This window comes from Mercenaria mercenaria, unplaced genomic scaffold (genome assembly GCF_021730395.1).
Source record: "Mercenaria mercenaria strain notata unplaced genomic scaffold, MADL_Memer_1 contig_2013, whole genome shotgun sequence".
NCBI lineage: Eukaryota > Metazoa > Mollusca > Bivalvia > Venerida > Veneridae > Mercenaria > Mercenaria mercenaria.
The window spans coordinates 4,045-76,133 of record NW_026460042.1 but is presented as its reverse complement, the minus strand read 5'-3'; the positions used below and the strand labels follow the sequence as shown (position 1 = coordinate 76,133).

General features: G+C 34.0%; 2 protein-coding genes across 2 annotated transcripts; both read left to right on the top strand.

Annotated features, from left to right (window-relative positions):
• Nucleotides 1-31,507: 31,507 nt before the first annotated feature.
• LOC123545577 (IgA FC receptor-like) lies at nt 31,508-61,552 on the top strand. The gene is made up of 9 exons (XM_045331901.2): nt 31,508-31,591; nt 46,932-46,993; nt 47,332-47,420; nt 47,923-47,978; nt 48,148-48,209; nt 50,694-50,755; nt 51,223-51,290; nt 53,933-53,985; nt 61,258-61,552. Exons 1-9 carry the CDS (start codon nt 31,534-31,536, stop codon nt 61,543-61,545), a joined length of 798 nt encoding a protein of 265 aa, XP_045187836.2. The 5' UTR covers nt 31,508-31,533; the 3' UTR covers nt 61,546-61,552.
• A 5,221-nt stretch (nt 61,553-66,773) lies between these two features.
• LOC123545578 (uncharacterized) lies at nt 66,774-69,550 on the top strand. Its single transcript, XM_045331902.2, has 2 exons — nt 66,774-67,323; nt 68,147-69,550. The coding sequence occupies exons 1-2, from the start codon at nt 67,098-67,100 to the stop codon at nt 68,356-68,358; spliced, it is 438 nt and encodes a 145-aa protein (XP_045187837.1). The 5' UTR covers nt 66,774-67,097; the 3' UTR covers nt 68,359-69,550.
• Nucleotides 69,551-72,089: the final 2,539 nt, after the last annotated feature.

Sequence of the window (72,089 nt, the reverse complement as noted above, 5' to 3'; positions counted from 1 at the left end):
CGCCTGAATTGACAGTAATATATAGGAGACTAAACCATGTTAACTACCGATAGTTACATATTTAGGAGACTGCTCTCATGAACCATTGAACTGCTGGAAGGAACTATCTTAATTATGACATATAGCTGATGGCAGAAAAGTAGTATGGAATGTGACATAACTCTATTTCTTAGTAACATCGTTTAACTGGTTGTTGTTGCATATAAAAGTAAAAGGATTTAGTGGTATAGCTGTATAACAACTACATCGTTACCTTATGTATAGCTTATTCGATATTTTCGTCAACATGAATATGTCTATGCAAGTTTTGGGACGTTATCAGCGTCTCTAATTCAAATGAAACTTGCTTTGCATCATCAACATGAAATGGATATGCACATACTTACTGCACTTTTTTATCAAGATGTTATTTTTTGAATTATGCGAATTTCTGTCAGATTTTTTCTTCTTTTTATGTAGATTGTCTTCCTTACTTTACTTTATATCTTATTCTACCGGTAATAAGATTTTCAGGACGGGTGGGGCGGGGGATGGCGCGGGGTGATATGTCATGGTAAGCTGACATCATTCCTTTTAAATAATTGTTATACATAATCAGAAAGTTCGGAAGTAAGTATTAATTTATCTTATCGAAATAATTGTTAATATTTAAGTTTTCAGTGCGAATGATTTTACAAATTAGAAAGATGTGAAAACACATGTATCATAATAAATCGCTAGGTAACAATCAAAATACGATATAATAGATTAATATGAAAAATCGCTGTAGTTTTTAACCACGTGTCATGTCGCAGGGTCGGTTCCCTTACTTATTTATTTATGTATTTATTGTATTGTGATGTCCTGTATTGTCCTCCGTAGTCACTGTTTTGTTTTGTTTGTCATATATGTATACATAGTCACATAAACACATACATTAAACACCATTCAACACTACATCCATTCACGTTACACCTTTCACACACAACATATACCTTATTTTACATTTCATATATATTAAACACCCATCCATCCACCCATCACTAACCAGTTGCTTGCTTACGCACTAACCTGTTACTTACTATTTAAATGACAATGATATTGTTGTCATATATTTTCCTAACCTGACGTCATCAACACGCATGTGCACTTTGAAATATACATTTCGCAGTGGCGCACGGCATTTTTGTGTTGCAGTCATTTAGTTCATTCTTCCTATTTTCTGGTGCCTTTGCAGGCTAGAGCCATTATCCTACCAAGGGTTTAACCCATGTCAGAAGGAAACTGTAACAATGGTGGCCAGTGTGACCTTTGGTTAGGTGTTTATGGTGGCGAATCATTGGAAGCGAATATTGTGAGGGCGAAACACCTATAAACTTCGTTCTGGAATGAAGGATACTCTTCAAAATGGAGAACCCGGAAATGAAAATCATAAACACGCGAAACGTGAAATTTTCCTGCTTTTTTCATTTATCAAGTAATCCTGTGCACAGTTAACGGTAAAATTCTTTCATATATACGATTCTACATCGATGTAAGTTGGATTCTACCTGGTGGAACAGTATTTTTGGGAAATACGCTCATCAACGCTGGAGTAAACATTGAATTTGACATCTGTCAATTTTTACAGCTACATTTCCAACATTGAGTAAAAGGAAATTCTTCATCAATTTAGTGATTAGTGGACTGTTTATGACAGTATTTAGTTTCAGTTATCTTTAGTGACAAGTAAAGATATTGTCAGTTGATTTTATAGATATTATATATTATGTGTTTATATTCTGTTGGACGTTTGATATTCTAGATTTTTTTTGGAAAATTGTTCAGGTTGTAAAATACCGTCTTTGTCCTTCTGTTGAAGTGCTTGTGAGGTTTAGAAACGCTAGACGCACGGCGCATTGCACTATGGTGGTGGAGCTACAGCTTGTATCATGGCTTTTGGTGATTGTACTACAGTTTTAGCATGACTTTTGGTGTATTACAGCTTTAGCTTGGTTTTTGGTGATAGCTAAACTAATTAATTTTACAGATCTCTTAACATTCCACAAACCGACACACACACAGACCGAACTCGCAAATCATTCATTACACAGAAATCAAACACTATCATGATCTATGTGTTATTATATGTAACTTTGTCGTATTTATTTTGTGTCTGTGATTATTACTATTATGTAAGGGTTCCTAAAAAAAAGAATATATATATATATAGCAAAGTTTACTGGTTCTAGTTCCGACTGATTTCAAGATTGAAGTAGTTCACAGTGATAGGGTATATTTGCAGTAGAAATAGATGTTTACCTTCAATTCTTCCAGTTAACAAAATAGCCGTCACCTTTATCATATCTTGCCAATTTTGTTTTTGTAAACAGTTTTGGTAAGATAACTGTTTTCAGTAGAAGTGCAGTTATTAGAATATAGCTCAACTCTGAACTAAAATATTTACAGACATACATGAAATGCTGTAAACAGATTGTAAATTTCTAAATTAGCACATTTGCGTGTAAAATCCTGTAATTTCAACATGAATTTTGCTTGGTATTTTAGTGTAACTGTGAAATGTTTATTTTCACATAAAAAAACTGTTTTCTGATACAGATTTTCGTGAGTTTTGATAGTGTAAGTATTCGTGACAATTTTTTGCAAAGTCCTGGAAGTACAGCAGTCAAGGAAGTACAGAAAATTGAAGGTATAGAGTATAGAAGGGTATAGTGAAATAAACTGTGATTTCATTGTTCATTGGTGTTTGTTTGTTTTTTTTTATACAGTGATTAAATATCAAACATCAGATTCATTTAAAATATATCGTTCAGGTATATTTGAATGAAATCTTATACAATAAAGACCTACTCTTGTCTGTTTTGAGACTTGGAGTCCGATCTTTCAGTGGATCACGTAGAATTTAGTGAGATTGACTGTTGAGCACAAAGATTTGAAAAGTGCATATATCGGCAGCTTTGAACTGATTATATTGAAAAAAAAATCTATGGTGGAGTGGTTAGGACATTAAACTAATAGAGTAAAATAGATAATTACTTGTGGCACTAGTGACATTATATTTGTTGTGGCAGTGTTCCATATTTTGTGAGCAGAGTGATATTGCCTGGTTAGATGTTGGAGCCATCACAAAAATCTAAATTTTATGTAACATTTTTTCAATTTTTGTTACAATATAGAAAACCTGAATTTTATGTAACATTTTCAATTTTGTTACATTAGTGGGAATCCTAAAGTTTGTGTGACGTTGTTGCTTGGTGATTGACATTGTACGGTGGAGTGTTGGAGCCATCATTAAAAACTTGAATTTTATGTAACAAATTTTAGATGTTGTTGCACTTTCATTTGGTAAATACTGGGATAGTATTTGGTGTGTCAAGCGTGCCACTTGGCATTATTCAAATTTTCTGCGATAAAGATTTTGAATTTGAATTTTTTCTTTAATGACATTTCTGTTGTTGAGAATTGACAGTTGTGCACCTACCCTTTCTGCATAACTTGTATGGTGTGATTTGAAGGCCATTTCTTTTGAATTGGTTGGGCATATTTTGGAATTCGCTCCAGTATTTATAGGTTTTAATTGAACAAAGCCTACAGATAGTTAGAAGAAGTGCTCTATTTAATTTCATACAGTGTCTGAGATTGTATGGTGTATAAAAGGGGCCATTGTTAGAATATGTTTTGAATTTTAAACAACTGGAATTTTATTTTCAGTTGGAAAAATAGTTTGATTATAACTACAATAAGGAATCAGTATTCAATTTTCATGATGGCTGATGGTACTACATTTTCTATGTCGCATTCAAATGCAGACCTAGAATACTTTGCGTCACAGTTATGTAAATCTGGTAGATTCGAAGTTAAGGAATTAGCAAGTACACCACAGACTACCCGTTCACTAACTTTTGATGTGACACCTACACCCATTAGAGAACATAACAGGCAGTTAGATCCAAAACCTCCTTATGTACCAGACAGGATACATCTGGAGACCCTATCTTCTCTATTTTGAAACCAGGCCTTCCTGTAACAGTAGGGATTAAAATTCCGGTATCTTCTGGCATAAATCCCACACCACTTTTTGGACAAGGGAAGGAATGCCCTCCTATTCCACCACCTCCAAGTTTTATGTCTGATAGTCAGTATTATTCTGGCATACCACGTGTACCAGAATTACCACGTTTTTCTGGATACGAAAAATCACTGAACCAGTGGAGGCATGATGTAAATTGTTTAGTTACAGAATGTGTCTACCCTATGCATACTATACGTAATGCGTAATGCGTAAGTCATTGAAAGGTACTGCTCGAGGTGCGCTCTTACATTTAGGGGAATTCGCAACTGTTGAGGAAATTTTGAATGCCTTGGATGGAATATTTGGGAATGTAAGGTCCACATTAAAGTTGAAAGAGCAGTTTTACAGTGAGTGTCAGAAGAAGGGAGAATCAGTTACAGAATATAGTTTAAGATTAGAGCGGTTATTGAGTAGAGTCCCAGGTATTATAGACAGACGAAGTCGATATGAGATGTTGAAGAATCGTTTATGGTCAGGTCTGCGAGATGCAGAATTGAGGAATATGTCTAGATATAAATTTGAGAAGGATATTGATTTTAATAGATTACGGCGAGAGTTAAGGTCGATGGAGGAAGACCTGAAATTTTCAGCTAATGCTGATGGGGCAATACAGAAAGTTGATACACCTACTCAGCCGGCCAAAGTAGAGGCACAGTGTTTTACAAGAAATGTGGAATGTAAGGTTTTGGAGCAATTGCAACAACCGACTGACCAAATGAGCAAGATGCAGACACGCTTAGGGAGTCTGGAGACAGAACTGAAATAATACAAGGAAGGTAGTGGTGGTAGACAATGGCCATGGAGAGGAAATTCCAATAGATGGAACAACAGGAGAGACAGAGATAAAGACAAAGATAAAGAGAAACCTAAAGATGAAGAAAAGGAGAAGGAACCTGACAAGGAGGGTTTAAACTCGAACAGACCTCCATCGCAGGGCAGATAGGAGGTCAGGACGGTGTAGAAACTGATCCCGACAAAGTCAAAGATGTGAAGATGTGGCCTATTCCTACCAACCCAGATGATGTCTGTAAATTCTTAGGCTTAGCTGGATACTATCGTCGAATTAGTACGGAATCTTCAAGCATTGCTAAGCCTTTAAACGATCTACCGTATTTTCCGGACAATAGGCCGCGATCTATACGTTCAAAAAAGTGAAATTTTCAGGCGTGCAGCCTATGCGTCGAAGCGGCCTATACGTCATTTTATTTTTTATAAATGGGCATTTCATGCGGCCTATAAATAATATCTATATTACATCTCGATATTGAAAATAGATTTTAACACAAAATCATCATGTTTTATGTTCATAATTCAAAGAATTCCCATCTTTGTAAAATCTCCACGAAAGACAAACTGTGAAATTAGCCCATTTGTTTCGAATCTCTATTGTTCTGTAGACAAAAGATGAATAGACGAAAACAGACAATTACCTATTGCGTCAAATATATGTAATCTGATTTCTGAACAGAACAGTGTTTTTGTTACATACCTCAAAGTAGCGACCAACATACCGATTTCTATTCTCTTCAGTGTATGCAACCAAACAATTTTCTCTTTTTCGTCGGTGTAGCTATATTTTGCTTATCCGATCGAAGCAGGTTAAACGAACAGAATGGACTTTGTCGAGATGGCATTTGAAAACAGCTAACGATAACTGACAGTTCGGACTTAATAGTTCTTTGCATTCGATTGATTAACAAGTGTGATTACCTATAACTACAACCGACTTCAGTGACTATTTATCCAGGACAGATAGTCTTTATACAACATGGTCATGTTCACCGCAGTGCGGAGTATTGGCCGCGGCCAATATGCCGCAGCGGCCTATACCATAAATTTAATTTCCAATATAGTTAAAATTTACGACTGCGGCCAATACGATGCAGCGGCCTATTGTCCGTAAAATACGGTACAAGTAGGCTGTCAGACTAATAAAAAGGCTAAGAAGTCAAAGACAAAAGAAACACCTTGGACTTGGGGACCACAGCAACAGGAGTCTTTTGACACTTTAAAGGAGAAATTAATATCTCCGCCTGTTTTGGCTTTTGCCGATTACTCAAAGCCATTTATACTCCACATTGACGCCAGTTATAGTGGTTTGGGAGCAGTTTTACTCCAAGAGCAGAACGGCCAAGAGCGTGTAATATCTTATGCTAGCCGTGTACTTCGCAACAGTGGGCGTCATTATCCAGCACACAAGCTTCAATTTTTGGCTTTGAAGTGGGCAGTATGTACCAAGTTCCATGATTATTTTTATGGAAATCATACAATTGTCCGGACAGATAACAATCCGCTCACTTACGCATTTAATACTGCCAAATTGGACGCTCTTTGTCATTGTTGGCTAGCAGCACTTTCCACCTATGATTTGAAACTTCAGTATAGGTCCGGAAAGGTAAATTCTGATGCCCTTTCCAGACTGCATCCTCATGAGGAGGAGTTTCTTTTGACTGATATGATCAAAGCTCTCTTACAAGCTCATTCTGTCAGTGATACTGCGGCTTTAGAAAGTGTAGCAATGTTTCATCAAGTTGTTGATAGCAACCCTAGGGTTGAGGTACCTGTAGTAGCAGGAGCATCTTCTATTAACTGGAAAGATGAACAGGCCAGTGATCCAGTTATTCGTCGTGTAACTTCTTTGTTGGAGGCAGGCCATAGATTAACTGACCGACAGCGAACACGCGAGTCAAAACCTGTTAGGAAATATCTCCGTGAATGGAATTCCTTGTACTTAAAGGACCGGATTTTGTATCGCAAATCGTCAAGGAATGGTTTGCCAGTCGCCCAACTAGCCTTACCTTCAGTATATCACGATATTATGGTGTTTACAGCTCTCCATGACGAAGCCGGACATCATGGAAGAGATCGTACTACTTCACTGATCAAGTCTCGGTTCTTCTGGCCACAGATGGAGCAGTTTATCGAGCACAGGGTTCGAAAGTGTCCACGATGTATACACAGAAAGACCCCAGATCGAACTGCAGCTAGACTTGTACCAGTTGATTCTTCATACCCTATAGAGCTTGTATGTATGGAATTTTTTGTCCTTTGAAATGTCTACTGGTGGTTATCAAAACATCCTAGTAATAACCGACCATCTTACACGCTTCGCTCAAGCTTTACCAGCCCGCAATCAGACTGCACACACCACTGCCAAGCTCCTTTTTGAGAATTTTGTATGTCACTACGGCTTTTCTAGTCGCTTACATAGTGATCAAGGCAGGAATTTTGAAAGCGCCGTAATCAAGGAGCTATGTAAGTTGGCTCATATTGACAAATCTAGGACAACTCCCTATCATCCGCAAGGTAACGGGATGCCCGAATATTTCAATGAGACGCTTTTGAACATGCTTGGAACGTTGGAGGAGAAGCGTAAGTGAGACTGGAAATCTCATGTTCCTGCAATGAAGCATGCTTACAATTCAACTAGGCACGATACTAATGGATTTATTCCCCATTTCCTCATGTTTGGGAGACACCCACGTTTAGCAATAGACGCCTTTCTCGGCCTGACAAGGATCCCGTTAATAAGGAGAAATCTAGTTATGTTTCTAACCTCAGAAAACGAATAAGTTTCGCCTACAAGATTGCAAGTAGGGAAGCCAGGAAACAAAGCCAACGCCACAAGAAGCGGTATGACCTCTGGGTGATGTTCCCATTTATCGTGTCAATAGGGAACATGGCAGAGGTGTTCCTAGGCTCCTTCACCGGAAGCTTCTTTAGCCTTTTATGGCAGTTCCTATCCAGAAGTCCGGGTCTGCGTTAGAAGCTTCGGGTCGTTTTGTTTCCTTTTCAGATAATAGTCCTTCTGTAGTTGCAGATAATAAAGTAGTTGATCCTACTGTATCTCAAATTGATAACTCGCATGTTTTTGTTGCAGATATCCCCAATCATGGTGCAAAACCGAGTACAGCATCCGGTACAGAAAAGTATGTAATTCCAGCGCGGCGCAACAGATCAACTTTGAATCCAATGGCACAACCCTTTTTCCCAAGAAGAGGTACTCGTTCTAGGGTTCAGCCAGCTTGGATGCGAAATGACCAGTGGCTATGCGATAAAAGACAGTGAATTTTCTCAGAGGTGTGTATTGTTTTATGTACAATATAATAGAAAAAAGTGGAAACTTCACAGGTCGCTCAACACGACAAAAACGAAAATGGTGTATGCTCGGTTTAATTGAGCCTGTTCATGGGCGGTAGTGGAAATGCATGCTACCAAAGTTGACATATTTTGATAATTTTGTTTTGAGATTTTGAAAAGTAAAAGTTTAATCACATTGCAGATGGATTGTTCCATATTGTCTTTTGATTTTACATTGCTCCCAATTGATATTTGCTTATGTGATGCGTCACGCATTACATAATCGCATGATGTGTAACAACATCTATTCCCTGAACATTTATAATAGATAACGTTTATTCGCGTGACATTATCTATTATACATTTTTTGCCAAACAGCTAATCTTTCATAAAGCAAAACTACATTTGTTTTGTTTCTAAGCATAGCTATATAAAGCACTATTGCTTTTTTTTCATAGTAAGTAATACCGACGTTTGATTAACAGGGTAGGTTATAGTAGAGCTATGATAAGTTCGTAGGCGTAGTTATGTATTTTTCTACGTAGCATTTTGAACTTTATGGTATAATTACTTAACAGTGTATGCTGTACTTTTTTGTATGTATACTCTGCTGGGTTTGATTTAGAAAGTCGGGACGACTTTCCTCCTGTGGGGAGAAGGATGTCGCAGGGTCGGTTCTCTTACTTATTTATTTATGTATTTATAGTATTGTGATGTCCTGTATTATCCTCCGTAGTCACTTCTGTTTTGTTTTGTTTGTCATATATGTATACATAGTCACATAAACACATACATTAAACACCATTCAACACTATATCCATTTACGTTACACCTTTCACACACAACATATACCTTATTTTACATTTCATATAATATTAAACACACATCCATCCATCCATCCATCACTAACCGGTTGCTTGCTTACGCACTAACCTGTTACTTACTAGTTAGATTACAATGATATTGTTGTCATTTATTTACCTAACCTGACGTCACCAACCCGCATGTGCACTTTGAAATATACTTTTTGCAGTGGCGCACGCCATTTTTGTGTTGCAGTCATTTATTTGACTCTTCAAATTATCTGGTGCCTTTGCAGGCTAGAGCCATTATCCTACCAAGGGTTTAACCCATGTCAGAAGGAAACTGTAACAATTTGTCAACATGTTTTAGATAGAGAGTAAAATTTGTTCATATCCTCAAGTTATAAACTTGTCTTGTATATAAGATTTTTTTTAAATGTCCCGCATAGTCGTGCCAAGCTGAGAAACATTCAAACGATCCGCCACGTTTATTGTTTTCTTTTTTTTTTCTTTTCTTTTTTACAACTGGACTTCAGATGCATAGCTGCCACAAATAAACACGTGTGGTATAATTTGGTTATCAATACACCTATAAAATTGTTTATGTAATCAAGATGATGAATTAATGTGTATAAGGAAGAGACAGGACAAACTAGCCCCATCTGTCCGTGAAGTAGACCAAACGTAAACAGCTAAGACAAAAAGATTACAAATGTAACAGATTCAACATTAATACGACAAGTTCACAATCATATCTGTGTACATAATTCAAGCCGTTGAGTGCTCAAATTGATAGCGCTCATACACTATCAGCCTCAAACTCTTGTTAATGTCTTGATATTATCAGTAACAACTTGCATTAAAAATAGTTCTGCTAATTGCTTGTATGGACTTAAGTGGTCATTATTGATACACGCAGTGGTTTTTGGCTGCAATAAAATGACTCTGAATACTTTCTGGGGGCCTCTATGGTCGAGACGGTTTGAGCCTCGCTTTGTACGGAAATCAATCAGCTTGCTTACGTAAGGTCGGTGTATCTACCCTAATTCCTGCTTGCGGTGATTTTCTTCCTTTATCATCAGAGGCTGGTTTTAACCAAGAAAAACAATTCCTTTTTCCATGACCATTGTAAACAAATGGCTCCCAGAAATCTACGAACCATTTAATCAGGTCTTCACACAGTGTTCAAAAGCACACATCAACAGTTTTTCTCCATATTTTTCTCAGAATATAGCAGGTATCTTTAACCTAGAAATTTTAATGTACATATCAAAACTGCAGATTTTCAAATCAGTGTAAGCAAATTAAACGTGTTTCAATCATCAGTGAAATCATGAAATTTCACGTTTTATATAAAGAATACATACAATTTTCTTAAATGTGTTATTTATCTTAATATGATAAATTATATTTTCTCACTTTAAATCACATCGTATGGAGGAAATGCCAAAGAAGAAGACAAATGATTTTTTTTACACGTTGAATGTCGACAAAATTGTTAAACTACACTTGACTTTGTGATCTTAACTGCCGTTCGGATTTAATTTTCCCATTTCAAATGTTATACTGTTGGAATTACACAAAGGTTTTTTTTGTTAGATTTAACGTCGCACCGGCACATGATAGGTCATATGGCAACTTTTCAGCTTTAATAGTGGAGGAAGACCTTAGGTGCCCCTCCGTGCATTATTTCATCACGAGCGGGCACCTGGGTAGTACCAACGACCTTCCGTAAGCCAGCTGGGTGGCTTCCTCACATGAAGAATTCAACGCCCCGAGTGAGGCTCAAACCCTCATCGATGAGAAGCAAGTCAGCGACCTTAACCACTCGGCCTCGGAGCCCCCTAAGTACTTATTTCATCATGCATGAAATAAAAATATGCATAAGACGTGCAAAGCCATAGTATTAAAAATTTGAACAGAACCGAGAAATAATATCAATTATTTTATCTTTTAAATAATTGCTTTTATTTTTCACGAAATCGTCAGTTTGTCATCGCGTATCTATACCTAGGTCAGTTTGTCGTTGTGCATCTATACCTATACATGTATGATCATGTATGTTTACTGTAAGCTTTGTGAGACAAAACCAGTTTTGGTTCCAGGTCTATTATAAACGTTGTATATAAATAAACCAGATTTGTTTGGGAACCAAACGTAATATACGTACATATATAACACAGAACCACGTGCAATATTCTCAGTTAAACTTGTACTACCTACGAAGTAACAACTGCTAGATTTTCATCGGAACGCCTGTTAGAATTTACATAACTAGACAACTGCATATTAGCACTGATGCCACGTGGCAGAGCTAGAAGAAGGGCTAGACAGGAGCCCACCGGGAGGCAGGAACACGCCGGCAACATCAGACGCCAACCGGCCAGAAACGCTAGGCAACAACCAGCAGAGGAGGTTAGACAAGAACCCGCCGGCAATGTCAGACGCCATCACGCCGGAAACGAGGAACCCGCAGGCAACGCAAGGCGACAACCCGCCAGAAATGTTAGACAAGGGCCAGTCAGGGAGGTCAGGCAAGACCCTGCCGACGACGCGAGGCGCCAAGCGGATGCAAGAGACGAACCCATTGACCAGAGAAACGGTGGCAGGGGCCGGAAACGAACGGCGGACGAGTTGGAAGGCTTAGTAGAGGACAGAATGTTGCAAGATAATGCCGGTAGGTGTAATTTTATAGATTTTGAACACCTGATGAGAGAGGCACAAGTTCTACCTAACAGACATGATGAAAATAGTTTAAGGAATGATGGTTTGGGGTGTGGCCAACCTATGTTAGTAAATTCTATGTCAGACAGAAACGCAAGGGCATTTGAGCATAATCAATTTAGTGACACTTCGAACAGTCTCGTAAATACACAAAATACCCCGTTGTTAAACAACGCAAGCTTCAATAACATTTTTGACAATGTTAGCTTACCGTCGGTACGGTTAGCTGACGACGACATTGTAGTTCACTTACCAACTGCGTTGAAACAACAAATTTGCAACGGCTCGTATGTTAATTTGGCTCTAATGCTCAAAGGAGCGGTAGAATTGTCTGAATATTGTAATGGTTCAGTTTTAAAGTTAAATTCAGACTTGCAGATTCAAACTTCTCAAAAAGAATGCAAAGAAAAAATCTATGATATACAAAAATGGACAAACACGTTTCTAATTTATGCATCAGTCTACCTGTCTAATCATGCTGATAAAGTATACGAATTGCTACATTACATGTACAATATTAGGAAAGCTGCGATGAGACAAGGGTCTTTGAGCTGGCGGGAATATGACGAGCAATTTCGCTTACGTCAAGCTGTCTCACCGTCATCCTGGTCAAAAATCAATAATGATTTATGGTGGCGTTGTATGCAATTGAGGCCAGTTCCGAAAACCCCATCAAATTCATATAGGTATCCGTGCAATGATTTTAATACCGGCAACTGCACTTGGCCTAATTGCAGATTTAGTCATACATGCTCAAAATGCCAAGGCCCGCACCCACAGCTTAAATGCACAAGAACAGGCATACCTGCCCCATCGTAAACCCAGTCCCAATCTACATCTAGCAATTTTTTTCGTGGGAGACCATTCAATAGGCGGGGCACCTTTAGGCCCCCAAGAAGAAATTAAAAGGGAATCACAGCACCAAGAAAATCAATCTAACTTAGATAAATACAATTTAGCGAAGTCGCCAATTAAAATTTTACCATTGAAAAAATACTTACAATTTTATGACAAACAGGAGTCCGATTTCTTGCTTGATGGTTTTACACACGGGGTTCCCATTCAATACACAGGGCCACGTGCACCCAGAGACTCTAAAAATTTACGATCCGCTGTTCTAAATCCTGATCTAATAAAATCCAAAATAAATAAGGAAATCTCTGCTGGCAGGGTAGCCGGTCCTTTTACAGAACGACCGTTACCAAATTTAATTGTGTCACCAATCGGCCTTGTCCCAAAGAAAACATCGGGTGAATTTAGGATGATTCACCATTTATCCTATCCTCCAGGCGAATCGGTGAATGATTTTATTGACCCCGCATTATGTTCGGTTCAATACACAAGTTTTGACGAGGCCGTTAGACTGGTTCAAGAATTAGGACAAAATTGTAAAATGTTCAAAACAGACATCCGCAATGCTTATAGATTAATACCAATAAAACCGGCAGATTTTGAATTATTAGGTTTTTGTATTCAAGAAAAATTTTACTTTGATAAAGCCTTGCCATTTGGTGCTTCGATAAGTTGTATAACTTTCGAGAGATTTTCTAGATTTTTAGAGTCTTGTGTTAAAAGAAAATTGAAGTCGGGCGGATTAATACATTTTTTAGATGATTTCTTGGGTGCTGGGAAAAATACACAGGCCTGTACTCAGGCTTTGAAAATTTTCTGCGAAATTATGTCAGAACTTGGCGTCCCTTTAGCGGAAGAAAAACAGAGGGTCCTACAGAAATCTTGGTATTCTTAGGTTTAGAACTCGACGCTAAACATATGACTGTAAGAATACCTTTAACAAAAATTCAAGAAGTGATTCAGAAAATCAATGAGATGCTATCTCACAAAAAAAAACACCTTAAAAAAGATGCAATCACTCATAGTCTCTCTGAATTTTTGCTGTCGTGGCATACCGATGGGCAGGCCTTTTTCTCGCCGTTTAATAGACTCTATCTGCGGTCTTTCAAAACCCTTCTACCGTCTTCGTCTTAAAAGGGGAATTAGATTAGACTTAGATATGTGGCTGACATTTCTAAAGGATTTGAATGGTTTGTCACTTTTTCACGACAGATATTGGGTTTCCAATGCTGACGTACAACTGTTCACCGATAGTGCAGACGGCGAAAATCTTGGGTTTGGAATTTACTTTCAAGGTCACTGGTGTCATGCAAAATGGCCGGCTGAATGGCACAGGCTAGGCATTACTTTGGACATTACAGTTCTCGAATTGTTTCCAATAATGGTTGCATTATTTGTTTGGGGTCCTCAGCTAGCCAACAAAAAGATTAAATTCAACTGTGACAACATTGCAGTCGTTCATATTTTAAATAAATTATCATCAAAAGCCGATAGGGTTATGTGTCTGATAAGGTTGATTACATTACGTTGTCTAAAGCTGAAGATTTGGATTAAAGCAGCCCATGTCCCAGGTCATGAAAATACTATTTGTGACTGTTTATCTCGTTCACAGTTGACACGATTCAGGGAGCTTGCCCCAGAAGTGGACCTCGAACCCAGTCTGGTGCCCTCTTTTCTGTGGAACATCTTCAATCTAGAGCAAGACAACTCGTTTATTCATCTTTAGCACCAAATTCATCGCTAGCATACAATACGGCATCAAATGTGTTTGAGAAATTTAGGAATAATTATAACCTCGCCTTTTTATGGCCGATTCCATTAGCACATATTATTTTGTTCATATCCTTTTGTTTCGAAAAGGGACTATCACCAAGATCAATTACATCATATTTGGCGGGAATAAATTATTTTCATAAAATTAAGGGTTATTATAGTCTAAATGACAACTTTCTATTAAGAAAGATTTTAGAAGGTTGTCACAGAAGTAGGTCAACTTACGATAAACGGGCGCCGCTAACTATGAATATTCTGGTAGAAATTTGCAACAAACTACCAACCGTTTGTTATGATAGATATGAAACAGTACTTTTCTCAGCTTTATTTACATTAGCTTATTTTGGTCTTTTTCGGGTCAGTGAATTGACAGCAACACGCTCGTTTCAATTAAATCACGCCATACACATTGACGATATTTGTTTTTATCAAAATAATCAGTATGTTGTAATCCGTCTTCGTCATTATAAAACAAACCAAAAAGTAAAGCCAGCCTTTATTAAATTACCCAGGCAAAACAATGGTATTTGTCCGGTTTTTAAACTAATGGAGTTTTTGAAAATACGGCCTAAACATCAAACTCTCCTTTTTTGCCACGAAAACGGCACTGTTGTGACTAGGTCTCAATTTTCTAGCGTGTTATCAATGGCTATCGGTAAAACGCGTTACAGTTCTGGACATTTCAGGTCACACAGTTTCAGAATTGGCAGGGCGACTGACCTGGCGGCTCAGGGTTATCCGTCAGAAACAATAATGAAACTGGGCCGTTGGTCATCAGATTGCTATAAGACATATATACGTTAACTTCTTAATTAAGGGTATATGAACGATTCGGTATTCATAAACATATAGTTCAGTACCGTTATTTTTACATTTAGATGTTTGGATTGTTGGTGATTCAATTCCGTATTGGGCGGGGACACATTTCTACAGCCACTGGAAAACCTAACTTAAACATAGAGGGAGTGTCAGTTGCATGGTGGGGTAAGAGAGGTATGGGTTGGAGCGGATTTAGACAACACATAGAGACACAGGTTCTTCTATCTTCACCGCTCAGAATAATCATCATCAATCTAGGTGGTAACGATTTACTCCAATTCAAAACCCCAGATATTGGAAATCTCATACGGCAAGAGATAGTTTACCTTAGAGACGCCTTTACGCAGACAATGATTATATGGTTAGATATTCTGCCAAGACAGGTCTGGCCGGGGTCAAGAGGGGGATACATTCCTATCGAAACTAAACGCAAACGATTGAAAAGAATCGGTCGTAAAATTGTATTAGAGTCGGGAAGGGCAGACATAATTTCAACAGATATTGACGCAGAAACAGCCTTTTATCGTCCCGACGGAGTTCATTTAAATCTAGTTGGCCTTGAATTTTATTTAGACTTCATTAAAGACGCCTTTCTGAGAAACATATCTGAATAAATAATTACAAGATTTGCAAAATTATTAAAGAGCTGTCTGTTCTTGCTGTTAAAATTTACTTGAAGTATGGAAGTATATAAGCAAGTATTTAAAATCGTTTCTCTCCAGAATTTTCGGGGGATAAATTTCAATAAAATTTATTGTGGCGGGGAAGAATTCTGCCGATCGGAAGTTGACTGGGCGTAGCATACTTTAACATTGTTATTTACTGTCAAGTACGTACTTTATTCAAAATGTATTTAACTCTGGTTCTGGTTTTCGGCTCGCGCGAGTTACCAACGTGAATCGGGGGACTAGAGCCAGAGCATTTCAATTCTCTTTTGGAGGGTCATTTTTATAGACAACTTGCGTGGCATCGAGTAGTGGTGTACAAAAGGTATTGCCCTAGTACTCTGGTAATATCTTTATAGCGTTGCGTTATAGCCTTGCCTAGCTCTATATAGCCTTGCTCAAGGATACATTGCCTTGCCTTGCCTTGCCTCGCTTTGCTTGGTGATTCTAGCTGGTTATCCAGCTAGATTTCCGTTATGGCTATGGTTACCCGTAGAATAATGAAGGAGTCATACTTGCTGATGCTGGTCACTACAGTGCTGTGTCCGGTTTGGTGACACGTTTGGTATTTTTCATTATTGCTGTGGTTGCCCGTAGGATAATGGAAGATATCACTCGTCTGTCATTTCGTCCGTCGTAGTGAACCGTAGCATTGATGAAAGTTGTGTCATGATAAAAGTTGTTTTTCTGTAAATAAGTAAGTTTTGCTGGTCATGGGTTAGAATATAGACTCGGAGCACGCCTGGTCTTCTTTTGGTCGGCTGATTGGTTCCCTACAATTTGGGCTGGTTACCCGGCTGAATTGGCTGGTTTGACTGGTTACCCGTTTAAACCTTGAGTGGCCACAATATCCCAATATTTAAGGAAATGCTACTCACGCTTTTGAATACTTTATATTGATTATATCATATTTATTCAAAGATTAAATATATTGAATTAAATTGAGAATATTGCACGTTTTCTTTTGGTTTTGATTTCGGGTAATGAAATAATATCAATTATTTTATCTTTTAAATAATTGCTTTTATTTTTCACGAAATCGTCAGTTTGTCATCTCGTATCTATACCTAGGTCAGTTTGTCGTTGTGCATCTATACCTATACATGTATGATCATGTATGTTTACTGTAAGCTTTGTGAGACAAAACCAGTTTTGGTTCCAGGTCTATTATAAATGTTGTATATAAATAAACCAGATTTGTTTGGGAACCAAACGTAATATACGTACATATATAACACAGAAACACGTGCAATATTCTCAGTTAAACTTGTACTACCTACGAAGTAACAACTGCTAGATTTTCCCACCCGCCACACCCCAAATCAAAACGAATTTTGTACTTTTGTCAAGTTATAATATTTTTTACACAAGTTTATTCATTTTGTTATACAATTATATTGTATGTTTATGTTTAACTGAATTTGGACAAACTAATTGCTCTTCGTAGTATTTGTGTTACAGGCAATTTGCCACCGAGCAGACGAGCAAACTTGGATACAAACTATCACGCACTACCTCAAGGGGATCAGATGTGATGTACAACTGTCGCTAAATTTGTGATGAACATTCCTAACGGAGATGAGACTTAACTGTGAGACATAAACTTTCCTATGTGTGCGTGTCATTTACATCGACTTATGTATGTGAAGTGTTAGTGCTCGTGCTTTAATTTCTACTTTAAGTAAGTAGTGGATACAAGCAAAAACGAACTATGACATATATTTATGTATTTTATGTTGGCTGAAAGACAAATAATTTCTGTGTATATACATTGATAAGAATGAATATTATCTTTAAATGATCTTATACTATGATTATGAAATATTCTAATTATGTCACTCAAATTATGTGCTTGCGGGGAAGAATTCTGCCAATCGGAAGTTGACTGGGCGTAGCATACTTTTAAAAAAAATTAACATTTTTATTTACTGTCAAGTACGTACTTTATTCAAAATGTATTTAACTCTGGTTCTGGTTTTCGGCTCGCGCGAGTTACCAACGTGAATCGGGGGACTAGAGCCAGAGCATTTCAATTCTCTTTTGGAGGGTCATTTTTATAGAAAACTTGCGTGGCATCGAGTAGTGGTGTACAAAAGGTATTGCCCTAGTACTCTGGTAATATCTTTATAGCGTTGCGTTATAGCCTTGCCTAGCTCTATATAGCCTTGAATAATGAAGGAGTCATACTTGCTGATGCTGGTCACTACAGTGCTGTGTCCGGTTTGGTGACACGTTTGGTATTTTTCATTATTGCTGTGGTTGCCCGTAGGATAATGGAAGATATCACTCGTCTGTCATTTCGTCCGCCGTAGTGAACCGTAGCATTGGTGAAAGTTGTGTCATGATAAAAGTTGTTTTTCTGTAAATAAGTAAGTTTTGCTGGTCATGGGTTAGAATATAGACTCGGAGCACGCCTGGTCTTCTTTTGGTCGGCTGATTTGTTCCCTACAATTTGGGCTGGTTACCCGGCTGAATTGGCTGGTTTGACTGGTTACCCGTTTAAACCTTGAGTGGCCACAATATCCCAATATTTAAGGAAAAGCTACTCACGCTTTTGAATACTTTATATTGATTATATCATATTTATTCAAAGATTAAATATATTGAATTAAATTGAGAATATTGCACGTTTTCTTTTGGTTTTGATTTCGGGTAATGAAATAAACAAAGAAATTTTAATTTTCCATGTGCAAGGAGTGCCATTAGTTTGCTTAAAGTTATGGAAGTGAAACATTTTATCAGTTACTATTCTTATTGAATCTTAATTTTAAAGGCACTTATCTCCGGATTTTGGTAAAAAAAAATAATTTTCAAATATGGTTGCACAGGAAAACGATAAATGTACATTATTCAATAACAAGATAACCAAATAGTCCACGGCCATTTGTAATCCCGCTCGAAAGTAGTCGAGAAATATAGCCGCATATACCAAATTATTCCTTGGTCTAAAGCAAAAACAATATGTATGTATCTCTTCTGGGGACCGCGACAGAATCCGGAAATGACGTCATCAATATGGCGAGCGATTATGAGAATAATACTGCTGAATAATGTCTGAAAAAAAATGAGTAAAACTGCTTATAATATTATTATATCGGATATCATGTTATAAAACAAGCCAATGAGATATTTCAAATATTTACATTTATTCTTTCTCAAAAACAAGTATATTAAAATTATTTTAACTGTAAAATTTGTACCCCACAATGTATTTTTACACGTCGCTTTTACCTCTTGAGATTAATTTTTTCGACTATTCTTATAGTATTGAATTTGAAATAAGATTATTTCCAAAACTTACAAGAAATATTACATACATTAAGGGAATATATGTTATCAATATTTGCTTTAAATAAGTACCTAGAAGGAAAAGAATTTGACGAAAATGCAGTACAAATCAATGTCGGCACAGGTAGTTGTCTATATGTCTATATAAGGTTATGTGCATATTACATGCATTGTTTGCAATTTCATTCTGATTAGATTTAAGCATGATCAAGGTGATTATGCCAGCAGAAGTTTAACAAATGTTTTAAAAAATTAATGCAAGCATTTTATTTTTTTTCTGTCATCATTCTTTTTTCTGCAGCTGAAAATATTTCTCAACAGATCCGATTTGCGATATACTCTGATTCATGTTAATGCAACGCATTTTTAAACCGTAACACTGCAGCAATGCATGTTTAGGTTAGAACATGATAAATAAATGAACAAAGTAAAACCTAAGACAGAAAGCTCAAAATGTAAAATAAAGGAACGTAGTGCGGCAACGCCTTGGAATGGTAAGTTGCAAAACACGCTTGTGTGCTCAAAAGAGTAGTTTTGCAACAATGCCTACACTCTACATCCCCACCATAGTCCAGTGTTATAGATCTACAGAAGATATACATAAAATCAAGCCCCCGACGCAAGGGAAACTAACGGCACGCTATTATGTGAAACACAAAAATGATCGGGTAAATATTTATATGATAATCCTCTGGTCCTTTAGTATTATAGGGTTCATGAAATATCATCATAACAGAAATCCGCTTAAGCTATTGCTAAAGGACGTGAGAGTATTTCACCATTCTAAACCTCTCATGAACAAGCTTAGTCAAGCCAAGTCCTCTATTATTTTGATTAGCTCAGTTCTATACTTTCAAGGGATATTCTTAAAACTTTAAACAAACCATTGGCCTTTAAGAACTGCCTATTGTGGCGTCGTCCACCTCCTTCGTTAGACACAATCAAAGAGGAAAGAGTGGAATTCAGCTACACCAAGTATGCAATATACCTCCAAATAAGGGGGTCAGAACCGCAAATGAAAAAAACATTTCATCATTGTTACGAAATACATTTGGATAAATTTCCATTGAATTTGATAAATAACTACTGTTTTGTTCACTTAGTACCAGAAATGTGTTTGAATTGCTATTAATCTGAAAACACACACACACACACACACACATGTCTGAATAACGATAGTGACATTAGTAGAATATTCTCGCAGTATTTCTGCATAAGGACATATTGATAACGTTCATTGAATTCTTGAAAATTGCCTTTGCAAATATATGACGATTATATAAAGATAAGGAAAAGCTATTTATTAACGTCGCATATAACCGACAGACAACACAGCTATTGTGACAAATCACGTGATCTAATAACATAGTATCAGATACTTACCTGGGCTGATTTATTGCAAAAGATTTTATGGGGAACATCCCCATACCTCATCTAAAAAGAGAAAAAAAAACTTGAGTAACTATTCGAGCAACAACTGACTGTCCGTATTTGAAGACATTAATATCAAGATTACGTGAATTATTGCTGATATAGTAACCACACCTGACTGTGTATAACGTTTTCTAAATCATACGACAAGCTAGGCAAACGTATTTCTCATGGATTACTTATTACCTCTCGAAACACTGCATTCCCTTACCGGACATCAGTGTCGTTCATTAAGGAGAGGGTTTGACAAACTACCTCAAAGGTTCACGTGGACAATGTTACAAGCAGAAGAGGCTAAACTGAAATTAAATGCAAAAAATGTGTTTTATTAAAGCAGTTCCTGTGTCATTCATTAGATTATTTCGTTAGTAGATATAAAGATAAAGGAATCATATGAAACGATGGAACAGCACACCCTGTAATTGTTGGATTTTAATTTTTCTGGGAATGATTTTCCAGAGTTGACATAAAGTTTGGCGCAATATCTTTTCACGTGGGTTAGAATATCAGTTTGACATGAAGTTAAACGATTAAATCAATTAGAAGTGGTACATGTATAAGAGGTTAAATTATCTATGAAACGAGTTTAATGTGATTGTATATGCAATTATTGAATCCAACATAATCTTGCTGATCATATATGCGAACCTTGAAAACACAAACTTCAGAGATGTGATTTTTGACCAAATCCTGTTAATTGGAAGGCCTCAGTGTGTAGGTTTTAGTATTATAACATTTCTTCTGTAAAATGTAAATATACAGGCGTTAAAAGACGATGACATCATAGACCACCTAGTATGCTGAACTAGAACATTCATAGAGAAACCTTCGAATGAGTCCTTTCGTAGATGTCTTTAACTCAGGTTTACGCGGAAGTATGTATTAATGATTGGATTTATCAATTTTAATAGGAGAATCTACACTATCAAATAGTTTACGTTTTTAAGCTGTTTATGCATTAGAAAAAGCATTCTTAAATTGCACAATGTAACAAGAGTTTTTTACTATTGATTTTGAATTCTTACCACAGTTTCGGGGCATTAAGCTGATCTGACACACACATACAGATAACAAGGGTATATAGATACATATAATGTGTTTTTTGACTATGGAAGTGATAGATTATCAGACTATTTCTATTTAAAATCGAACATACTGCGCCATTAAACAGAAATTTGCTAACTTAATATCGTTGTTTAGTCATTTTCTGATATTTGTGGATTTTTTTTTCATTTTAAGCATAATGAATTCCATCTTTTTTCATAAGTGTTCTATCTGCTAGAATAAACATTACCTTCACTAAATATATCATTTTTACAATCATATCAAAGTTTTCAAAGACGTTGTCACCTGTAATTATTCAGCAGCCTTAGTTTCTTATTTTCTCTTTAGCCGCCATATTTATGATGTCATAACTTTTTTCAGTCGCGTGTCTGGAAAGAGATACATGGGAAATTACGATAATTCACTTCAATCTACAATGTGGTATAGGTCTCTATATTTCTCAATATTTTTCTCACGGCGGCCAATATTCCCGCAAATTAACTTATTACTACTATACTGAGGCGTTATATGTGTCAAAAGTACTTGATAAATTTTGAATAGTTACAATTATAATATATCCTATATCAGATTAGATAAATCGTCATCGCCCGGGCTTGAAATGAAACGCTTGTTTAACTGATAAGACATCTTTGCATAAAAGTCATTGTCCCTTATGTAAATTGTTCATACCTATGGAAGCGTCCTGGTGCCAGCAGAGAGATTTTAATAGTAGGACTTAGTAACTCATATGTAAGGGTTCCTATTTTGCGGCGCTGCAAGGTTCTGTGGTCCTACTTGCATTTCCGGTACATGTGTTAATTGAACATTGCTGGTTGACTTTTTAATTGCGTGCTGATGAAAGGAATTTATTGCAATATAAAATTTATTTTCTACTGTTTCTAACCAACAACAAAGAATGAATTTATATAGACCTGATTGCATGGCACGATTATCAATGTTCTATAAGTTTCAACTAGTCAATTATTCTTTTATCAAGTCACTCTGATAAAACATAATTGTAAAGGTTATTTCGCATGAAATTAGCTCTTATATTAAACAAAAATAATAGCCTCTACTGTGAAGAGCGATAAAGGTGAATAAATCATGTTTACCAAGTTACTCGTCCTTAATTCCTTCTCTCTAGGCATAAACTTAACAAAACAAAGGAAAACCAGATTTAATGACTAAAACTTACAAAATCGCTGTGATATTCGGTAATTAAAATAGTTTACTGTCAGAAAATTATTCACTGTATTTAAATACTATCCTGTTCTTCCTCTTTTTTCACAACATATACAATATTTAGAAGATACACACCGTGTTAAAGAAAGCAAAACCGTCGGACCACAAGTTGATTTGACATTAGTTTTTTGGAAAACTATTATTGAGTGTATTACTGTAATTAATAGAAAATATACAATAATTAAGACTCTGAGAGAGCGAGAGAGAGAGAGAGAGAAAGAGACACAGAGAGAGAGACACACAGAGAGAGCGACGATATTTGAATATTATATACAAAAAGTGTAAGGAAAGTTCTTTCCGATTTGAATAGTAACTCAACTTTAAAAATAGTCGAAAACTGAGTCATGTATAGTTTTTAATCATATTAAATTATGATATGTTTACATATTGCTTTTGCAGCAGTTTGGTTAATATCAGATTTTCTTTTGGTGAAAATATTATTTATTCTATACACTAATTTATTAACTTTTTAAAAATAAACAGGCAAGTCTTCTTTAATTGATTTCATGACTGATTTTATTATTATTTTGAAAATGCAAACTTAACTGCTGTTACAGTAATGAAAAACAAAACAAACCAAATTTCTCCTAACTATATTGCAGCATATATGACTGTGTTTATAAGGCTGCAAGGGGCCTACCACAGTAACATTTAAATTTAGTGAGACAATGCTATTTTCGATAAAAATCATATCTGAATAAGGACACTGTTGTTTGCTGGATGTCATTACATTTTTCATGACGTAGAGTGCAACACAAGTTCATCGCTTTTATTAATGCGTCTAGATAACTTCATACGTGACAATATCCGTTTAAGGCTTCGTAAAGAAATTTTAAACCCATTTATGTTTTTCAGGACAAAGTAATATATCACGGTATTTCATACCAGATGCAAAAAATGTTTTTATAAAGTCATCCATGCCGTGTCGTTTTAAATTACAAACGTTTCCTTACTAGTATAATAATAGAACACACGAGTATATTGTTCCAATATGCATGCTTGAGAGTCTTTTAGTCAGTGACATACGTACGAGTCACGTGTAACTCGTTACATAACAAGTAAAACATTGAACTGAAGTTGAACTACATTGTCCGATCTTTGAAAGTGGTAAATTATAAAAAAATCAAATAATCCTCTTTTCCGTTTATAGTTTTCGTATAGTCCGGTCTACGGAAGTGTCATTGGTCCTTTTTTCAACTAACCTCCAACAAGGAGGAGCCAGCGTTTACAGGCCGTGTCATACCACTGGTTTTAAATGAATTCGATAAGAGTAAAATTGAAGAGATTGAGGGGTTGTCTCTTATGTTCCAGTATTCCTTTTCCACTGCATAATACAATTTAGTCATTGTCTGCATAATTTGAAATATTAAAAGGTATTAAGTATATTCTGACACGCTTTTAAATGTTTCAAAATTAGTAGAATATCCTTCATTTCATATCTATCAAATTAACATATCTTTTGTATCTTTGTTTGCTACTGAAAGATTACATCTTTAACAGCCTGGTATGTTTGAAATTTAAAGTACTTACTTTCAATTTCTGTATATTTTTCTAAATTTGATAGTTTTTGTTTAACGCTGCTTTGCAACAGTTAATCAGTCGCGTAACGACAAAGCGGTGTTCCTGGATTATGTACCAGTACTAATTAGTTCTAAGCAAGATAGTGCTAGCAACGAATGACTTTATACAATATTTCTGATATTAAATCGCCATGAACATAGTCCTCATCGATGTATCTGATTCAAGACTCTGTAATCCACAGATGTGTTGTTCTCCCTATTAAGTATACTGGGTTGGTTTTGTTTATTTAATTTCAACGGTACTTTATCATATATTTAACACTTTTCACATCATATGCATTTTACTCGCAGAAATGACTGTATATGTAACCTTCATTGAAAGTATTGTGTGTTTTACTGCAATTTCATCAACAACGATAGTTACAGAAATATGTTATATATATTAAGTCAGTTTCTGACTTAACAGAGGAAAAGTATCTAAAAATTTACCCATAAAAGTTCAAATAGATCAGTTTATTGATGTGTGGCTTGAACTTCCGCCTACACATGCTTATAAAGCTCACGAGTAGCGGTAATATACTTCAAGATATGCTACGGAACAAATCTCACTGTCTGACAAGTGTTAAAGCATACTGAATTCTTATGATAATTGATATTAATAATGTTGCGAAAATGTTTCCTGAAATGTTGATGCAACAAAATAAAGTTAATAAAATGGTAATACAAATGTATAATATATGTAAATTATGTTACATACATTCCTCCCGCAATTAAGTGTTTACTCTATATCTCCAAGCAATATCGCTCCAATTATAGCTTAAATCATCGTGCACTGATTCATTTTATGCAAACGTGCTAGGCATAGCTAGTTTGGAGTAAAACATTCCCCACCCCCCCCCCCCACCCCCCAGAAATATTATTATAAAAAACAAAAACTTTAAGAACGGGTCAAACTGTTTGGTACATTTGAATTAATTTGAAACTTAGAAATGATTTTTTAACAAAATGTCTCTTTTAAACATTTTCGGTTATATTTACAAATATCCAAGTTTAATTAACATAAATATACTCTAAATTAAAGGCCACTATCTCAGCTTTATTCTGATACCATTTTGCATGGTTTTATCATCAGAACTAACCAAGATATGACTGATCATTATTTGTATCGTTGTATTTTTCAAATATTGACTGGTTGCTTAGGTCATGGACATAGTGAAATCATTAAAGTTCAAAAGAGTTGTTTTCATTGGAGAAGTTTTTATTTAAGAAGGTTTGAAGAGTATGAAGTTCTATAATATTCTACATTTCTTTTACATTGTTCGTACGGATGTGTATATAGCGAAACCATATAAAGTTCAAAAGAGTTGTTTTCATGGGAGCAGTTTTTTTTTCAGAAGAGTTGTTCCTGCTAAACAATTGCAAGTTGGTATTAATTTTGTAATTTGGGATCGGTTAATTAGCTTGTCCTATCCATATTTTCCCTGATACATTTTTGATAACCAAAATGAAAAAAAAATATTCCTTCTCTTATTAACATTACAGTTCACACAAATCTTTAATAAGTACATTTTAGTGCTGTCTCACTTTGATTTTTCTTCAGTTATTGCTGACAAATATCACTTTTTAGGGGTCAAAAGTAGGGGAGCAAAAGCATCATGTTGCCCACCCAGATCCCCCCCTCGTCCTCCTAACACACACACCTCCGACCCAAACTTTTCTCTTACGCCTTTGTGCTCTTAGATGTTCAAGAAAATATTTGCTGTATTTAGATTAAATACACATTAATGACTAATTTTTCTCAATTCTCAATTTCCCACACAACGTCAATTGCACTGCGTCATGACGTCACAGTATTATAAAGTCATTGATCTATTTTACAAGGGTATGAAGTTCTATAATATTCTAGATTTCTTTTACATTGTTCGTACAGGTGTGTATATAAATATATAGCTTAACTAAAATGTATTAAAGGAAAGGTTTTTAATTCTTTCTAATTCAAATTCTTTCGCATTCATATGTACTTCCATACCAGTTAAAAATAAAAATGATATTTTCCTTGCTTTAAAACGGTGAAATATCATTCTAACATGACTCGATTTGATTTCCCGTTAAACAAAGAAGGAATCCAAGCTCTGTATATTCTGCGATTAACAACGGTTGACGCGCACGGACCTGTAAGAGAGCATTATGACGTCAATTATGACGTCAAATTGACACATGACGTTCGATACATTACTCCTCGGGTAAATATAGTCCAGCATAATATTTATCATAATATGTCAATGAGCATGTCACAATGAAAACAATCAAGGCCTTCTTGTGATTTATAGTCTAATTTACCAAGGTTCATCGTTCAGATGCTTCAGTATTTAACCATTCGGGCTAACGCCCCCGTGGTTCAATTCCTACGCATCTGAACTCTGAACCGTGGTAAACTAGACGATAAACCCCTCAAAGTCCTTGATTATTTGTTAAATATTATTTCACTGATATATACTACTTTTCACTGAAACGCATAAAATAAGCAGACAACATCAACATAAACACACATTTAAGTATATAAGTATATAGTATTAGTTAGAGATTAACAACGACGGCCAGGTTGAATAAAACGCACAACAGAAACAAACAAAACTCATTTTGCGCGTAGCATGTCCTTCTTAATCCGTAATAAATGGGTAGCAATTACATTAATCAACATTTCCCATAAGACACATTATTGTTATTTAGATAAAGATTTCTTAGACAGTTATGTCTGTTTCAGTTCACAAAGCAATCATGACTCAGATGTTTCAGATGCCATGATCTTTGACCTGAATTTATTCAAATCTATGGTCGAGTGTGTACATGACAAAATTAATTTAGTTATCCGCATTATGCTGGAAGAAATCGTACTAAATCTTTAGGAAGTCAGGCCTTATAAGTGTTACAATACTTGTCACTGAATAACAAACTAAATCATTTGTATATTTCCACTGTGTAACGATTAACAAAATGTATGACATCATAATGTTGTTCTAGGTAAGTTTTGTAGTATGACTGATTTTGGTGCTTTAGACATTTAAAACATTTAGCTATTAGCTGCTACACTTAAATTTTTAATTGAAACGTATTTAAATAAATTCATGGCGGTTATATACTTTGTACTGTTTCAAAATTAACTTAACAAGAAACACCAGCACGACAATAATCTATGTATAGCAGAACTTTACGTAAAACTTCTTCATCATCATCTTCATTATCAGTTCATAATACCTTTAATCAATGAACGAACTATTTGATATTTTAGCATATTATAAGTACTTATATTGTATATTGTAAAATGAAAACTTTTGTGACATATAATTCTTATTATAGTTCAATTACTTGATGAAGGTTTTAATTCTTGATAGCAATAAATATTAGGTACTCACGTTCTATCTTTCCAAAGCGTATAAATGTTTACGCCTTTGTAACATATCACGTACGCCACCTATCCTAAAAATAATTTCACCTACATACAAGTATTACTACTACTGTTAAACTGCTCCGCGTATTTGATAACCAACACCATTATTTGCATCATCAAACTGTTATCACAGAGTACGTCTTTTAAATGAAGAATGATGCCATAAGATAACCAGTTACACGAATTTGCCTTTCATTTATCATTTGAAAGAAAGAAAGTAAGTAAGTAAGTAATATTTAGGATCAAAATTTGACATTCGTTACCTAATATAGTGCGACAGCCTTGTTATTGTAATCTTATAATTTTTTTGTGTTAATTATAGCCGTTTTTCCCAAAAAATAGCATGGTAATCCAAGTGCGGTTGAAAATACGTTTTGTTGAACAAAGTGCGACAGGAAACTGTTAAAAATTTACTGATTTAATACAATAGCCATATATGATGCTACCGTTTTGCAAACATGCTTTATATGAGCCTCCAACTTATTATTATTTATTTATTATCTTGAAAGTATATGCCAAGAAGTTTTTCGCCTGAAATTTGTTCAAGTAAAATATCTTTGTATTTAAGCTTTAGTTTACAGTCAGGTAAAGCACGTTTTCTTTGAGTTGTGGCAATGAAAATTATCTTTGTTTTATCTATCTTTAATTGCATACTATTATTTAAGCACCAACGTTCTAAACTATATGATGACTTGTTTACGTTTGTCCCTAAAAAGAGGCCCGTAGAATACTGTGATTTATAACCCATGTTGCCATTGCAAATATGTCATATTATTTGTTTACATATTTGATGGTAACGCATTTATAGATGAGACATAACATTCACTGCGTAGAAGTTGAAGGATAGTGAATTTGAACAACTTTGTACCGTATCAAATAACATTAAACAAGGAACATGCACACTGACCATTTCATATATTAAAAAGGAATTTAAACAAATCTCATGTTATAACTGAAGGAGTAAAAAGCAGGTTTGTTTCATCTTAATTTATTTCATGTTTTAATTAAATCAACTTAGGCTAACGTAACTACTGTTTCACAACGGCTTTAATAGAATCAGTTTTCGGTGTGAAATTAAACTAAATGTTACATCAAGCATATGGGGCATTTAAAGGGGAAAATGTTTTTCTTTTAACACGTATACAAGATGATTTTGATTCATGTTTCCTCGTACATTTGTCAAGTGTTGGAATATTGATCAATATGTTATAAACAATTTTAATGGCACTAACGATTTAAGTTTATGTGCAATATTGTAACTATTCTTTTCTGGCCATGTTAGTATGCACATTCCCTATTTTGACAGCTGTTTATCTTCTCGTAACATAGTAATAAAAATAAGCCTTATGGTACTCAACAGGTCTGAATGAATATACACACTTATTTCTTTTCCGATCTTTTCTCGAAAAGTGTTTACCCTGAAAGGTTTGATTCATTGAAATTGAGTGTTGTTATAATATGATGAATAAAATTCAAAACATTTGACATCTTTAAAAACATAATTAGCTTTCGCAATCAACCTTTTAACATTTTATACATGGTTTTGCTATCTGGGTGTTCAACCAATTGTTAGCAACGTTATCAGTTTGTAATATCAGGTAGTGATAGGCATGGGTCAAGTGCGATTTTGGCAAGTATGGTGTGGCTGTGAAGTATCATCCATGGGATGCCGGTTTACTATATTTTTTATAATTTTGATGTTAGAAACCTCGACTGAATATGTAGGAGGCTATTTGTACCGCCAGGGAACCTGTCCACAATCCACTGTTGAAAAATGTTGGAACGATTACCCACTGTGTTAGACATAGGAAAAAACACTCCGCAACTTAAAGCTGTGGACCACATCTCTTTTCGTGGGAACTGCAAAAATGCCTTAGAAAATACAAAATCCATAAAATGATATTTGCAGAGTCATAAAGAGACAAAGTATGAAGTTTGACTGAACATCTTGTATAAAGCAGTTTTAAACAGTGTGTTTCCAGTATATGTAAACAAGTAGTGAAACAGTTAAAACGAGCAAACGATAAAAATAAATACTAGGGTATAAGGTGATCATTAAATGTATTTTTGATATCATAAAATGTTTATCATATACCATTTAACGAACTTCAAAATAGTCAAGAGGTTCATTTACCCTAAAGCGCTCACCTGTAGGAGGCTATTTATAACGCCAGAGAATCTGCCCAAAATTCACTGCTGAAAAAATTTGGAACAATTATCCACTGTGTTAGACAACTGAAAGAACGCTCCTCAACTTAAAGCTGTGGATCACAACTCTTTTCGGGGGAACAGCCAAAATACCTTAGAAAATACCAAAATCCATAAAATAATATCTGCAGAGTCATAAAGAGACAAAGTATGAAGTTTGACTGAACATCTTGTATTAAGCAGTTTTAAACAGTGTGAAGGTCTTCCAAAGATATCTCTCTTGCCTGACAGTTCACCGTAAACTTCATGCGCTGCTTCCAGTATGTGTAAACAACTAGATAATAAAACCGAGCAAAAATAATAAAAAAATCGTCTGTGTGAAGTTAGCTGAATTATTAGCAGAATGGCAGAATAACTCCAGCAGAATAGCAGAATAGCAGAACAGCAGACTAACTCCAGCAGAATACAGAATAGCATAATAGCAGAATAACTCAAGCAGAACAGCAGAACAACCCCAGCAGAATAGCAGAATATCAGAATAGCAGAATAACTCCAATATCTCCAGCAGAATAGCAGAACAGCAGAATAACCCCAGCAGAATAGCAGAACAACCTTGGTAGAGGGTGACATAAGGACCATTTATGTGAAATTATCGGACTGTCGTTTTAGGAGATGTTATTTGAAGATTTTGATAATTTCATTTCTTCCGGCCCCTATAAGCAACCAACCAACCCCTTTATCTCTACTGCCGGCAGGTTTAATCTATGTTCTGAATTTTGACACAAATGATCTGAATTTTGACAACGAGCCACTTTTTACAAAGATGCCAAAATACTTAATGAAGCCGTATCTTGAAAATATCTCCTTTTGCTGATATTCTAAGCATCCATGCGAGTAGACCAATGCAAGCATATGGTCAACAGTAACGGCCACATGCTTCTGAATTCCAGATCCAATTTATCTGTTATGATAATTTCGAGGACTTTTCCCCAGTGTTTCATTTCCTTATATACTATTTATTCCACACCAGAAAGTTAATGTTGCAATTGGTTCGACCACAAAGGTTAAAAAGACCAGCCTAAAATACGACACATCCAGGGCCTGTTTTAATGTTTAAAACAAATTTGAAATTTTAATTACAGTTTGTTAGTGTGAAAATACTTATCGTAGTCTGTAGATTATGCTTGTAGATTTATATTTAGATACTAGAAGAAAACGACGTTTCTCAAAAACAGTACGATGTCTAACTAAAAAGACATTCAAAAACAGTTTACATTTTTTCTCGTCTTTGATCTATAATGTTTATGGGTGAATATTAAAAAAGAATTGCACAATATTTAACCATTATAAGACCGCTTGTCATAGACAAGATTAAAAATAGATCATTAATTTCATACTATTCATACATACGTTTGATGTAGAAATATTTTGACACAAGACGACGGAAGTTATCGTATATATATAGACGATTTGGATATGCCATGGCACAGCAATTCACATAATCAATAAGCGGAGAGTGGTTCAGATAAGCCTGAAGCTTTCATCATGATAGAGCTAAAATAAATTAGTGAACACAGAATAAAATGTTTCAGTATGTATTGTTTTCTGTTTCTAGATGGCTTTCTTGTGGTTTGGACAGTGTGAAATGGACACTGGCAAAAATTCAAGTAACGAACAGAAAAATAATCAGTCTGTCGAAAATGGTATGTGATTTTTAGATAAAAACACGGTAGGCTCCTTTATGTTATTTAGGTAGTTCTAAGCTACGAGTATTACTTACCTTGCTTATGTGTTTCGGCGGTCAGTCCTTTATTAGATTACTCTGTTCTACATATTTACTCGTGCTAAAAAACTGTCAAATTCATGCATGAACTGTAAAGGTTTGAACAATGTAATTACTATCTGGGCCCGTATTCATAAAGCATCTTAAGTATAAGTTTCGACTCAAGTTGAACATTTTACTTAAGTTTGTTGTGATTTCAGATTATGTCTCAGTAAAAAACTTAAGTCATATTCTTATAACAGCTTAAACTTAAGATACGTAAGAAATGACTTAAGTTGGGTCATTTTTTTTTTTGCTTAAAGTTAAGTCACCTAGCTCCCTGTTTTATCTTTTAAGAAATTTCTTAAGCTAGAAAACATAATGGCATCGGACACGTTGTTTTTCAGATAAAAGCAGTTTAAACATAATTGTGCATGTTGTATCTGTCTAAAATTAATATCTTTTAATGTTTTCCACAATAAAAGCTATTTATAAACTAAACGAAGGGAAATAAGTTATTGTTAAATGTAAAAGTTGACATAGTTTCTGCATAGAAATATTTTTCGTTTTATTTGGGAAAACTATCATTTTTGTAGCATAGTAAGTGGGGATAGAAATTTAAAGACTATTGTGTTCGTGTACAATTCTGTAGCTTTATGCCTATAGGTATTAAAACTGAATGCTATTTGTTTTCGCTATATGAGGGGAAAAGATCTGATGAAGCCTTCTGCCAAGTTCTAGCTCATAATCAATTCTAAATGGTAATAAATGTTTATCAAAAACAATATTGGTGACGTATCGATTTTGTAATAATAAACCTAAGTTTTCAGTTGCCTTAACTCGGCAATTTGTCCCTTCTGTCTGATCAAAATACTAAAATTGAAACAGAAAGTAGACGCAACATGAACAGATGAGGGATTTTTACCATGACTTGCACGGCTTTGAACTGTCATAAGTAAGTTAATTTCAATTTTTGTATCTTTCACCCAAACAATAGAAAATCAATATGGAATTGCCCCCAATGGAACACACTTGTCAGCTTTGCGGGGCATGCTTTTTTGATAGCAGCAATTGGTTAGTTACACATTTGTTTATAGAAGTGGCTAGGTGGCTGTTAACTGGACCTCTAGACCCAGAGTCTAGAAGTTGAACCGGGCTCTGGGTCTAGAAGTCCGATAATCAATATACATCATTACTTGTTCTATTATTACTGTATTAGTTTCCATAAAGTAACCTTTTTTTTGCAGTGGCTACATACATTTCTAGTATTTTATTTATTATTATTTATAATAATTAGCTCTTACTTGGGTTCGAGGCATATTGGATATGAAATTTTAACACAACGATTTTTCCGGTTGTCACTGTTGTTTATTTACTTTAGCAGTAAAACGAATTCAAGAAGTCATGAGCACAATCTATGTCTCAAATACTAAAGAAAACATTTAGTATATCATATTAATTCATCAGTCCTGAGAAAAACAAGAATTCGACAAAAGCTTCCAATTACGGCGGACAAAACACTATTATTTTTGTATTTTGCGGTTCATCGGGATTAAAGACACTGATTCTGGTAAGCAAGGTATGTGGCCTATGGTCTGCGTATTGGCAGTAAGAGCCAATATACAAGACTGGACGATTGATAGACTTGCTTCTGTTTATCATATTAAGCTACTGTATACCTACTGTGCAGTACATAGATTGCATGTGATATCTTTCACTTATAGCAAACCAGTTCTCACTTTTATAACGAGATAAGAAAGCCTGATTAAATTTGGACTAAACAAACAAAGTGACATAATACAACAGCATATTTTTTTCAATTAATCATGCTTTATAAACAATTAGCTCTCATTTTTGCTTATTTTTATATAAAAAATAAATAAAGAAAATGTATTCAGGCACCTTTTTAAACTAATTAGTAAGTCATTTATAGATAAATCATGTGTATTTTGAACAATGATATCTGTTTATTGCTTGATTTTATCATGAAGGTCCATATTTTTTTCATTTATTGAAAATGCAACTGAGCGCTTCTTTAGTTTAAAATCCAGCAATATTCATTTTTTCTGTTTTTATTTTGTAACTTAAATAAAAAGATCATAATTAATTAATAATTGAAAAATGCATGCCATTTCTCTGAGTTTTAAATAATTATCTTATTTTTCATTAAAAAAAGGTGAGAGTTTTCTAAAAAGGTGAGATTGTCTTCATGTAAGAATTATAATTAAATTGGTCAGGACTCATTACTCAACAAGAATGAGCAGTTACAGTAAGTATAATAATCAATTAGAATAATGTTGTGTATAATCTGAAAAAAGCTGCATTTCAATCAGTGGAATGTGTAGCACTGGAAATAATCAATAAACTTTATGTATCAATTAAATGTATGATCCTGACATGGACTACATGTCAAGTCTACAGAGCTTTTATGGACCCTTATTAGACATGGCCAGACATGATTCTGTTTATTGGGGATTAAATTGTCTGGCTTTAAGGGTGTGTTTGTGGGGGTGGGTGGGGTGTGGGGGGGGGGGGGGGGGGAGGAGTCACTTATATAATAGATTTTCTTTTCCTTTAAAGAATTATAAATACGCCTGTTTCCTGTCACTTGCAATTTAAAGCGACACAAATTATGAGAACAAACTTTTGAAATCATCTCCCATTTTTAAAGATAAAATATAGTATCCTCTTTGTAAATACCATTTTCAGTATTTATAAATTATATTGATTACTGAATCTTAGACAGCCCTGTAGGTGGTAGGCAGAGGTCCGGACCCCTAGAAACTGCCTTTCTTTATCTTCCTTACACGGACTATTTCTGTCTGGCCTACACCAATGTGCACCATTCTATGGTAAAGCAGCAAACCAAATGTTTTGCAAGATAAATTTGATTAACTTCGGACATTTGTAATAAAAATTCACTAGAATACAGGTTTCTTTGTTTTTAGTAAGCTGCACATAAACTTAGACATTTTGTTGAATCTCATATGTTATTTTGGGTGCTAACAAAATATAACTTTTATAAAAGCAGCTCCTTTGTAACAATTGGCTACATTTGCGATTGACATGAGAGATCCTGCATAGGAATCGAACAATGAGGGCATTTAATATGTAAAAGCCTGAACGATAAATCAATGCAAATACGACGACGAACCACAAGAAGACCTTTATTGTCTCATATCTTGCATGCTTATTGACATTTTATAATAACAAGAACTCACTATTACTATCAAATGTCCCCGAGGCGTGCAAAATTGTCCAACAATTATGTTGACCAAACTTCATTAAATAAAACTAAGATTAACAATCGATAAACTAGGTTTTTTGAACCTAACACCAGGTTTTTCGAATACTTACCTATATTTTCGTGCAAAAAAAAAAACAACAACATAAGATTACGGGCATAAATCATAGCTTACACACGTTAACTCAGATATACGTTTGATAAACTAGGTTTAACCATTGGTCTATGGATTTCGGTCGTTATCCTAAGTTCACAAGCGTGAACATATGTTAACGAACATGGGTGACCGAGAACAGACCATAGTTTACAAACAAAAAGCTATGTTCACAACCGTGAACTTGGGTTAACCACCATGAACATGGGTTTACGACCGTAAACATAGGTTCACGCTCATAGACATAAATATCTACAACCGAAAATCATAGTTTTGTCCGAGAAACCTTGTTTATGAAACGTAAACTTAGGTTTACGTTCGTAAACTATAGTTCACACTCATAAACGCAAGTACACGGCCGTAAACATTGGTTCATGCTCATAAACATAGGTTCACGTCAGTATTTACTATGGTTCAAGGCAAGCTCATCATCCAATAATTACGTTCCTGGTCGAATAACTAGGATTATCGAATACTTTCCTATCTTCGAACGCAATTATAGGACAACTTGCTTAAGCCATAGCTTACGCTGTTGAATGCATGTTTACGATCGATAAACTAGGTTTCTCGATTTAAGTATAAATTTTGGTCGTTATTCTAAGTTTACAAGAGTAAACCTATGTTTATGGCCGTGATTGATTGTAAACCTAATTTAACAGTCGTATACCCAAATTCACGGCCATACATAGCCTAGTATAACAATCGTACATCATGTTTTACGTTCGATAAACTAGGTTTCTTGACTGAGCTATAAATTTCGGTTTATATTTATGAGTGTGAACCGGTGTTTATGAGCGTAAACCATAGTTTACGAGCGTGAACCTATGTTTATGATTATGAGCGTGAACTATGGTTTACAACGTTATCCTACGTTTCTTTTTTGTTTTTGTTTTTTTCGAAATAACAGTTTCACCTGCTTTTATGTTCGAAAAATCCTAGTTTATTTATCGTTAATCCTACCTTTTTGACTGTAAACCTGGGTTCACGTAATCACTGGACATATTGTTACGTCAGAGGCTAACACTTTCTTGTTACAGTAAATAAAAGTAACAGAAAAACAAACCAGCAACTATTAACAATGACAAAATTTTATTCATGAATTCAAGTAAACATAAACATTCCTTTCAAAATGACAAAAAGCAGTAAAATCCAATCTTATATGTAAAATAGTCCAAATCCTGTCCAGGTCAAATTTAAATCCAGTCAATAAATTCCACAATGTTTTACAGAGTTCAAAATTTATAATTCCTCTCATCAAAATAACTTTTAAATCCAGAAATTTTGTTATATAAATCCTTCAAATAAATCCTTCATCCTGCCATCTTAGCATTAATAATTTAATTGATCATTTTACAATAGCATAATGTACCATCCTTTCATAGATGGGTTTTGCCAAAATCACAACGCCAAATGGTATAACCAAACGTTTTACTGCTTAATGTTAAATGTATAACTACATACTTTTTTATATGTTTAGGTTTCTGTGATTCAAACATAATAGACATCATCTACCGACCATCATATAGAAATTCCCACTTGACAGTCGGTATTTGACATAAAGCATTTAGCAGTAAGCATTACATTTTGCATTTAGCAATCAGCAGTAAACATGATGCATAGGCATTCCATACATTCATTATAAAATATAAGGAAATAGATCTTTTCCCAATTAATATAAAGAATTTGGCAATAAGTTTAGCATGTCTTAAACATTTGGAATTTAACATTTTAGCAATAAGCATTAAATTTTGGAATATTAATATGACATTTATCATTTGGTATGCACGAAAACATTTGGTAGTAAGCATGATGTGGCCTTTCATGCAAACTGAATCAAATAAATTGTTTTCAAACCAGCTTCTTCATAACAACATGCAGTCAATTAATTTCATTTTTAGTTTGTTCTTTATTTATGAATAACTCATGTATCAACTTTTAACCCTTAGCCTGCTGGCGGCAAGTGATTCTGCCTTTGTAACCATTGTAGACCAAGAACTGCCTGTAAGTTTGTGCAGTCTGATCATGATCTGCACTGTTTGCCATTCAGACAGTATCTTTTTGGTAAGCACCCCTTTTAACAGTTAATGGTACTGTCCAAATTGTGAGATGGACAAGTTCATACTAGAAATTTAGCGAGGTAAGGGTTAGCATGTATGAAATGATATATATTTTTTTCAATTATTGTTCTGTAGTTAACTTAAACTTGTAATACTAAATTTTGCACTGAAATAATTCTAAATAAATAGAGGAAATTAAAAATATGTTGAAAAAGTTACACACGAAATCAGATTTATCCCAATTTCTCTGCACAAAAAGAGAGAAGAATATCCATGTTCTAAAGTATTATTAGATATCCTTATTACTAGTATTATGCTATTGAAATATATTTCTTAGTCATAATTATTGAAGAAGAATTAATGTGATGTCATGATATGCACGTATTAAACAGCTTGCCGGTCAATAGTCAAAACTATCGACCAAGGTCCAGAGGACTGAGGATCAATAACTTTGACTAATGACTGGATTTAAAACCATTCAATATGTGTTTTATTACATGACATGAGAAAATAATTTCTACAAATTACTTTTCAACAGTTAGACTTACTAGCCCTGTAATCATGTCTTGAATATAGACTCAGATGAAACAGCACAAACTATGGACCTGTGTTTTATATATTTTCAGGGAAAAAATGAAATATGTCAGACATTTCTCTATGATATATATTATATGACTCCTAAAATTCACAGAATTTCTATATGACATATATTATATGACTCCTAAAACTCATATATCACTGATCCATGTACTCAAGACATGTTCTCTGAGCCAAAGTTAAAACATGAAATATGTGAAAATTTATTTTTTATTTTGATGTCGTGAAATAACTAATTACAGTATCAATTATCTTTAAATGACTTGCTGTGTAGTATATAGAAAGTCAGAGCTGCAAAATGTACATACATTACACATACATTGTAATGCAGATTAAATGCAGCTTTTTGTTTCTTTACAGAAGAATTTCTTCTGGACGGATTACACTAAACCGGAAGTGACTACTCAGTGTTACATGTGAAGTAGTCCAAAATGTAGTTCCATGCTATGGATGAAATCTGGTATAATGGGTGACATGAGGAGGTGACAGTTAAATTTTTGGCTTATGTTTATTGCTTATTGTATTGAGAAAAGATCTAGACCAGTTTCATTGTAAATTTCCTAGAGTAAGTTTTATGCTTTGCGAAAAATGTCTACCTACGCGGAAGTGCTAAACGGCTGTTTTCAAGTGGGCATTTTTAGAGGGTGGTGTTCCTCAGAACAGATTATTTTTCTTATATACAACATAACATGTCAATATTTTTCTATTTTTGATAAGAAGACATGTTATACTAAATGACCATTAATATGAAATAAATAAGGAATTGAATTGGTAGAATGTAACCTAAATAGAAAAATATTGACATGTTATATTGTATATAAGAAAAATAATCTGTTCTGAGAAACATCACCCTCTAAAAATGGCCCAATGAAAACAGCCGTTTAGCAATTACGCGTAGGTAGACATTTTTCGCAAAGAATAAAACTTATTCCAGGAAATTTACAATGAAAATGGTCTAGATCTATTCTCAATACAATAAGCAATAAACATAAGCCAAGAATTTAACTGTCACCTCCGCATGTCACTCATTATACCAGATTTCATCCATAGCATGGAACTACATTTTGGACTACTTTACATGTAACACTGAGTAGTCACTTCCGGTTTGGTGTAATCCGTCCTTAAAGGAAAATTTTCATACTCAAAATGTGTTATTTTCACTTAAATTGTACCAATAACCTATATGCATGGAAAAAAAATACTAGTTTCAGTTTGATACAATCAGTATTCAAGGTTTTATGGCTTTTTTAGTAACGTATGCTAGCGCGCCAAATTTCCTCGAAAAAAGCTGTCGCGACATCATTTTTGACCACTTTTCCTTGCTTGGGCATTTTTTTGCCATATTTTATCAAGTTTTACCATAAACAGCACTCAAATCACACACTGTTACTGTAAAATATACCCAAACTCACCCCTGACACCTAAAATTTACCAATATTTTGTCAATAAATATGCATTTCTTGAAAAAAATAGACCCAAAACAGTGATATTGAAATAGTTTTAGTTTTTTTATCTTTTTCTCTGCTAAATTGCACTGAAATTGTCATTTTCTATCATAATCTGGCCAAACTAGCCTATGACAGCCACATCTAAACAAGTTTCAATTTTACCCCTGCACAACTAATAAGGAAAATTTTTCGTACTCAAAATGTGTTATTTTCACTTAAATTGTACAAGTCACCTAAATGCATGGAAAAAATACTAGTTTCAGTTTGATGCAATCAATATTCAAGGTTTTATGGCTTTTTCAGTAAAGTATGCTAGCGCGCCAAATTTCATCGAAAAAAGCTGTTACGACATCATTTTTGACCACATTTCCTTGCTTGGGCTTTTTTTGCCATATTTTATCAAGTTTTACCATAAACTGCACTCAAATCACACACTGTTACTGTAAAATATACCCAAACTCACCCCTGACACCTACAATTTACCAATATTTTGTCAATAAATATGCATTTTTTGAAAAACATACACCCAAAACAGTGATATTGAAATATGTTTAGTTTTTTTTTTTTTTTTTCTCTGCAAAATTGCACTGAAATTGTCATTTTCTATCATAATCTGGCCAAACTAGCCTATTTACAGCCACATCTAAACAAGTTTCAATTTTTACCCCTGCAAAATTATAAGGAAAATTTTTCATACTCAAAATGTGTTATTTTCACTTAAATTGTACCAGTAACCTAAATGCATGGAAAAAATACTAGTTTCAGTTTGATACAATCAATATTTTAGGTTTTATGGCTTTTTCAGTAACGTATGCTAGCGCGCCAAATTTCCTCGAAAAAAGCTGTCGTGACATCATTTTTGACCACTTTTCCTTGCTTGGGCTTATTTTTGCCATATTTTATCAAGTTTTACCATAAACTGCACTCAAATCACACACTGTTACTGTAAAATATACCCAAACTCACCCCTGACACCTACAATTTACCAATATTTTGTCAATAAATATGCATTTTTTGAAAAACATACACCCAAAACAGTGATATTGAAATATGTTTAGTTTTTTTTTCTTTTTTCTCTGCAAAATTGCACTGAAATTGTCATTTTCTATCATAATCTGGCCAAACTAGCCTATTTACAGCCACATCTAAACAAGTTTCAATTTTTACCGCTGCAAAATTATAAGGAAAATTTTTCATACTCAAAATGTGTTATTTTCACTTAAATTGTACCAGTAACCTAAATGCATGGAAAAAATACTAGTTTCAGTTTGATACAATCAATATTTTAGGATTTATGGCTTTTTCAGTAACGTATGCTAGCACGCCAAATTTCCTCTCAAAAAGCTGTCGTGACATCATTTTTGATCACTTTTCCTTGCTTGGGCTTATTTTTGCCATATTTTATCAAGTTTTACCATAAACTGCACTCAAATCACACACTGTTACTGTAAAATATACCCAAACTCACCCCTGACACCTAAAATTTACCAATATTTTGTCAATAAATATGCATTTTTTTTGAAAAACATACACCCAAAACAGTGATATTGAAATATTTTTAGTTTTTTATCTTTTTCTCTGCTAAATTGCACTGAAATTGTCATTTTCTATCATAATCTGGCCAAACTAGCCTATTACAGCCACATCTAAACAAGTTTCAATTTTACCCCTGCACAACTAATAGGGAAAATTTTTCATACTCAAAATGTGTTATTTTCACTTAAATTGTACCAGTAACCTAAATGCATGGAAAAAATACTAGTTTCAGTTTGATGCAATCAATATTCAAGGTTTTATGGCTTTTTCAGTAAAGTATGCTAGCGCGCCAAATTTCCTCGAAAAAAGCTGTTACGACATCATTTTTGACCACATTTCCTTGCTTGGGCTTTTTTTGCCTTATTTTATCAAGTTTTACCATAAACTGCACTCAAATTACACACTGTTACTGTAAAATATACCCAAACTCACCCCTGACACCTACAATTTACCAATATTTTGTCAATAAATATGCATTTTTTGAAAAACATACACCCAAAACAGTGATATTGAAATATGTTTAGTTTTTTTTTCTTTTTCTCTGCAAAATTGCACTGAAATTGTCATTTTCTATCATAATCTGGCCAAACTAGCCTATTTACAGCCACATCTAAACAAGTTTCAATTTTTACCCCTGCAAAATTATAAGGAAAATTTACATACTCAAAATGTGTTATTTTCACTTAAATTGTACCAGTAACCTAAATGCATGGAAAAAATACTAGTTTCAGTTTGATACAATCAATATTTTAGGTTTTATGGCTTTTTCAGTAACGTATGCTAGCGCACCAAATTTCCTCGAAAAAAGCTGTCGCGACATCATTTTTGACCACTTTTCCTTGCTTGGGCTTATTTTTGCCATATTTTATCAAGTTTTACCATAAACTGCACTCAAATCACACACTGTTACTGTAAAATATACCCAAACTCACCCCTGACACCTAAAATTTACCAATATTTTGTCAATAAATATGCATTTTTTTTGAAAAACATACACCCAAAACAGTGATATTGAAATATTTTTAGTTTTTTATCTTTTTCTCTGCTAAATTGCACTGAAATTGTCATTTTCTATCATAATCTGGCCAAACTAGCCTATTACAGCCACATCTAAACAAGTTTCAATTTTACCCCTGCACAACTAATAGGGAAAATTTTTCATACTCAAAATGTGTTATTTTCACTTAAATTGTACAAGTCACCTAAATGCATGGAAAAAATACTAGTTTCAGTTTGATGCAATCAATATTCAAGGTTTTATGGCTTTTTCAGTAAAGTATGCTAGCGCGCCAAATTTCCTCGAAAAAAGCTGTTACGACATCATTTTTGACCACATTTCCTTGCTTGGGCTTTTTTTGCCATATTTTATCAAGTTTTACCATAAACTGCACTCAAATTACACACTGTTACTGTAAAATATACCCAAACTCACCCCTGACACCTACAATTTACCAATATTTTGTCAATAAATATGCATTTTTTGAAAAACATACACCCAAAACAGTGATATTGAAATATGTTTAGTTTTTTTTTCTTTTTCTCTGCAAAATTGCACTGAAATTGTCATTTTCTATCATAATCTGGCCAAACTAGCCTATTTACAGCCACATCTAAACAAGTTTCAATTTTTACCCCTGCAAAATTATAAGGAAAATTTACATACTCAAAATGTGTTATTTTCACTTAAATTGTACCAGTAACCTAAATGCATGGAAAAAATACTAGTTTCAGTTTGATACAATCAATATTTTAGGTTTTATGGCTTTTTCAGTAACGTATGCTAGCGCGCCAAATTTCCTCGAAAAAAGCTGTTACGACATCATTTTTGACCACTTTTCCTTGCTTGGGCTTATTTTTGCCATATTTTATCAAGTTTTACCATAAACTGCACTCAAATCAGACACTGTTACTGTAAAATATACCCAAACTCACCCCTGACACCTAAAATTTACCAATATTTTGTCAATAAATATGCATTTTTTTGAAAAACATACACCCAAAACAGTGATATTGAAATATGTTTAGTTTTTTTTCTTTTTCTCTGCTAAATTGCACTGAAATTGTCATTTTCTATCATAATCTGGCCAAACTAGCCTATTTACCGCCACATCTAAACAAGTTTCAATTTTTACCCCTGCACAAATAATAAGGAAAATTTTTCATACTCAAAATGTTATTTTCACTTAAATTGTACCAGTAACATAAATGCATGGAAAAAAAAAATACTAGTTTCAGTTTGATACAATCAATATTTAAGGTTTTATGGCTTTTTCAGTAAAGTATGCTAGCGCGCCGAATTCCCTCGAAAAAAAGTTGTCGTGACATCATTTTTGACCACTTTACCTTGCTTGGGCTTATTTTTGCCATATTTTATCATATTTTACCATAAACTGCACTCAAATCACACACTGTTACTGTAAAATATACCCAAACTCACCCTTGACACCTAAAATTTACCAATATTTTGTCAATAAATATGCATTTTTTGAAAAACAAACACCCAGGTTACATTCTACCAATTCAATTCCTTATTTATTTCATATTAATAACAAATCATTCAGACCTCATTTTCAGCACTTTAGAGCATTTCAATGATATGAAAACCATATATGGTCATTTAGTATAACATGTCTTCTTATCAAAATAGAAAAATATTGACATGTTATGTTGTATATAAGAAAAACATTATACCAGATTTTATCCATAGCATGCATGGAACTACATTTTGGACTACTTCACATGTAACACTGAGTAGTCACTTCCGGTTTGGTGTAATCCGTCCTTCTGTAACTAAATAAAGATAGAAAAGTACTTCCGTTACTATATTAAGATATGGACTATCCTTGTTTTCAAGCTTTAAATATTATAAAACTTTGTTTTTTTAAGTTGTTTTACGAATAACAAATGTACTTAAGTGACATAAATTTCTTACCTAAGAAATACTTAAGTAAATAATCAATTTCATATACTTATACTCAAGATTCTTTTTGAATACGGCCCCTGATCTATTTTTGTATGTCTCATGTAAACATATTTTGTAATTATTCGGGGCAATGTCAACAAAGAAAAATGTTTTGTCATACGCAATACAAAATAAATAGCTCCAAGTAGCTTTTCTAAACTGTAAGGCAATAGCTCGACCTACTGGTCCTGTAAATAGTGTTGTACAATATTTCTTTTGTGTGCAGATGCATTATAATGAATATACAGATGCCCCGTAAAGTAGTTTTTGCCATGTTTGCTAATCGATATCAGAACTTTGTTTATTTAAACTTTCCCAATAATAGATATGCTGAGTGCATTAGGTACCTCCACAACACGGCCTATGTAATTGAAAAGAAAACAGTGGTGAAGAACCCGATTACAATTTTTAGTTCTTTATGCGATATCTGGTCGTTCTTACATTTATTTAGTCAATATTTATTTCTTATCCACCTTTGAGGTTCGAAATAATATACTCACATCTTATTCCTTATTAGAAGTTCAATAAACGTGCTTTTATCAGCACTTTAAAGGATTGTAAGAAGTTTACTGCTTAATGCAGTTATTCGGACGCTGACAAAAACCAAAGAAAAAAAGAGTATTGAAATGATCTGCTGAAAATGACAAGTGTCCCTACACAACACGATGGTCTATTTTAACAAGCAAATATGAAATTTACAGGGTTAAAAGTTATTAGTATATTACTTTTCGTTGTAATGCTTTTTATGTCGGTGGTCAAACTTATTTGTCAACTTCCTTTACAGTCTTTACTCATACTACAAAATTTGAAAAATCCATGTTTAAACGTTGAAGGTTTGAGACATTTAATCCGCCCTATAGTTCATTTCCCCTGTTTTCCAACAGGAGACTTTGAAACTATTTTACTGGACGCAAATGTCGCAATATATACAAAATATTTTGTCGTGCGCATTATAAATATGAATAGCTCTTTGTTTAATAGCTTATCTGAAGCAATAAATTCCTTTTGTATATTTGCAATGCAAGAAAGGTATCGTAAGTAAATCATTAAACAGTGTACTTCTCTGTATATAATTTTTCATAAGATCTAAGTAATCAGTATCAGCCTTCATCTAGTCTGTGTTACTATTAGAGATTTTCAGCTTATTTCGACGCGTACTGCGGACCACGGACTGCGAACTTACTACAGGGGTTTTCTCAAACTGTATGTAAGTTTTTTATGCATAACTGAACAGTGGCATATTTAACATCAGGTTCTAATGCCGTAATACTGTTTCCATTTAATATCCGAGAAAAGACAGTTATAAGATTTATTAATATCTGTTGTTTTGTATAATTATATGAATTACCGTTATACATATAGTTTGTCTTGCAAGCATTCGTAACAGCGTGGGCGCATTTTTAAAAAAATATCCTTTTACCTTTTATACCCTTTTTTATTAATGTATCTGTGCAAAATGATCTTTCGACTACAGTATTTATAAACAAGACATCGCAAACTTATTCTTTTTTATATGAAGTGTACCAACTTATTTATACGCTTGTAGTCTATTTCGCGAGGTTCTAGCCAGTATTTGCTAGCAGTGAAAACGGCTGTTAATTCAATGATCAACATACCTTTTAATCAAGGATTTGAACCAATGACTACCTGGTAAGGAGACAAACACTCTTCCCCTGTGCCGCAAGAGGTTCGCCTATTTTCAATTAGGTAATCAAAACAACATATGTTACAAGTTAGTTGAATGTTTGGTATTAAAGAATGTATATAGTGATTTTAGAAATATAGTTTCGTACTATTGCACTCGGGTCGTTGAAATGCTATTGTACGACGCACAAATTTTAATTTGCACGATACGATGCGTGACAGTTTAATGCACCGCGGTAAAATGTCTTACTTGGTATTATACATGTATATTCTGAACTATTTCAAGCCCAACAAATTCATTTTTATACGGTACTGAATTCATTCAGTTTTCTCGGTCACGTTATCAGGTAATAAAAGATTTCTACATTATAAATTTTTTAACCAATATATACCGTGGGTTTCCATGAGTTTAAATCTTTGTTCAAGTTCCCCAAAGCCGAGTATCTACACATACCATATGTATGCATGATCATTGGAATTTTACCTTGGGCGCGTCCCATGCCTACTGTTCACAAAACAATTGTCGGTCTCCGGTGGGTTTTAGATTGACATTTTGACAGTTTTAATGGTACTTAAAGATTAAATTCCAGTTGAGACTGATAATCCATACTGACTAGTCACTTTAAGATACTCCGATTATAGCAAAATTAAAACTTAACTTTTAACATGCAATTCTTATATCAGATTTAATCATTATGAAAATACGAAGTGGCTATTTCCTTTTTTATTTCCAAACATGCTGAAACATAATTAATTCAGGATGGTTTAGTTTAAATGTGGTAATGTATCGGATCTCGTTTCGACGGGGTTAAAAGATACATATATGAGAACTTCCTGCATGTGTATACAAAGTGTTAAACTAAATCATTCAAGATATTTCAGTAAAACTTCTACTTTATCGAACATAAGATACAATTATCAAAATTAATGAAAAACAATGACCTTTTTCGTACAGAAGTCTACGAGAACACGGTATTTATACTATGCAACAAAAATTAAACGGACTTTCTCATTCAGAATGTTTTATTATTTGTTTCACAACAATATTTTGTACTGCGTTTTTTTTCTTATTTTGTTGCTAGGAAAAACTAGACTAGGAATTGTATGGACGGACACATATTTAAACCAGGAATCGCCGTTATTTTCAAATCCATGTTTCAAGTTGTATTTTTAATGCATGAACACATTTAGATAAAGTGTATCGTAGTACAGTGGATTCAAAACTTCACATGTCATGTCGTTCGATTCGCGCGGAAATTAAGTAACGCAGAAATGTCTAAAAATATAAAAACATAAAATGGGATAAAATGGGACAGAGTATTTAGATAACATCTGAAAATTGCGATTACGTGTTTTAAATTTAGCCTGTTCACTATCCATATATTTTCAAAGATATGTATTGTGTAATAGCAAATACATGTAATTATATCACAATACACTAATTTGTACAATGAAGGCAAAACTTACTACACATATAGGTAAAAGAAATATATATACCCTAAGTATGTTTTCTTATTTTTTTCTTGCGAACCTTTAAATATTTTGAGAAAACCGCTACTGTAAGTACGCAGTCCGCTGTCCGCAGTCCGCGTCGAAATAAGTTGAAAATCTCTAACAGTAGAGCTAAAACAACTTTCAGAAAAAGCAAATGACAAAGATGCAATGGATTCAATTGACGGAAGCGTTCCGACTGAGAATAAGGTAAATATTGATACGCATCTGTTTCTTTTGTATTTGAAGTGAGTTATCAAAATACGATAGAATTAAAAAATGAAGTTTATCAAGTGTATCATCAAATTATGCAATTCTAGTATTTAAATAGTATTAACATTTTTTGAAACAAAAGAAAACGCAGTATGCAAGCTGTATTTGTATAATTTCTATCTTGCAAATGTCCAGTATATCAGTCTAGAATTTAGTCAAGAGAAGATGATTTAAACCTTTCTGTAATAAAATCAAAGTTGTTATTTGTTACCAAATTCAATTAATGAAATACACAGTTTTTACAAATGTTAAGAACTCGAATCTTTCCAATTTAGGAGAAGTCTGATCGTTTAGGAACGCATAAGAATGGAACAAGCGTTGACATACATCCAATAAAGACTGAGAAGAGTATAAAAATTGACAAGTATGTTAGAGGCATTTCAAACGGGCCTTGCGTACATAGCCTTTATTCATTAACAGTGTGTAGTATTTTCACTTCGTATGGACGTGTTTAACGTTTTTCCAAAAACACGGTTCAAAATACACGTAGGTTATATGTGCAAGTTTTAATATTCAGTTTTAATAATACGACAGCATGGTGACCTTCAAGTTGGTTGTGTCAAATTGTAAATGTTTCGAAAAGAGAAGCGAAACAAATGCGTTAATATTCTCTTTCATGCACTTGAACGAGTTCAGTTCTTGGATTATATTTCATCTAGATCCTGAAGAACACCGTTCCGTATATTTCAAACGCGTTATTTTCATCTTAATGATCTTACACAATTTAAATGAGGAAATCTATGATCTGCATCAATATTTTATATCTTTGATTTAAATTAAACTAAATTCAGGTATTTTGCCAAAGGTCAATTCGACTGACTATGTTATGACTAATGTTTATATATTGACATTCTTTTGCTTTATAGACCCCAAGACATAAACGACAAAGTGGAACAGAGAAATGATCAGTCTGTTCAAAATGGTAAGTGATCTCACAAAACATGATGACCAGCTTTCACATTATGTATGACGAATGTACTTATAACCGCTGTAATGCCTTTTTAGCTCGACATTAGAAGAAACCATAGAGCTGTTGCATTCGCAACAACGATATTAGCCTTCACTAATTGTGTAATAGTTAAAATTTTCAGAGAATGCAAAAGAAAACGATGCTAAAGATTCAACTGGAGAAAACGTCTCGGCTGCAAATAAGGTATATATTAATACCCATCTTTTTTTTTATCTGAGGTGAGTTTTCAAATTAATAACGAATTGATTATTGATAACGAAACATAGTAAAACTGTGTGTCCAGAAACTAAAGAGCTCGAAAAGGTTCATTTTGATCCCCGCCGCCCCGCACCCGCAACAAAAAAGAAACTTATAAGTTACAATGGAAACTGCAAAATTTGTGAAGCAGCCAAAAGGAAATGCTGTGTATGGGATACAAACTCTTAAAAAACAACCGATTTACGGTAAGACATGAAGAAAACAAATAATGTTATCATTCAAAAAAAAAATATAACCAAGACAACATTACGTTTTACTAGGCGCAGGATGACATCTTACACACACAAGTTTTGCAACCGGTGTATTTTCACTGCATGGGAAGCACATATCACACATAATAGCACTTATATGGCATAAAAATGTTTGTTTCCGATATCACGACCTACATGTACCTTAAATTCTTGGCCGACCCTAAATGTTTTCATGGCCTTGGAGATTTTTTTTTCAACCTTTTAACAAGAACTTGTAAAATTTTACGTTTATGCTTTAACCATGGCCAGCGATGCTGGAAATAAACTTACTCATGCTAATAAGGCACCCCCCTCCCCCGTATATTTTCATTTATCGGCATAAAAATAATTTCCCAAAAGTTTCACTAATTTAAATTAAAACAGTAAAAAAAAAGAAAAAATAATCTGACCAAACTACCCAGTAGCTTTTTAGCATGTAACCGTTAGCAAAATATTTTAGGCCTAATCTAAAACGTATATTTATCGCCTGCAGCAGCTTAAAGCTACTGTCCATGGAATCGCAAGCAATTTTATCAATTGTCTATATTTTCTTTATGGTTTCAGACTATGCAAATAGCAATTATTTTATTTAAATTCCATTAGGTTACTTTGTAATCGCTTATTTTCCTCGGAGTACCGAAACCTATTTTTAGAATGTGAAATTTAAAGTACTAGCATTGAGGTGTGATCTGTCGCTTTTATTTTTATATTTGGTTTTTCCAGACTGTTCCATTTATTAAATAAGCGACCTGTGAAATTTCAACTTTTCTCTATTTTAGTATCACTGCAGTTTTGTTTGTGCCATGTGGCGGCCGTAAAAGTCTTCCCGTTTATTCAATCAGGGCCGTTATATTTCGATCTTCTTAGACCGTTCAGCCCAACTTTTATGCCGTGTTATTGGTACTGTTTAGTTTCTCAACATGACCATTTCGGCCTGGGTGGTTTCAATACTCCATCTTTCATAGACTTGGGTATTGTTTAATCACCCCTTGGATATGGTGCCTGCTTTTTAATTTTGTCTTTTAACAGTTCCTGTGATACGCAGGCTCCATAACCTCAAATCCCCTTCCTAAGTTCCAGTTTAGTTCTTCCCATTGTTTCCACGTTTGGGACAAACCCTTTATTTTATATGGGGACCAAACGCCGCTCTTCATGGAATCATTGAAGGTTCCATGTTCACCGCCGTTTGAATAAATCTGCGGATGTCTCTTAATTGCTTTTTGTACTTTTAGCATGTGTAAATGTTGAGTTTTGCTCAACCCGGGGCTAGAGGGTCTGGACGGTAGCATGCATTTCCACTATTTTCCATGAATAGGTTCAATCAAACCGAGCCTGCAACATGTTCGTTTTTGTTGTGTTGAGCGAACTTTGAAGTTTCAGCTTTTCTATATTTTGAAATTTATTTGAAGAACACTAATAACTTGGAATCTCCAAAGTCACGCGAAGAACTGAGGTGTGCCATTTAGCTAAAAGATAAACTCCTAATTCTATTTATCGTTCGTTTGTAGAGAGAGAGTTGAGTGTCATTTTCCTTGCCAAACTGAGTATGGCTATTGTCTCAATATGGTAGAGTATGTTAATATGCAAACGAGCAAAATATAAAATGAAAAAAGACATAAAATGAAAAATATATTGATCTCTGTTGGAATTCGAACTCAAAAAAGTTAGATTCTAGAGCCGTCATGCTTACCACTGCACCACGGCGTCTAATTATCGAAGGAGGCATTCATTTAGATATTTATTATAAAAATAAGTTATAAAAAGGTAGGGTACCCCTTTTTGGAAGTGTTTTTTTTTTCCCAGTAACCTTTCAAATCAATTAATAAAAGCCACAGGTCACTCCTAAATGCTAGTAAATGCTTTGCCATTTTTATAACTGCCAAGTGTCATCGACGAAATTTAGTTAGACTGTGGAAAGCAGCTTTAATAGTGTTCAGTATTCAGATAATATTAACAATTTCAATGAAACTAAAGTAAACGCAGTATGCAAGCCAAATCTGTGTTTTTGCTATCTTGCGCATTGCAAAGCATGGCAAGTATCAGTCTAGCTTTTAATAAAGAGAAGATCATTTGAACCTTTCGCACTAAAATTTAATATGTTATTTGTTATTTGTTGAAATTTTCACGAATAAATATATAATACTTGCAAAAGTTTAGAATTTGAATCTTTCCGATTTAGGACTCGTCTGAACATTCGGGATCGCAAGAAGAAACGAGTAACAAGATGACTCAAACTGACAAGTATGTTCCAAGCATACAAAATAAGCCTTGCATACATAGACTATATTATTATCGGTTATAATGCTCTATGTCATCTGAATGTGTTTAACATCTTTCAACAACAAAGGAAATGATACACAATTGTAATATATGCAAACTTTAATATTTAGTTTTAGTAATACAACAGAAATGTATCCTTCACGTTGGTTGTGTAAACGAGGGGAAATAAAAATGTGTAACAATTCTATTTATGAACTTAAACAAGTTCACTTCTTGGAATGTTTTTCATTTCTGAGTCTAAACCACACTGTTCCGTAAATTTCAAACAGGTTACCTTCATCTAGATAATCTTACACCATTGAAATTAGGACATCTATGATCCGCGTCAATATTATATATTGGACTAAATTAAAGTATTTTGCCAAAACTAAATTTGAATGTGTATGTTATGTTTGATGTTTATACATCGGCTTTCTGTTGCTTTTTAGACTCTTTGAAATTGGCTCTGAACTAAAAAACAAAAGTGAGCAGGGAAATGATCAGTCTAATAAAGTTAGTAAGTATTCAAACACAACACGACGGCCGGGTTTATAAGCAAATTTTGAAATCGCGTGGTTTTAAATTACTAATGTATTTCTTTCCGCTGTAACGTTTTCTTTTATTCCGGTAGTCAAACATATATTTGTCATTTTTATTTGCAATCTTTACTTATGTTACAAAAATAAATAAATGAATAAATAAATCCACGTTTGAACGTTGAAGGTTTCAGCCTTCTTATTTGCTTCACGATCCCTTTTCCGTGTCTTCCAGAAGGAGAATTTGAAATTTCTCAACACAAATGCAACAATAGATATAACATATGAGCCGCGCCATGAGAAAATCAACATAGTGGGTTTGCGACAAGCATGGATCCAGACCAGCCTGCGCATTCGCTAACAGTTTCTCTAAATGCAATAGGCTTTGGAGGCGAACAGCATGGATCCTGACCAGACTGCGCAGATGCGCAGGCTGGTCTGGATCCATGCTGGTCGCAAACCCATTATGTTGGTTTTCTCATGGCACGGCTCATATGTTGTCATGTCCAATACAGAAGTAAATCGCTCTTTGTTTAATAGCTTGCCTAATCTTTTCTGGCCTGTAATTTAACAAGTATTGAAGAATTCCTTTTATACATTTGCATATCGCAGGTAAATCATTCGACAGTGTAACACACCGGCACCAGCAAATGTCTCTGTACATGTTATACCAACACCCTAGGTATTCTATAAGAACCATGGTCATAAACGGGAAAATATACTAACCCGTTTCAATCGTACGTTTCTCAACTTAAACGTGCAGTTCGGTGAATGAGTACCTAGTATATTGAACAAGTGATAATTTATCTTCCATCGTGCACCAGTCACATTGTCTCAATATTCCATATTGCTGAGATTATCAACATATTTTATGCTTTCGACAACGTTACAGAAAAAAAAACTTGCTTGACCTTCCCTAATGAACATCCGGTCTAGAGGTCACGGCAGTGTTCACTTGTTTGGCGGAACGTAAACAAACAAAAACAGAATTAACTAGAGCTATCACTAAAGGTGATGAATGTAACCTCCGCATGCACTGACACAGTACATTGCAATTTGACGCGCACAAGATTGCATAATTATGTGCTAGGGTTGGTACTGATCACTTGTGTGAAGTTTCATTAAAATGTGTGCAAGGGTTCGGAGGATTAGGCGCGCACAAGATTGCATAAAATTATGCAGACTGTATGTACATAGTATGTTAACAAGAAACAAAGTCCCATAACTCTGCAGAATATTTATCTAAAAGAACGTAACATGCACCATGCACAACTAGGGTTGATACTGATCACTTGTGTGAAGTTTCGTTAAATTGTGTGCAAGGGTTCGGAAGATTAGGTGCGCACAAGACTGCAGATGCAGACTGTATGTACATAGTATGTTAACAAAAAACAAAGTTCCATAACTCTGCAATATTTTTTTGAAAGAACCTAACATGCCCCATGCACAACTACTGTTCTTACTGATCACTTGTGTAAAGTTTCATTAAATTGTATCAAGGAGATGAGGAGAGATTGTGCGCACAAGATTGTGTCTATGTATATAGTATAGTAACAAAAAACAAAGTCCCGTAACACTGCAAAAACTTTTTCTGAAAGAACCTAACATGCCCCATGCACAACTACAGTTGTTACTGATCACTTGTGTGATGTTTCATTAAATTGTGTCAAGGGGATGAGGAGAGATGGTGCGCACAAGATTGTGTCTATGTAGTATAGTAACAAAAACAAAGTCCCATACCCTGCATTTTTTTTTCTGAAAGAACCTAACATGCCCCATGCACAACTACTATTGTTACTGATCACTTGTGTGATGTTTCATTAAATTGTGTCAATGGGATAAGGAGAGATTGTGCGCACAAGATTGTGTCTACGGACGGACAGACAGACAGACAGAACGGACAGACAGACAGACAGACAGACAACCTAAAACCAGTATACCCCCCCCCCCCCCCCCACTTACAACTTTGTTGTTCGTGGTGTACAAAAAATATCACAATTTTACACTAAAACTCGAAATGATGAATGAAATTCATCTTGTATATGATCTTTAATCTGAAATCGTATGTTCTGTTTGTTTTATTCATTTTGCACATTTATGCTGCATTTTCACATTTTAGCGAACACGTGTAGTAAAATGACGATTGACAATATATTTTCACAACAGCAGAATGGTTTTGTAATCTAGGACGGAACTTCACCAGGGAAGTTCAAGCAAGTTTTTTGTGTAACGTTGAAATAACTATAAAGTACGCGTTGTGTTTCTAAGACAAGATGTATTGAAGAAATGTGACCGGTACACAATGGAAGATAAATCGCCAATTCTTTGATATCCATAATACACATTTACTGAACTGCGTGTTTTAGATATGAAATGCGCGATTGAAACGGGTTAGTATATTTTCCGTTACATGACCATGGTTCTTAAAGAATACCTAAGGGTAGGGTATAACATTTACAGAGGCATTTTCTTTCTGGTCTGGAGCCAGTGGTGTAACATATATTTTATTGTTTTCTCGACCTTTTTGGTATCTATATTCAAACGACATTCGGAGTAATCAAAATCAGTCTTCCTTTATATTGTGTGGTAATACATGTACATGTAGTTCTACAACAACTTTCAGGAAAATTAAAAGACCAAGATGTAAAAGAAAAAAGCGTCCCGTCTAAGAATAAGGTAAATATGAATACAATTTGCACTTCTGTTTGTTTTGTATTTGAAGTGGGTTTTCAAATGACGAAAGAATTAATGATAAATAGTGAATCACAATTATTAGGCGTCTCAAGAAACTAAAGAGCTGGAACAGGTTCATTACGAAATCCAAACCACCCCTGCAACTAACAATGGAAGCGCGATATTTGTGTAGTAGTCAAAATAAAATGCTGTGTAAAGAATACGAGTCGCTCTTAAGACATTCAATCAGTTGATGGCTAGCATTATGTATACCCCATGTCCGTCTTTCATTGAAATTGTTTATCTTTAGATGTTCACTTTATATGTACAAAATCATCATCAAATGACTTTTACTTTCTTCCATTTATATAATGACGTTCATTCCGCGGTTCGTTGCATAAAAGCTTATAGAATAAAATTTGGATAAAATCATATTATGAGATAAATTTAAAGTTCAGTCCCTCGTCATATTATCGACTCTTATGTTCCTTTTTACAGCCTAATTGTGAAATGCGTCTAAATAAATTTCCTTATGATGATGAAACATCCCTTAAAATGATTAAAATCTCCTTATTTACACATATTTCAAATCAGAAACATTTACTTTTAACTAAATACTTGACCTAAAGAAATAACGAGAAAGCATACCTAATTTGATTTTTTTTTAAATAACTAGTTCATGCAACCAATCAGAATTCAAATTACGTTGTAAAAATCTCTTTTTAACAAACGACTGATATTTTTTCTTATTTTCTTTTCTTTACTATAATTACGATTTTCATTTAATCTTTTTTTTTCGCCAGCAAAATGAAATGCGCATGCATGTGTCATTTTTAATTGATTGCTACCTAGCAGCAATTGGAAAGAATTTCCAGTAAATATGGTAATGTAATGATTCAGACTAAGCACACGTAATAAAAGATTCATCTGTTACAACCTAGCAAATAAAAGGATAAATGTCTGCTAAAATTTTTTTTTTCAACTAGTAGCCCATAAGCTTACAAAAATGGTAAAAAAGTAAAAAATAAACCTGAAATGAAGGACGTTCGTGCGTGTGATATTTTACTTTTCACCTACAACCCACATCAGTTCGATTTAGTTCATACCCTCGACAACTCTTGTGACAAGAACTAGAACTGACCTTAATATAAATGACCTTGACTATCAGATTACCTTCAACTTCAAATTTAAAACCCTAATTAGTAACATGTTGGTCTTATATTCTAAATAAATGATCCAAATTTAGTCAAAACTCACACTCAGCAAACCTTGCACCAATACATGCAAACAGACCTATTTGTAGTCGATATTTACCTCATATTATGTTCAACTTTAAACTTAAATCTTTTTCGTTTCAACTACATATCGTATTAATGACCCGATTTAGTTTATACTCGTACTCAATCCTTGTTGCAAGACATAAAACTGACATTAACCCTCATATGACATTCACATTAATACTTAAACACATAATTAACAACTTTTGTGGTCCTACAAGTTACATAATCGGTTCATACTCACACCCTATATATCTTATGACCTATACATATTGACCCTCATATGACCTTAACCTTCAAACTTGAACAAAACAAACAGACCTTAATAAACAATATTTTCGGTTATACAGCACATTTAGTTCATACTCACACACAACAAACCATGTTGCAAGACTTATGAAAGGCCTATGTAAAGATGACCATGTCCTTCATACGATGTTCATCTTCAAACATGAAATCTCAAACTTAAATATCTTTGGTCAAATACCCGGAGACATGACTTGCGTTTTAAAAACACATCTATTTTTTCGTGTTGTTTATAAGTGTAAACACACATATACAACTGTAAACACATTGGCTATAGTAACGTTGACATAATAATTTGGAAATTGTAAAATACACAGTCATGTATAATTACATACATATATAATTTCTCATGAAATAAAAATCTATCTCCTGTCTGCAGATTCAAAATCGTATGTCAGATTTGACTGTGTTTTGGTTTTGTTTTTATCAATGAAGTCACAAGATCAAAAGTATAATTGATACTTTAAATTAGCAAAAAGTGTATTCAAACGTTTTAAAGACATGTCAGTTTATAAGTTTAAACGTTTGGTATATCAGATTTTATTAGTTGTAAGCATTTTCAGCTGTATTACTTATATCCTTATTACACTCGAATCTGAATTTGCCATAAGTGTAGGATAAATATATAAAAACATAGGGTCATCATAATAATAAAATAATTATCAAAATATTGATTTCAAAACAAATTTTATGTAGGATATATACGTGATTAATTCAAACGCTACAAGCCGATTGTGACTCCGGTTGGAGTCTGCATGTGGTGAAATTTCCACTGTCTTTCTTTCTTGCACTATCTATTTCAGACTTAATGGTTTAACAATAATCTTTGCCTAGCCTTTGATCAGCAGTTTCTATGTTCTAAAGAAATTCTTAACTATTCCTAACCTAGTAGGTAGCAGGGTACACTTAGATTCGAAAATTTTGGGCAGGGCCAGGCTTACATGTAGCGAGTCGCATCATTATTGCACTTCCCTAATGAGCAGAATCAGGGTGGCCATTTTATAAAATGCGTGCATGTTTTGTGGTTTTAATTAATGGCAAGATCAGGACTCTCATACAGAAATACAGAAAATCATCAAAACGAAAGTTTTACACAATCCATTTAAAATAGCATGCCCAAATTATCAATTTTGCACTTTTTGAGCCTGCGATGATCCCACTGCAAGAACAATGTCTAATTTTATTGCATTTCTCAATTTAATAGTCCCTACTGAACATCAGGATATCAACGGGATGGGGGCCCATCCAGCTCGTTTTTTAACGAAATATCGAAAACGTTCCTGAGTATCAATTAACAAGCACGGAACCTTTCCGTTATTTCAATATCCCGCGCAAGGTGACTCACCGATTCATACAAAGCTAGCAGCAGTTAGTTTCACAACTTACAGCATAATTTTACATTTATCGCTTGTTTAAATTTCCTAAAGAATTAACAATCATTATCTCTCACCTTAAGGTATTAGGTCACTAATAGTAATGTCTATAAAATGGCCTTTGCTTGGTATATTCTGAAAGGTAACCGTGTTTTGCACTATTTTGCAAATTTTAAACAACTTTTACCGTGCCGTTTTTAAATTTTTTTGAATAACTTATGGTATCTGCTCAAGCTCAAGTAGAGACAAATTTCAAAGTGATAGCCACTAACCAAAACGTTTGCAGAGAACTCATTTTACCATTAATTTCAACAGAAGAAACATCAAACTATTTGTAAACAATTATAAAACACAATATAAAAATGTCAATATCATTTTTTTCTGTGGTGCCTCAAGTAAACGGATTTAATGAGACAGACTTCATACTTCAACATTGAAAAAATAAGGTCGAATGATGTGTTTCTGTTTTGAATTTTGCTTACTCCATTTAAAAATAACCTTAGGGAAGACGTAAAACCTACCTAAATTTCTTCCACAATATATAATCTAAAAGTGAAAGCAAAATAGAGAATTTTCATCGTGCGTAACTCAATATTTTTAAAGATTTGTAACTCTACCCCTTCTGTTTAAGTAGTAAATTCTCTTTGAACACCAAGAAATTGCTTATAAGATTCATATTTTTTCCATTTTTGTACAAAACATCAATAATAAGTCTTGAAAGAAGTAAAAACTTACTAGTAAAAAAGGAAAATAAGGAAAAAAAATTTTGGTCCCAGTAGGGCTTGAACCTACGCCCCCCTAAGAATTGCAGTAAAAGTAGGTTTATGGTAGGAATTGAATACTCTTCAAAAAGGAGGTTCTCTATTAGTGATCTAATACCTTAATATGCAGACATTCAAAATCACGAAGTTCTAATCATAACAAATATTGACTGGTGCCAAAATTCGAAGTGTACCCTGCTACCTGTAAAATGCCTCTTATGAAACTGAGATAACTTAATGTACAACGCCATTTCCACCCGTTTAAATACCAACCGTATTTGTATGTATAGGATTATTATATAACATGTGTACGACGAGTTGGTCAAGTCCTGATCACACGAAGACATAACATGTTGATTGGTAAATTAATGACAGGATTAACTAATAGAGGCATGTTTACAATAGATTAGTTCAATTTGCAATATGAAATATACATTACATTTTGCATAATTTAAAGGTTATATTTTCATAATTATACATCGTAGGAATATATCACGAAGGTCGTAGGCCTGAGTGAAATATTGTTTCGCATAAGAATAAAAAAAAATAAACATGATGGAGACATACCATTGCTGATTCTTGAAAAAGAGTGGATTTCACAGGATGACCTTGACCATGAATAAAAACAAAGCTGTACAATTTTATGCTAAGGTTAGGAATGTCCATCAAGGGTGTAAAATGATACAGAGCAGATGTATAGATACACTAAATAATAAATGATAAAAAAAAAGAAAACAAAACGTCTTACCAAATACCGGGTAGATGGAAGAAGAGAGAGATGAGGAGCATAATTAGAAACTCTTTAAAAGTAATGAAAATGACTTTCCCTTTCGTCTTTTCCTTTTCAAATACTGAACCGCATGCTATATTGGCGCAAAACAGGCACATTTCCTGCAATATTAATAAATGTAATCCGGCATTTCAATGAATTGACTGGCTCCTGTCCCTATGTTTGTTCTTATTTACATATATCAATTACCTTCATTAAGGAGGAAGTACCTCCAGCAGGTTGTTTCTGTATTGACATTTTTATATTGCCCCTGGCTGCAGTGTCTCAAATTCCAATTAATTTCTTCTAGTGATAATCATCTGCTATTACTGTAACATGTTACCTAGGTGCTTCATGTGCTAACCATCATTTAATGAGCTGCAGCTTATATACTGTATTTTTTTTTTTTTTTTGTTGCTTCTTTTTCTTTGCCTTTCCTCAGCTGGTATTGGCTTATCAGACAACAGGAATGTGTTTTTACATATTTATCAGAGAAGTTGTGATCCTTTTTCAAGAATTAAATAATTTTAAATTTCCTTTTTATTGTAGAAATAGATGAAGCTATACTTAAACATTTTAAAATATGGAAAAAAAACAAGACCCAACCAAAAGCATATTGTAAAACAATATTTACAAGGAAAAGTTGTTTTATTCTGTTGACCAACTGACAGTGGCAAAAGCTTACAATTAATTTTTGAAGTTGCCCCTTTTCCATTATGAAAGCACACAATGTATCATTAATGTCGAGTCACCTCTTGTACCTGAAGTGACGTCCAATAGCTCTGACATGCATTTTGGCTAAATTATGCCTCCTTCTATACTTAGAAAATCCTGGCTGAAACAGATTTTCCCCAAAGTAAATTTTGCATGCAAGTTCCCATCTCCAAAACGAATGCAGATACTTTATTGAAACTGTATAGATATTTTTGCACTTAAAAATAGGGTAATTGTTCTGCTTCTGGGAACACAATTTAGATAGTCAAGTATTGGCTGCCTTAAAAACAGCTCTTGTTAATAATAACTCCTAAACACATAGACCTGAATATATGAATAATAATATTTATAATTTTAACTCTTTAAAATCACTGTGGGAATCACATGATCAAAATAACATCTAAACAAAAGTTTTATGAATAATATGGTATAATATTGAAGCAACATTTGCCTATCAGATATCAACATAGACGTATCCTAAAACTATAAAGATTTCAATCACAATCAACTTCTGGTTATCTGGAACACTTCAAGAAACTGAAACTTTTTATTTTCCTTAGTGTTTGTAATTACAGGATAACAATCATCATTGTCAACTACATAATAATTTAACAATTTTCATTAATTATATGTTAGGCTATGTTTAAATTTCATATCTTATTATGGTAGAAAATTTGTTCATGATCTTCAAAGATAACTTTGGTTTAGAGATTATTTTGATCATGTGATTCCCGACAGAAATAATACACATAGTTGATCACAGACAGATTTAAAAACTTCATGTAAAATTTCATTAACTTTTGAACTTTAAACTATGAACTCCAGCATCTGTCATGTTGTCATTGGAAATAAAATTGAAAATAATCTACTGACTTGGTGCCATCAAGAAAGGATGTAGCCGAAGATATCTCACTGTCGACCAAAACAGGATTCAATGCGCTAAGCAGCCTTTACATCACCAGCACATTTCATTAATTTGTTTTGATATTTTTTCTTTGTAACAACACTTTCATTTAAAATACAAACATTCCTCCAGTGAAACAATATTAATACCAAAAAGCCGCTCAATTATGTACCAGTACAAACCTTCACAAAATTGTCCATTCTCATGAGCTGTTATGCATTGTACAGGCTCCTTTAACGTTCCTTCACTTTTACAAAGTTATGCCCCGTTTTCAACTTTAATATTAATTCATTTGACAAGGCTGTTAAATAGTTGAGTGTTGCTGTCATCTGCCATATATGTTTTTGTAAGGGTTAATTTTACCATAACAGTAAACACTTTCTTTAGTTGGAATTTCCAAAATTTTAAACATTTATAAGAAAGATCATGAGTTTATGTTACTTCCAAATAATTATCCACGTACAATATTTTAAACTAGTCTTACATTTACTAGCAAACTGTTGAATCATGAATGGGCTAAATATCATACTCTTAACATCTGATTTCTTTTCAAATGACCCATATCAAATTGATAAGGAGAACTTGTCATTAGGTAGAATAGATAATTGCCTTACAATAGATAGGGTTCTCAGTAGTTAACTGTTTACAGGGGTAATCTAGGGTTACACTGGCCAACTTTCACAAAGCTGTATGGTTAAGGCGTCAGATAAAATTGTGCTATTTTTTTATAAAATGTTTCCAGCATTTATATGAAAATAACCATGCAGCCAGGATATAAAAGGAAGACCGATAACATATAAATCAAATACATCTTTTATAATGCCATTGGTATAATTTAAAGGATAACGGTCGGCAGTTAATTGTATTAGCAGTAACCTAATACGTTTAAACAGAGTTATGCATGTATTTCAAATCAGACATATAAAAGTTTTAACTTTCACAAGAGTGTAACCGTAGTTTGACTTTCTTATAGACTTTGCTATGTTTTAATCTGTGTATTATGAAACTCATTCTAAATTGATGAAAGTCATGCTTGTGGTCTTGATACTTTCCCGATTCAAAAATTACCTTCTGCTTAAGAGGAATTACTTCTATTCTAATAATCATGTAAGTACCAACGCACATTTTATAAAATTGCTAACTATTCCAAATTCGTATATATTTTATTTAGGATTTAGATTCATTCAAAGAAAGTGGAAAAAGTATTCCAGATTCTGAGGGAACAACTGTCGACCAACCCCGGGAAGAGATTGACAAGAAACCTAAAGCTGAATCGGACAACTCCGAGTTAAACGTTAAAGAATATGAAAAATTAAAGCAAAAGATACAACATTTAGAGGAAATGTTAAAGGAAAGAGACATTTTAATACAGGATCTGGTCCAGGAGAAGAAACATAGTCAATCGCAGTCAAAATCTAGTATACTTAACCGTTTTTTTAAACCAAAAGAAAGTAAGTAGTTTTGAATTATTCCAGCATCTTTATTTCTTAAAATATTTTTTTACAGAAGTACTGTTAGTAGCAAAATATATTTTTTCAATTCTATTTTGTGCCGATGCGTGTGTATTAGTAAATGTAATTGCATAAAATCATACAGGACGAATACAGGTTAACATATCAGTCGTTGTATGGAATAATTTGATAATATACAAATTTATATTTAAGAACGTGTTAAAATAAATATTATATATATAATGTTACGATAAGTATAGTAAAAAAAAAGCAAATATATTTGTATGTGGATGACACTAAAAAACGTTCACAGCATTTCAGAAGATGATAGCATAATGTATGAATTAGATTCCTTCAAGAAGTACCAATCTGCATCTGAACTTTTAGAGCATTTCTTAGAATTAATTTGCGGATTAAATAGAAATAATCTACCAAGGAACGCAATTCAGTGTACTTTGTCATGTACATATATTATATTTTGGTCCGTCACACTTGATTTCTGATCAAAACTGGAGAACCATGTGATCTAGAAAGTCAAACTTCACAGGGTGGTAGGGCTTATGGAGTAGATGACCCTCTTGTTTTAGGGATCATAGGATGAATTTACACGTACAGCTGATGACCCCCTATTGATTTAGGAGTCATAATAATGTTTAAACTTGAAATGATGATTTTATATACGGAGTAGACGTCTCTATTGAGTTAGGGGCCACTACATTAGAGGTCAATGTCAAAGGTGTCTCAACGTGGAAAGCCATTTCTGATAAATAAGTTAACAACCACTTGACCCAGAATGTTGGAACTTCATCGGATGACTTTAACTGCAGAGATGATGACCTCCTGTCAATTTTGGGTCACACGCTTCAAGGTCAAGGTCACAGGGGCCTGAACATGGAAAACAAATTCCGATCAATAACCTACAACCTTCAGACCTCATAGGGTGATAGGACTTAGAAAGTAAATAAACCTTATTTCTTTTTAGAATCACTCGATAACACGTCTAGGTCACTTGGACCTGAAAATGGAAAATAGTTACAAATCAATAACTTGACTACTACTTGACCCAGAACATTGAAACTCCATCGGACGATTGTACATTTCAAGAAGAAGATCCTTATTGCATTTCAGTCACATAGCCAACCATCAGTTTCAATGCCATTCCTTGACTTCAGTAGCTGATAATTTTATATAATGCATCAAATGCTCATAAATAAGTTATATATAAGACTGTCACATATATCATATTCGTTTTCTTTAAATTTGAACAGTTTGGGACAAAGAGTATATATAAGACTGTCACACACACACACACACACACACACACACGCACACAAACAAAACATATATCATATTCGTTTTCTTTAAATTTGAACAGTTTGGGACAAAGGGTATATATAAGACTGTCACACACACACACACACACACACACACACAACATGATATATCATATTGGTTTTCTTTAAATTTGAACAGTTTGGGACAAAGAGTCATATTTTTTTAACAATTTTAATGAGTATTTTTTGTTTGTGAAATAAGCATACGCTTTTGTCTATAATAAAATGTTTTAAAGCAATACTTGAACATTTACAATGAATATTATCAGTGTTATTGACATTTATCTAAAATAACTGAAAAAAAAAAAATAAATAAACAAATAAAAAGTGAAACAAAACATTTGATCACACAACTGTGCTTCAGTTCTTTCGACCCGAGTGTCCATGATAACTGATGCAGCGATCAATGCCTATTGTTTGTTTTCTATACAATCTATTGTTACAATTCGCATTTCCGTGTCTGATAACTTCGGAGTGACGTCACGTTTGTTTATGTTTTCTGGACTTATAAAACTAACAAAATAGGTAAAGCAGCTTACATAAACAATAATATTAGGTATATTTTATTGCAACACGTCTGTCAGTCCCGGCAGCTCAGTGGTTAAGCATTGATGTTTGAAATGTCGAATTATGCGGGCCGTAGGTTCAAATCTAGGTAGGTTAATTTTTTTCTCTTTCAGGGTAACCACCATAATCATTCATTTTTCCAGGAATATATTGATATATTTAGATATGAATATTTTTAAGTTAACTTTGTTTAAAGGTGACCAGCCATTAGGTCTGTGTAAACAGATCGTAATATGAATGCATAGTCACGAAAACACTTGGAAATTTCGTGCAGGTTTATATTCCTCTCTGGTATATTGCCAGTATTAGTGTAGTCAACATGTCCTAGGCCTCCACGTCTGTTGTTGCAAAGAAAAACATTGTTCGGTATAAGAAGGATGCTAAATTCATACTACAAAATGTTCTAAAGGTTATTTCAAGCATCATTTTTTTTCCATATTTCAGTTCGTTATTGAATACCGTAGTGCTGTATTACTGCATTTTGAATATTTTCAATTGTCTTTGAAATATAATGTAATTAAAACATAAAAAAAACAAAGATTAAAAAAAAGTATAAATCACGATGATTTGAACCAACGCGACAATGGAAATAAAAAGAATCGCACATGTAAGGCTAACGCTATACGACCGTTACTAATCTTCTACTTCAAAGTACGCGTTCTAGTTAGTAGTATAACATAAAAGTGTGTAGCGTTTACTCAGGAATCCATATTCTAGTGGGTGTCGTGTAAGAAAAATGTGAACTCAAGCTAAAACAAAACATAATCAAGAAGTAGAAAGGTCATTTTGAAAGTAGAGAAATGTTGGTTTGAAAACGTGTAAACAAGTACGACCTAGCAATCGAACTGTATAATGTATTTATACGTCTATAAGTATAGATCAACTTTATGCGTCGAGGCGTGCTTGCACTTTTAGCTCATAACAATACTTCGATAAACACCGAGGACAGCCGATAAGTCACGCCTCACTATTTTACATTGAAGTATTATGTTGTTTTTATTTTAAGGGTTAGCATTTTTGGAAACAAAAATCAAACAACACCAAATCATAGAAAGAAAGAGTTGTTTAACAAAAAAAAAAATGAACAGCATGTAAAACATGTATATTACTTTACGAAACAAGTGTCAGTATATTGATATAAACATTGAATTCCGGAAAAGGATCTCCTAAATGGGCCCCACTTCCTGACAGTCAAACGCCTTTAAAATTTAACCATTTTCATAGAACTATTACATATGTTCGTTTTGATGTTTGCAATAGCGTGCGAGTTGTAAAATTTCACATAACAAGGTGGAACACAGTTTTCAACAATTGTTCATCTTTATTTTCTTTCTGTTGGATTTAACGTCGCACCGACACATGATAGGTCATATGGCGACTTTCCAGCTTTTAATGGTGGAGAAAGACCCCAGGTGCCCCTTCCGTGCATTTTTCCATCACGAGCGGGAACCTGGATAGAACTACCGACCTTCTGTAAGCCAGGTGGATGGCTTCCTCACATGAAACATTCAACGCCCCGAGTGAGGCTCGAACCCACATCGATGAGGGGCAAGTGATTTGAAGTCAGCGACCTTAAACACTCGGCCACGGAGACCCCTATCTTTATTTCTTTACAAATGACATTCGTTTTCAAAGGGACACAAATTTTTCCGAAAAGTTTAAGTAGCCGGTGTACGGAACAGTACGGCAGAACATGTAATGGTCAGATAAAATATTAGTAAAGATGGTTTTCGTTTATCAGATATATCTGTTTTTGATGATATACTCCTAAGCCTTAAGCAACATGTAAATGAACAATAAGTACTTAGCTATCTTTTCTAAAACAAAAGATATTGGAAGTAAGATCAGTAGTTGGCTTGATGGCGCAATAGGTCGAGTGGATAGACATGTAATCATCTTGTAGTGATAGTTGTGATGGTTCGAATCTTGCACTCTCATTTTTGTTTTCTTTTTTATTTTGCACTTATTTTATATACTTTGTGTAAGGTTGATTTTCTCTGGTTTCTATATTTTTCACGTAAGTCAAAAAGATTACATCATAACTAAATTGTGTCCTACAAAAGGTAAAGAGAAAGAAGTTTGACTATATCTTTTTTCAAAAAGGATAAAAAAGGCGTTTGCCCCACAGTAGCACTATTCCCATATAATTTCATTTATAATATCTCTTTGTCATGTTTAGGTTGAGGAAATATACATCAAGTTGTATGTGTCTTATCCACTTGCATGGTCCATAACTTGCGTCAGACGCAGTTGTCTCAATCCTAATGACACTCAATCGACGGACTTCGGTTGTCTAGAGTCAACGTACCTGACTGAACCAGTTATAAGATATTCTAATCAGGATCAGTTTGCTTTCAAGCTTGATAATTTAAGCCAACTATTCATTTATTATAGTGTTAACTATACATAAAATATTTACAAAAGACGAATAAATCTGTAGATATGTAACGTTTAAGAAAGATATGCAATAAGTGTCAAACTATTTTATGTAAAATTCATTTTCTCAAACCCTGTATGTAGTTCTTTTTGTCAATTTGTATCACTTTCCCCGTGTGACAAAGTACAATTTTTGCAGCATACGTATATAATAATCATTTACAAAGGCATTGGAAATGTTTTGTTGTTTCACTGGAGTAAACGATGTTTAAAGTGTTTAAAACGTAAATATGATTAATGTGCATATTTCAACAGAAATGGAAATGAGAAATGTTTACAAAGTCTTCTTTTTTGCTCAAAAACTTGTACAATTTAGTTGAATATATCAAGAAATTATCTTTAACTCTCTTTACTATGCTTAGATTAGAAGTCTAGGTCTAGGTCAGTTTTTACTTTATTTGACAGGCAATCTGAATAGGAAAATGTCCGATGTCCTAAGCCTAATAAAATAATAGTTCTTTCCCGCAATCTTCTACGCAGTGATCTCCCTTAGCTATATGTAGAGATTTCTAAAGGTAAAGGAAAGCAACTCCTACGTTAAGTTTGACTATTTATAAAAAAAAAAAGAAAAAGAAAAAAAAAACAACTGCCAAGATCAAAATAATATAAAATGAAAATACTTGTCACGTCGATTTCTGGTTTATGTGGGTTCTTGTATGAGATTAGCATTGTATATAATTATATACTGGATGACACTGTATGTTTATCACTCTTGCAATATCAGTGCAGGCAAATGACACAAAGGGTTCATTACATATATTTCAACGGTGTTAAACAAAATTGAATGTAATCAAATGTACTTTAAAAACATATCTGATATATCCAAAAGAAGCCTTAGTTATTTAGGATATATATTTATATAACTAACAATATACATTAAAACGTCAGATCATACCTGAAAATACAAAAGTATTTATTGAATGACAATGTACGTTTACTGTTCATACAATAACAATGATGGCGGATGATATAGCAAAGGGTTCATTTGAAGGACAAGGGAGATTATTAGTAAAACTCTGGATAAGTTCAAAAGATATGACCTATGATGCTAATGTTACGGCTTGCGAACTAAATACTGACTACTACTGACTTCTAACTATATGACAACAAATAGTTCCTAATACAATACGTTCCTGAAAGTATAAAATAGGTAATTAATGACATTTTAGACGTGTTCATATAAATAAAAATATTTGCATTCAGTGACATATTGGTTCGTATGTATGTTTACAGAAAGCACAATTTTGCTATATAGTAAACGCCAGGATGATGTCATTATGGTTCTTGTAAAAGAATTAGAGAACTGGCTGAATTTCCTGATAAAAAATGTCAGCTACGAACTACTTGACAACATAAAGAGAAGAAATCCGGAAGTACCATTACTAGTACTGTGTATCAACAGTACTAGATGTGCTACGGATGCGAGTAATGCAATCCAGGGCATTACAGGTAAAAATCAATATTGAAAAGATATAGATAAGTTTTAATAAAATGTAACTCAGTTCTTTATACTGTATTGTTTCTTTCTTTACCTAGTAGAATACTGGTTGGCGAGATGGCATTTTCTTGTAAACAGTTGTCCCAGCACACACCAGGGATTCCTGTTTTTCCCTTGTCTAAAATAACGTGCACTTCGGTGAAGTAACATAGGACTGATACTATTATGACGTCCTTTACTGAAATAAATATACCAGGAAATAACCAAATTTATTTGCAACCAAGATTTATTTTGAACGTAAAGGGCTAGAAAGATCATTTTAGAAAGATCATCTTTCATGTCTGCCTGGTCAAGACAACTGTTTTCCCAATCCTCGGGCCAATTTAGATGAAAAAACGTCGCTAACGGTCAATTTAACATTCCCTAATGTCCCTCAAGTAGGGAAAACTGATCTCACGCAGGCAGGCATCTAAGATCCCTTTAGGAATACCCTCGCTATGTGATGAAAATGGTTGCTTTGAGGATAAGAAGTTTTCGTACGTAGATCCTGCCCTCTTGCCTATAAATATTGTTCTTATTCTAGACACATAAACTTGTTTTAGGCCTAGTGATCATTTGTGCCAAACTTTGTTACCGTACACCAAAAAAGATTTTACGGCCTCGTTCAAGTTTGCGATGTGTATCTTTGTAAGTCCTGCATAATTTTGTTTACAAATGTGACTAAAATAATATCTTATGCGGTTATGCCAAGATATATCCAAAGTCCGCCTTGAACTTGAAATACAGATGTTTGTTATCTGTGAAATGAGCTCCAATTTTCTCTATTTTTTTCAGAGTTTCAACATACATCCCTGGTTGTTTTTCATCACAGGGATGTCCATGCTCTTTCATTCACACCAAGCAGCCGAGCTTTTACAGATCCAGCTATTAAAGCATTAGCTGGAATATATGACATAGCATTTCTTCAAGACAAAGGAATTTATCATTGTGACTTGAACGAGAAAGCAATAAATGGCATTGTTGCTTTTCTTAGGAAGTATGTGTAATTTTTTTCAAATCATATTCGTTGTGTCGTTATCGACCGTTTAGCTTAAACCTATTAACGTCAGTTTCCTTTCTGTTATCAAAAGAAGTAGTTACACTTGTACACAAATTTCAGAATGGTCAAAAATAGATGTAAAGTAAAATAAAAAACATCTAAATATGTATTTAGATGATTATGCTTGTACAAAACTGGTCTTTGTTTTATTGACCGAAACGTAGGATATCTATGTATAGTGATTCTAATGGCATTTTGTTAATGTAACAAGTGATCATATATTAACGTAAACTTGCAGGTTCGATTCAGCTCAATAAAGTCATAATTCTAAAGAATTAAATTATATTAAATCAATAAAAGTATGGCCATTGATTAGATATTTTGCTACGCCGATTTAAAGATAGTGGACCAGCTTTTCATATTTTCAAATATAATGTCATTACAAGTTAAATGTATCTAACCATAATGTTGAAGATGCTGTAATGATAATCCTTTAAACTATTTATCATGCAAAGCTTATTGTTACTATATTAGTATAGAATATATCCTCTATAATATATCTTCTATGTTGTTATCTTGAGTTAATACCGACATGAGTTGGTAGATAATTAATCTACGGATCTATATTGTTAAGTATCCTGCACATAAAATGTACCTATTGTTTTTGAAAAAAAAAACTCATTTTTTGAAACCATCTACCAGGAAGTGGGTAACATACCCAGTAGATGTAGTCGTTGAATATCAAGGCTTAAGTTACAACCCCCTTCGAAATAATCGTCTTCAGAGCTGAGCTATGCAGGTCACACAACAACATATGACAAACTTTATCATTTTCATTTCGGAACTTGACAATGTTAATATCTATTGAACGTGTTTCTGATTTACATTTTTTGGAACAGTGAACCAGTGTCAAACCTATGTTAAAGATCACCTCTGAAGAGAGACCATCTGGCTTTAAAGACCACATGTTTTACTTCCCATTTTTAACATTTACATTGTATTTTAACCTGAGCATTAAGACCACCGCCCAATAAATACCGCATTTTGGCTCTCCCAAGGGCGGCCTTTATAGACAGGTTTGTTTATTGAACTAATATGAGAAAGGTTTAATTAAGTAGAAATTGTTCTTATATAGAATGGTATAAAATATCGTCCATATTGCGCTTGATGCAAACACATTATGTATTTTGTTTATTGCTATGGTGAAATTTAACAGAATAATATATAGATTTTGTTAAAGTTGTCTTACATTGTATTTTGGACGGAAAACGGCATTTGCAAAGAACGTAGTCAGTATATTAGTTAGATATTTTTTTCACAGAATCCTATATATCATGCGTAAAACATAGTGTTTTGTTGGTGCGCCTTAAATTTTAGGAGACAAACAATGTTTGGAGACAGGATTTGGGAACAGGAATGGCTTTGGCGAGAACAGAGATTCGTATGGTGTTTCAATGCTAATGGGTAAGGTCATCACTAAACACCAAGTCGAACAGGCTAATACGCTGAGGAATTTCAAGTCACGGCCTCACTTAATTCTAAATCGTTTTTGCATCAGACTCCAAATATTATATCTGTAATCTGTAATTATCTGATCAATACCTCCCGTCTGGAAGAACTGTCGTAGTGACGTAATGTATCATACGAATAAATCTGCCACCACACAACGAAAATTGATATATAATCAAACACTGTACAGCAAATATTTATGTACAACACAATCGTATTACTACTATTTACCCTTATGTTTTACATTTATTTCTCTGTAAACGTCACAACAGTTTGTTTTTATGCTCTACTCATTACCGGAAGTAGTGACCCCTGCCTCATGCTGCTTTTTCTCTGGATAATGGCAGACAGTGATTTATATCTTCTTATACTATGAATGTTATGAATATATCTTCTTCATAAATTCTCTAGTTCTTGAAACTGTTCAACCCATGACGTATCATGACGATATCGTTCTTTATTAAAGAGAAATGTACAATGTGCAACTTTCTGTTTGTTCAAATTTGATACAATGAATATTTTCCAGAATTTGAGCTGTTTCAAATAAACATATCGTCCTCTGTGGCTTCAGTACGGAACAATTTAGTAGAAAGTTTTCAATTGTTTCACTACCTTCGAAGCAAAGCTTATATGTCAGATCAACTTCGTTTTGGTTGAATGCAACACGTGTTGATTGTAAAATGTGTGTCAAAGTTGCAAGTTTGAAATTGATGGAAATTCTGTTCAAACTTTTTTTAGATTTCATTGGAATACGCAACAATGGGTGGATTTTTGTAGGTCGATAGTGGTGGGTCAGACACTTTAGTTTTTACATACACTAGCAGCATCTAGAGCTGTAGACTCTCAGTTCTATTTAAAGCTTACTTGATGCTTCCGTCTGGATTTTGTGTATTTTCCTGTGGTTAAAAATATTTAATCTGTGTCTTTTGAGCTTGCATTAACCAACTGCTACTTTCAATAGTTGTCTTCTACCTGGTCTCTTTCAAGCGATTGTTCAGATTGTAAACGGGCATTATTAGATTTTGTCAGAATTCTCATGTGAATGTTGGCTTCGATCGGTAGTACACCTGATGGCACATGCAATGCTTCCTGTACTGGTATTTATTGTTAAAGGCAATATTTGTTTCATCAGCTCGTTTGAAAACGTTCTTAACGCGATAACTGTGTTTTATTCGGAATAACAATATCTAGACTGTACACAAGTATAGGAAGCACATAACTGTTATACAGATTAAATGAGGTCTCTTAGTTTAAACTATTTGTTCTATGCAATCCAGAAGCCATCATCTTGGACTTTCACTCTAAGATTCGTTGCTGTTTGAACATTGCTTCTTTGACTGTTGTATAGATCAAACCGGAGCTGAGTATCAGAATTCTTCGCAGTGTTTCTACATTATTATTATTTTTTTGTTTTGGTTGTTTCTTTCTGAGATGGCAAATTTTTCAGCAATATTTAAATCTACAATTGTGTTTCAAAATGATCGTAAGAATTCAGTGTAACGTCGTCTGCGCATGCACTGGGGCAATAATTGATGTATCCACTGAATAAGCACAAGTCTGCTTCTTTTAAACGTTTCAACAAGGGGTCCGCGTATACCTTATAAAAATCTGTATTCGCCATGCCACCTTGTTTCACTCTTTGAAGTACTTGGAAGGGTTCTGACATTTCATATTGCCATTTTACAATATGAGTATATTTCATCCGGTCCTTCGAAAATACCATGTTTGTTTTGTTTTATTTTATATAGTTAGAAATATTTTTTTTGTTTTATCAGCGTAATAGAAGCATATCAAACAATTACTATAACTATGTATTAAAAGTTCCTGTAATGCGTTTTAGGAGAGCGGAAGTAGGACCATGTCATCGGTTGATGTAGAGCATACGAAGCTAGTCTTTTACAGACCGTGCTTATCATATATCATATATATCATATCATTCAGTGATATTCAGTAAAGCGTTTATGAATATATGTATAATAAAGCACTGATTATCTGGCCCTTCCCTTCGCGTTCAAAGGAAAAAGCCAGGAAACCATTCTGATAGCATCACGTTCGATCTTACATAGCTGGTAGGTTAGAAAATATCTCAAGCATTCCGGGATGATGGCCTGTATTGTAAGCTTTTAAAATCAAAATTTTCACATGGCTAAAGACTTGTTTGACATCTTAGTAGCATGATTATCGCTTTGAATTATTTTTTGTGCATAGTGCATGCACTCTCGTACTAAA

Coding starts and splice junctions, on each gene's coding strand:
- LOC123545577 (XM_045331901.2), top strand. CDS start 31,534: ATGGACACTGGCAAAAATTCAAGTAACGAACAGAAAAATAATCAGTCT. Junction 47,979..48,147: donor TGATCAGTCTGTTCAAAATG/GTAAGTGATCTC, acceptor TAAAATTTTCAG/AGAATGCAAAAGAAAACGAT. Junction 51,291..53,932: donor TGATCAGTCTAATAAAGTTA/GTAAGTATTCAA, acceptor AACAACTTTCAG/GAAAATTAAAAGACCAAGAT.
- LOC123545578 (XM_045331902.2), top strand. CDS start 67,098: ATGTTTACAGAAAGCACAATTTTGCTATATAGTAAACGCCAGGATGAT. Junction 67,324..68,146: donor TGCAATCCAGGGCATTACAG/GTAAAAATCAAT, acceptor TATTTTTTTCAG/AGTTTCAACATACATCCCTG.